The following is a 55,064-nucleotide window of genomic DNA, read 5'->3' as shown; positions in this document are numbered from 1 at the left end:
AACGAATACTTAAGGAAGCCTACAAACTTTCCTGTGTGAAAAACACTTATAGCATGGATGGTAAACTTTTTGCTGTACTCACCAATGGAAAAAAGAGGAAACTTTTATTGGACACGCCACTTACAGAGGATTACCTTATGAAAGACTCCAACTTTTAGGGGGATACCAATCATATATGTGTTGTGAACTTTCGGTAACGTGACTAGGCACGGCGGTGCCACCAGGAACTCGTTTTCCTGGCTTATACCGAAATTTAGGACTGTATTGGAATTCTTTTATTTCCTTTGTCTTGTGTGTTAGTGTATCGGATAATAGTGTGTTCAGTATACATGTGTTGTGTTTGTGTGATTTTCTGGGATTTATACATTTTCGTAATACAAGGTAAGAATTTAAGGCTATTATTATTTTTATTATTATTATTATTATTATTTATTTATTTATTTATTTTTTTATTTTTTTTATGTATTTTTTTTTTTTTTTTCAGTCATTTCAGATAATTAAAAAGTGTACGGTATTATAAGTGTTTTAACTTAGAATTATTTTGTGCAGTTATTCTTGCTTGTTTGCCACGTTTTATTTAGTTTTCCTTTATTCTTTATATTTCCATAGATCTCAGTCCGAGGTATACGTAAAAGTCAGTTTCCGTCTCGGACCCGTTTTTCTATTCCAAGTTTAGTGTACCCCTACTTCAGGTACAGTGTACTTTACTACTAGCAGCTGGCTTTGCGTTTGCTGTCGATATGTTGGTGATAACTATCGGCACATTTCTCTTGTATTATATATATATACTCTAGGATAACATGTGTCGAATACACGGGCTTAGATATACATATCTAAGTCCGTGTTTTACGTATACGTAGAAGTCACTGTCCCCGAATTCCGGATCTCCGACCCGGCTTTCTAGTCGATGTGTAGTATACTACTTCCGGTATAATATGTTGCAGCTGGCTCATGTGTATACTGTAGGTATGTTTGAGTTAGTGTATCGGTTAACAGTGTTCTTTAGCATTTTGACCTTATTTATGTCGTTTAACGTTATTTTCTTCTTTTTATCTATCTATTCTCTTTGCCTTTTCTTTATCTCCTTGGGATGGTACCTGTATGTTTACATTTGGATCAGTTATGCTAAGGTTCTGACATAGATAACGGCATCTCAGTTATATCGGCAAACTGTCGTGGTTTAGGGGATATATCTAAACGTAGAGACCTTTTTTCATATTTCAGGGAATTGAAAACTAATATTATATGTTTACAAGATACACATTTTACTGAAGAAAATGAGAATGTTATCAGAAATGAGTGGGGCTTTCAATGTTATTTCAATTCATTCAGATCCAATTCCAGGGGTGTAGCAATTCTATTTAGGAACAATTTTGAATTTAAGGTACTTAGAGAGAGGAAGGATGGAAAGCCCGGCGGTAATTTTTTAGCCATTGAAATTCAAATAGATACTCATAAAATCACTCTCATTAACTTGTATGGTCCTAATGAAGACAATCCAGAATTTTACAATACTGTTTCTGAAATTGTCGAGGATTTTGGTAATAAGTTTGTAATTATTTGTGGCGACTTTAATTTAGTTATTGACCCTGAAATAGATTATGACAATAGCTATAGGCATGTTAATAATCCTAAGGCCAGAGTGAAAGTGTTAGAAATTATGGAAAACTTTACACTTATTGATATTTTTAGGGAACATCATGAAAATTTAAAAAGATACACTTGGAGAAAAAGTAATCCGCTAAAACAGGCACGTCTTGATTTCTTTCTCATTTCTGAAAGTTTTCTTTCTAGTATTGCAAAATCAAACATTGAACCTGGTTATAGGTCAGACCATTCATTTCCTTCAATAACTATAAAACTTACAGAATTTAAAGCAGGGAGAGGTTTTTGGAAATTTAATAATAGTCTCTTACAGGATGTCAATTATCATAACTTAGTCAAAGAATGTGTAATAGAATATAAGAAAATTTTCTGTCTTCCAGTATATAACGTTGATGATATATCTAACATATCTGATAAGGAGCTCCAATTTTCCTGTAGTGACCCTTCTTTTCTTGAAACCTTGCTTGCACATATAAGGGGTAAAACAATCTCATACTCTTCCTATTTAAAAAAACAGAAAAACTTAAAAGAAGATAACCTTAAAAAAGATATACAGACACTTGAGAAGCAAGATGATGTAAATATAGTTCAGCTAGAATCCAAAAAGAAAGATTTAGAAAAGATTAGACACCAGAAAATTAAAGGGAGCTTAATAAGATCTAGAGCTAAATGGATTGAGGAAGGTGAAAAGCCAACAAACTATTTCTTTAATTTAGAAAACAGAAACTTCACGTCTAAGATAATACCAAAACTACAATTAGATGATGGTAGGTTTATTTGTAAGCAAGAGGAAATTTTACATGAGGTTTACAACTTTTATGCAAATCTTTACAGTTCTGATAGGGATATAGATGATGTTGATTTATTTGAAATATTTAATGATTTTGATGTACACAAACTTGATAGACAAGAATCAGAAAAATTAGATGGTTTGATAACTTTAGAGGAAGCAGGGATTACACTAAAGAATATGAAAAATAACAAAAGTCCTGGTATAGATGGGTTCACAGTTGAATTCTTTAAATGCTTTTGGAAATATCTAGGTAATTTTATTGTCAGATCTATAAACGCTGGTTTCAAAGACGGTGAACTTTCTATTTCTCAAAGACGTGGGATCATCACTTGCATACCTAAGGGTGATAAATCAAGACATTTCATAAAAAATTGGAGACCAATTACTTTGCTAACTGTAATATATAAAATAGCTTCTGGTACTATAACACGTAGAATTAAAACTGTATTAGACAAAATTATAGATAACGATCAAACAGGGTTTTTAGCGGGACGTTTTATTGGAGAAAATACAAGGTTAGTGTATGACTTGATGCAATACTCTGAAGAAAATAATATTTCGGGGATGCTTTTGATGATTGATTTTGAGAAGGCTTTCGACTCAGTTTCTTGGGGTTTTGTTGAGAAGGTTTTTCATTTTTTTGGTTTTGGAGCAGGTATAATAAAATGGATTAAGGTATTTCACACTAATGTCAGTGCAACAATTAATCAAGGGGGGAATTTTTCATCCTTCTTCGAGGTACAAAGAGGCTGCCGACAGGGGGACCCGGTCGCACCGTACATTTTTATCATGTGTGCTGAAATTTTAGCTCTGAAATTAAGAAATAACAAGAACATAAAAGGTATTGAAATAGACAAATGTCCCATCCTACTCTCACAGTATGCCGACGATTCTTCGTTGGCTTTAGACGGCACTGAGAAATCACTTAAAGAATCTATCTCTGTATTAAATTCTTTTGCACGCATGTCTGGCTTGAAAATGAATATTTCTAAAACACAGGTAATTTGGATTGGAAATAAGAAATTTTCTGAGGACACTTATCTCCCAGAGCTAAACTTACAGTGGGGTAGACAGAGATTTACACTTTTAGGTATTGAGTTTCACGTTAATTTGCATGAGATGCCGAAAATGAATTTTGATAAAAAATTGACAAAATTGAAAACTTTATTACAAATTTGGAAAAGGAGATCCATAACACCTATTGGACGAATACATATTATTAAATCACTTCTGATATCACAACTTAACCATCTATTTATCTCTCTACCTAATCCAGATGAATCCTTTCTTATGAAACTCAACACCATTCTATTTGAATTTTTGTGGAATAGCAAAACAGACAAAATCAAAAGAGAAGTAGTTGTTCAAAATTTTTTAAGTGGTGGCCTGAAAATGATTAATTTGAAAGCATATGTAGATTCTTTAAAATTATGTTGGATACGAAGACTTTATCAGACCACAGCCAAATGGCAGGTCATTCTTAAAAGCTTTATAAACATAGATGTGCTAGCCAATTGTGGTGAAGATTATGTACAGATTTGTCAGAAAAAAATGAAAAATAAGTTCTGGATTGATGTTTTTAAAGCTTGGAATAGGCTAATATTTATGAATGAAAAGTATACTTTTAGAGAAGATTCCATTCTGAAATCACCCATTTGGTTTAACAGGAATATAACTATTGGAAGGAAGTCAGTGTTTACTAAATCTCTTTTTGAGAAAAATGTTCTTACAGTTAATGACTTAATAAAAGATCATAGTTTGGGGGATTTCTACACTTTTCATGAGTTTCTTCAGACATACAATATTACCCCAGGTACTACAAATTTTCTTCATTACCATAGTATCTTATCAGCAGTAAAACAATTTTTATCCTCAGTTGAAATTCCTAAATCAAAGCTTCAATATCCTTTGGTACCTTTGAACATAGAAGTATTTTTGAGGAAAAGAAAAGGATCCAGAGATTTCTATAACATTTTAATACAAAATAATATTATACCTACTGGGAAAGTTAAGTGGAATAAAGAGTTTGAACTGAATGATGCAACTTGGGCTCAAATATACAAAACTCCTTTCGTTGTCACTAAAAATACCAAACTACAATGGATCCAGTATAGGATTAACCACCACATTTTAACAACAAACTCTTTCCTTTTCAAGGCGCATCTTGCCATTACTCCTCGCTGTATTTTATGCAACGCAGAAACGGAAACAATAATACATGCTTTGTGGGAATGCCAAGAAGTACAAACCTTACTTGTTGGTTTCACAATCTTACTTGATGCTTTACTCATTCCATTTGCTTTTAATAAACAATCCTTTATTTTTGGATTGTTATCTCCAAACTCTATTTCCTACAAAGCTGACAACGAAATACTTCTTCTTATCAAACAATATATATACAGTATGAGATGCCTCCACAAGTCCCTCAATATCAATAGTCTTATCAGCACTATAAAAGATTACTATAACTTGCAAAAATATATTGCCTACAGTCAGGGTGAAAGGGTACGGGAAAAATTCGAGAAAGAGTGGAAAAAATGGGAAAAAATATCCAATCTCTAGTTTTTCTTGTATCAGTGTTTATTGTAATATTATGAAATGATTGTCACAGTTTCTGCCGATATAATATTTTTCATATACATTAACTTAGAAGTTTTATCCTGTATCATCCCAACAATCTCTCTCTCTCTCTCTCTCTCTCTCTCTCTCTCTTTGATAGGATGTGTAATGATTATATGTGTAATTTGTTTTGTTCATGTGTTTGTCCTTGTGTGTGAGGATATGTTTTTGTATCTGTGTGTGTGTTTGTTGTGAAGTGAGTCTGCTATATGTGTGCAAGAATGGGTGTGAATGTGTAGTAGAAGACGCATGTTCATGAGAAGGATGATGATGATGCATATGATGATAATGATGCATGATGATAATATATGATGCATGATGATAATATATACTGATAAGGATGATGTGATGATGATGATGCATGACATTGCATGATGATGATTAAGATTATGATGACAGTGTGTGTTTGACTATAATGATGATATATGATGATTATGATGCATGAAGATGATGATAGTGATGCATGATGATGTTGATATATAATGATAATGATGCGCGATGATGATGATAAATGATGATGATGATATATACATGCAATGATAATGATGATGCATGATAATGATTAAGATTATGATGACATGTGTGTTCGACTATAATGATGATGATGCTTGATGATGATGATAATGATAATATATGATGATAATGATAATATATGATGATAATGATGCATGATGATGATAGTGATGCATGATGATGATAGTGATGCATGAGGATGATATATGATGTATGATGATGATAATGTATGATGCATGATGATGATATATATTGCAAATGATGATGCATGATGATGATGATGATATATGTTGTATGGTGTAGATGATGATGATGATATATGTTGCATGGTGATGATGAGGATGATGATGATATATGGTGATGCATGATGATGATATATGATGATGATATATGGTGATGCGTTATAATGATGATGCGTGATGATGATGATGATGATGATGATGTGTACGATGATGCGTGATGCATGACGATGTATATAATGCATGATGATGTGTGATGATGACATATGCTGATGATGATGTATATGATGCATGATGATGAAATATGATGCATGATGATGATATGATGATCATCATCATCATCACAACATGTATGTGTAAGAGTGTGTGTATGTGTTGTTGTTTTTTTTTGTTTTTTTTTCTTCTTTGTCTTGTTTTTATTTCTGTCATCCATGTCTATTGTTTTAATATGTGAAAATGTTCTAAAAATAAAAGAATTATAAAAAAAAGAACTTTATGTGTAGGATAGTAGGGATTGTTGTAGGATAAGTAAATATTGTAGGGTAATAAGTATTTGACTAGATCATTGTTTATTGTGATTCTTGTTTGATATATAGAGAATACATGGTCAGTGTCTTAAAATATAAGCTGTATTTTGGCGAGGGTAAAGAAAGACAAAAGTGGCGAGCCAAAAATACAGCTTATATTTTAAGACACTGACCATGTATTCTATTTATCCTGCAACAGTCATAAGATAATCATCAAAAATAATCATTTTGAAGTGAAAGGGTGTCAAAAATGACAGAAATATGTTCGCCTTTTAAACGTAGTTTCACTTTGAAGTAGGTCAGTCGAACTGACGCACGTGCTAAGATTCCAAAATACAGCTGTTTTCCGTCACTGCCGTATACAGCAAATATATATACGGTGGTTGTATTCCGACAATGCGATGGCAGTTGCAGGATAAACAGTTATATAGGTGTAATTCATCTGAGATCATCGTGTGTGTGTGTGTGTGGTTGTGTGTGTGTGAATGTGTGTATCATGTTGTATATTTTAATAGTTATTATTGTATATTGTAATCAATGTAAATAATGTATTATGGTGTGGATCTCATTTGCTAAATATGTGGCAATCTATCTCGGTTAGCTTACACTGATTTACAGCAGCTTCCGCCGAGTATGTGAGAGTATTGCATTGTATTGCGACTCCGAACTGTCAGCATTGTATAACGACTCATTACGCAATATTGTTTTGATTAGAAATTGGGCGTGCCTTAACCGCGATGGGCGGAACTTATCAGGATTGATAAATGTTCTATCACAGATTAGAACATAGTCCCGATGATCCCCCAATCAAAACACGCATTGCAAACAAATATTGTTAGAATTATCTGCAACCTTATCTCGTTGTTCAATAACAATGAAATATATTTGCCATTGTATGGCACTGCCACTATATAACCCTACCAATTCAGTTGCGAGTTCACCAGCTTATGAACTGCCAACTGAAATTTGAATTTGAAAATTTCAAAAAAAAAAATCGCACGACAAATAAAAAATCGCAGATGGTAAATATAAGCATAGCGCGCTTCATTGAATTTGCCTCTGTCCAGTTGGCATTCACATTGACTATGAATGCCAACTGAAAGCCGTTCAATGCTTAAATGCATTCCCCTTTTTTGGTGTGTTTTTTAGCGTTATTTCCATTCTTCTCATTGCTACTTTGAAATTAATTAAACTTTATTATAATTGTATCAATAATTGATTGATCAGATAGTCGTTGTTATGATATAATTTGTCAGGTAGTAATAACGACAGTACAGACAAGTAAACTGTCGAATTTTCGAGGTAATCTTCCCCTTTATCAAGACACAAATAAATTACAAACGATCACATATAGACATAGAGCATGGAACAGTAACACAAATTCAGTAGATAAACAGCGAAAAATATCGTTATGTTTGTGAAAACGATCCCCTCGGTCAATAATAAATTCGCCGATATAACATATATTTGTCACAGTAAAACTACGACAGGAAATTCAAATTTCTACCTTCGGGTCACCAACACATAGTGCATGCGATACATTGTGCTAATCATTTGATTTATAGCATATTGATACAAATGACGAAGAAGACAACTTTTGAATTCGAAGCCTGACCAGACCTCGAACCCATGATCTACGGCACCAACTAGACGATTGGGTGCCGTCGATCGTGAGTTCTAGGCCCGGTCAGGGCACGAGATACAAATTTGCCTTCCTTCGTCATTTATATCTATGTATATATATTATGAACTGAAATTTAAACAGAAATATATTGTTTCGTTTACTTTAATGGATATTAGCTAATTTATAAGCATCTGAAATTCTTTTCGCCCATGTTATAAATAAAATCTTACTGGTTTACTTATCTCTTTTATAATGTTTAAACACAATTTAACAAATGGATATTACAAGGAAGTACTCGTACATTTTACTCTTCATTGTTGACAAAAGGAGCACTTAGTTAAGGTTCATTTACGACATAAGTAAACATAGGTTGTACTATTGTTATTTGAATCAGCTATAAATATCATGTACATTTCATAGAACATCATATAGGAAACAAAACACCACCAAAGGCAGTCGAAGGTCGTAAGATAGGGGTAAATTACTTAATGTAATAGTTAATACCACAAAATATGGCGGTATTTCTGTTGTTGTATATCAGGTCATTCCTGGCCGTTAGGTCTGTGGCTTTTAAGCCGACCATCGGTCAAGGAGATGACCCCTCTATGTATACTCATGAGAGTATTACTTTGGAGGGAGTCGACAGGGCGGCCGCCAAGTTCTTAACATCACGTGGCATATTTAACACTTCAACGACGAACCCTAAAGACATCGTTAGGGAATATTTCGGATCAGGTTAGTACTTTTTGTTTAGTGTGCGTTATTGCATTTTATTCTAATGTCGTTACGGGGGTATCATTGTAGACTGATCTATATTTTATTTTAATGAATTTATCCACTTTGTTTATAAAGCGATACCTCAGAGAAGCACTAAAAGAATGCCAGATATCTTGTGAAATAAGTGGTAAATAGCTTATTTAACAAAACATATCAAAAATAAAAATCCTTCACTTTTGAACTTGTTTGAACTTTCTGTCACAAAAATCGTCTGCATACCGTCTCTATGTTACACAAAGTAGTAGTCAGGGGCGTAGCTAGGCCAACAAAAATGTGTAAGCCCAGGCGAGGGGTCTGGGGGGGGGGGGGGGGGGGGGGGATGAATTCAAAAATGTTATGAGGGTTTGAAATCGATTTCCGAGATAATAATTTCAAAATTTATAATACAATAATATAATATGATATGATAGCTATTCCAGAATGCACTAGACATGTATTTTATTATATATAGCACACAGTGGTATATTTTCTGGAATTATCAACAATTCTCGGAGGCTACTTGAAATGTTGGACCATAACATAAAGGCAGGACTTCTTAAGTGTAAGCCCGGGCTTTTTTTTCTAATGGATGCTACGCCCCTGGTAGTCCAATGTTTACAAATATGCGTTTGAGTATCGCCGTCATGACGTCAGTGAGCTCAATACAAGAACAGCTGAACTTTCCACAAGAAATAATATCATTGTCATCTAAAACGATACACTCATAAAATGGTTAAATTTAACAAACAAACAAAATTATTATTTATATTTTATTATATATATTTCACATATGTGTGTAGATTATCCCAAATTAGTTAACGATTGCACATTATCTTATAGTTTGAAAATAAAGGCTTTTTGATTATTGGTACACTGTTAACATTTAGATATGTGGCGTTAAACGATAATTGTTCCGGATATACCAGATTGATTAAGAATATCAACACTAAAATTCTAAATTGATGGCGACCTTACAGTAGGTGACAACGATTCCAAAGATTTTTCTTTTGAAGCTGATTCCATGTCTAATCAGACCATTGTTGCTAGTAGACGACGTTTACAGGGTTGCGGGGTTTGGGGTATGGGAGGCCTTTGACATCAATGATCCCTAGACACAACACTAAAAACCCTGTACGTATACACACTTAAAACCATATCAATACCTAGGATTTACATTTTTTTTCCTTTTTTTCTTTGTAATTTTTAATAATGCTGGTCTTTTAGTGTTGTCATTAGTTGCATTCTCAAAATTCGAAACTGAACCCCTGTTACGACGTTGAATTTGGTGATTTCGTATCCAGAATACTTTTGTTTCAACTACATTTCTTATATAAGGCATTGGTAGCGTCACAGCTTGTGAAATTAGTTAATTTTTGTAGTAGATTATATTATTAAATGCTCACAAGTTTAGAAAGTTATTTAGGCCTGTTGATACCGGAAGTAACTGACAGCAATGTACTAATCACTCTGTCTGTATGGCCACCAATTTAAGTCCTGACTATAACTTTGGTATTTGTTGATCGAATTACATGAAACTTTGTCAAGATGTTCAGTTCACAATAAGACACACTCAGGTAAAAAATAATTCAATTAAAGAGGGCAAGGTCAAATTTCCCCACTCTTCACTCATGGACATTATTTTTATAACGTGATGAAGCAAACATGTTCAGAATTAAATGAAGAGTCTACTCAAAAAGTCTGGATCATTTGGTCGGAAGTCCCGGTCAAAGAGGCGAAAGTCAAGGTAATATTTTGGAACTTTTCATTAATGAACATTTTGTCGTGACACCAAGCAGCATTATTGCATGGATCTTTACAAGGTTACCAGACCAAAGGTTAAGGTCACTTGGTTATAGGTCAAGGTCAAGTTTTTTAGCTTCCACTAACGAACATTTTCTGTATAGCTCTGTGAAGCATTACTGGTTAAAACTAAATAAGAAATCAAATGATCAACGGTTTATGCATTGGGTCAAAGTTCAAGGTCAAACTTGCGTCTTTTCACTTATTCACATTTTGTCAAGAAACCTTGAAGCACTGTAAGTCAAATTAATCAAAGAATCAAGGTGTCTTTTCCCCTTACATTTTTTAATGAAACTCTGAAGGAATGGTTGTCTCGAAATAAACAATAGATCAACTGATATAATGTCAAGGTCGCTGAGACAATGTCATATTTTGAATCTATTAAGTGATGAAGAAATTTATGTTAGTATGAAGCAAGGTTGGAGAAAAATAAACAAGGAGTCAACTGACTTTAGATCAAGGTCACATGTACAATCGTTCTCCTTGTATTATCTATTGATTGAACAACATTAAGGAGTCGCATGCCATCAATAGCAATTAGGGTAGTGTCATTTCTAAAGTGATCTACCTTAGGTTTTCGAAAACAACTAACTGCCACCAGTAGGTGGTGTCTTACCATTCACCACAGATCATCACCTGATAGCATATGGCCAAGCATAATGAGCTCCCACAGCCCCTAACTAGATCAAAGGTCAAGGCCATTTAGGTCCAAATGTGGATCTCTACTATAACCATCGCCCCTAACTGAGATGGTTTCGAAATAAAACATATCAAAACTAAAAACTGAAGATTGCACCTGGTACAGTATTTACATTTCTGTTAGCCAAGCAAACATGGAGATGGACGGAAACAAGAGTCACATCATAGTAATGTAAAATACATATTTTGCTCCTTGCAAATGTTGTTTAGGTCCAAATGTCAACCTAAGCTATGTTGACAGGTGTCTTCTTGACAATAAAAGGGATATCTTGCCATAAGAAGGGGTCTTTGCTGACTTGTCGGTGTTTTGATTTGTTTTACCCAGAACATCCTGACCTGTATTCTTAAAGTGTGAATTGTAGTAAACTGTATCATACACAACAATTTGATTTGATTTACTAACGACAAATATGCAAATACATTACACAATGTAAATATAAATTCATGAATAAGCAAATGTTGCAGATGCTAAAGGCTATAAGGACTACCAGGAGAGAGGTCGGGAGTTCGCGAAAGCCGTAATGAGTGTCTATAGATCATACCGTATGATCCCTGATTATACTGTCAACTCTGAGAGAATACGTGAAGGTTTGTAAACATGTTTTTTTGAAATAGTGTGAGTATTTAAGTTAATTGCGTTTGAGAAATCTTAGTACTTACCTCCGAAAACATTAAACATTTTTATAAACTGAAAATAAAATGATGTCATTTCATCTTCATTTCTTTATACAATGGAACTTCGTTAACTCGAAGTCGACGAGACCACGAAAAAACTTCGAGTTATCCGAGTGTTCGAATTAAGCGAGTTATCATTTTTGGTGAAAAGTTCGGTCAATATTTGTCAACATTATATGAATGTATATCAAGCAAGGAATATTTGCGCATCACTTACCATAGGTTGTAGTTTTAAATAAAACACACACACACAAATTGTGTTTTTATTTGTTTTCTGCTTTGTAATTGTAATAATGCAGTTTTTGTTTTTGAATTTTGTGTTTTGCTGCTTCTTTTGTTTTTTGCTTTTAGATTTGTTTTTTTTAAACATAAAATGAGGTTTTTCTGTGTACAGCGGATAGTCTTGTCCAGACGACACGATTAGAGATAGCAGCCATATTGAGCTCTGAAAAATTAAACAATGCATCAATTGAACTTTTGGTGGATAAAGTGGGGAAGTGTCTGATGATCATCCAGTCCTTCTACAGTAACACAAACTGGATAGAGATAAATGGTGGAGAGATATCGTTAAATTTCGGTGAGTTTATTTTCAGTAAATCGTGAAAGTTAACTGTGCCAAACATGCTCAATGGTGACATGACGCCCTTAATTATTGTTATTATCATTTTTACCGTTAATATCTGTATTTTATTTTGTTCCAGGAAAGTAACTTATTTTTCTGGAGTGCATTGGTGTGCAATCCTCTTACATATTATACCCTGACATACGTTATTATTAACGTTTACGCTCCATTGGAATGACATTCAGCGTGAATTGATTAATTATTCAGTTATTAATCAGCATGTTTTATATGGATCTCCCTCCTTTTCCTATGTAGGAACCCTCGTCCCGTTCGACATGGATGTTGTATCGCCAGAAACTGTGACCTGTCGCAACTGCGACGACAATGTCGTTAAGTAAGTTGGTTCTTTTGATCAAACTCATACGCAATTCCTTTTTTCTAGAATGAATGTAAATCAGTGCATATTCATGGATTGGCTGGAGTAGTTGAACAGTCCTTGCGACTTTCATGTTCATGTGAAGACATATACCCGATACTTTTAGCGTAAAACATTCTGAATACGTGAAGGTGTAAATCAACCCGACAGCTGTCAATCTCACCTATATGCTTTCCATTCACCTCAAATTAATCTAAATGAACGGATGCAGTCAACGTTTTTGTGTACTCTTTATGGTCAGCTTCATCTAATTCAACCAGTGACTTTATCAAAATGGTAAAGGCGCGTTCGGTTAAAATCCCAACCCTTACGTCGTGTGGAAAATGATAAAGAGTTCAGTTTGTTTTAGCTCATATGGGTGTTTTAGTCATCAGGGGTGTTTTAGTTCCCATACTAACACAAAGGACTAAAGCACAGTATATAAAAATGATTTCGAGGGATGTAATCGATTTTACCAGTTGCTTTTATAGAGTAGATGTATATAAACACAAATAAAGCAAACAAACAAACAAAACATTTGAATGGCATATCCATCAAGTTTGATTAAATATTTGAACTCTCCGCAGGCTTACTATGGCGAGGTATTTATTTGTGGTAATGCTGTACCATAGCCATGAGATGATCTTTGTTTTCAGGAGTAAGAATTTAATGAATATCTCAACACCATATATAGTAAAATAGTAAGGTCGACAGCACGTCTTTAGCGCTTTCGTCGCATCTCGGCGATTCATTTGTCTAAATATGCAACGAAAGCGCAAACAACTTTAAAAAAAAAAATCAAAGTTATTATGGTATAACAAGAGATCTTGGCGCCCACCATTGATTGATCTTTATATGTTCCATGTCAGATTAATCTTGTATCTATTTTCTCCTTCCTCTTACTAATCTATGTAAATTGAGATACATCCCTCCAGTACTTTTCAAACAACGGAAACATATATATGAAATATAAGATTTAGCGATATTGACTGTCAGTCGGCCATGTTGTTTTCAGATTGGTCCCAAAATGCAATAGGAGGGACCAAGGGGAATCTACATATGACATTAAAGAGAGATCCCTTCAGTACCTTCTGTATAATAGCGATAACAAACTTCAATTGTCAAAATCCAAGATGGCTGCCTGTCGGCCATGCTGTTTTCTGATTAATCCCAAAATGCAATATGCACAACTTAGGATGAAGGGAAACCTACGTATACAATTTGAGAAAGATCCCTTCAGTACTTTATGAGAAATAGCGATACCAATCTTCAATTGTCAAAATCCTAGATGGCTGCCTGTCGGCCATGTTGATTTTTGACTGGTCCGAAAAGTGAAATGTGCATAACTAGAGACCAACGGCAACCTGTATGTGAAATTTCAGAAACATCCCTTCAGGATTTTCTGAGATATAGCGATAACAAATTCCAATGGTCAAAATCAAAGATGGCTGCTTGTTGGCCAAAATGAGCTCAAAAATTCGCACAACTTGAGATCAAGGGCAACACACATATGAAATTTTAGAAAGATTCCTAAAGTACTTTCTGAGAAAAAACAAAAACTGTCTATGGAGGGACGGACGAAGGGATTGACGGACGGACAGACGGAGGGACGGACGGACCACAAACCACGGACGCAGGGCGATTTGAATAGGCCACCACCTGATGATGGTTGGCTAAACAGAGACATTAAATACCATACCTGAATACCCAAGTGTATCGACACATAATTTAAGATCCTAAACCTAATCTATTTCTGTTTTAACCATGTATCTTTCTTTTCGTAGTTCGTGTAGCGATAACTTATTAGTTCACGACAGTTTGACTAGTGGATATCTGTATGGCCAGCTGTATTATTCAAAACCGCCAGGTGAGATTGATGATTTTGAGTCTTATTCATTTTTATTGATCTTAAGTTATTGAAACTGAAATCTATCCATAACATATATTTGTACGTCGCAACTATTCGCAAACGGAATAAAACAAATTTTAAACATTAAATACCACGAATGCCTTTTGATTTTACAATATCGTATTTTGATATCATGCAATTGAACTTTGCTTTAATTTGTATAAACGGCATTTAGCCGACACGCACGCTACTGAGGGTAAATGCAGTCATGGCGGGGTGAAAGACTTAGGGAAGAACACAGCAGCAACTGGTGGGATAAACAAGGAGACTCCGGATTGGTCCTGGTCTCCGCATGCGCATTTACACAACATCTCCGGACTGACGGCGGTCAGAGCGACGGAAGCGTTCTTCATGGACGCAAGTATGGCTTTTTTACCATCATTGTTTGCAAATAGATATGTCGTTTCTGCAAATGTGTCGAACATGAATATCAACAGGTAAAGCAAACTTTAATTTTAGCTGAAAGGGAGGGTAAGGATCTTCTCCTTTCCCTCTTGACAATTTTCCATGGACATGTAAAACATCGGTCGAGTTATGGCAATTGTTTTCTGAATATGAATTCGTTCAGCAGTTGTCCAATGACAGACTGAAATGTGTATGGAAACTTAGAGTTTGCAAAAAAAGTTGCTATGGTAGGAAAATCAAAAATGTGCTTGGTAAAATCAATTATCTGAATTATTTCCTCAGAAAATGTGACGTTTGAATGAAGGTAAGAGATATTTCGCTGGTTTCAACAAATTGTATATATCTGGTGTAGCATACCCCTATCCTACATGCACACATATGATGTGACCCCCGAGTGGAATATCCCGATCCTATATACACATATCAATCCGAGAAGGCCTGTCAGTTGATCAGAAGCACATGAAGCACACCGGGCGCACACTATTGCGTGCTTAACGTATTTTTTTAGGAAGATCCTAACAACTTTCTTCACAGATTTGTCATTATGGATGAAACATGTGTCCATCATTTTTTACCCAGAGGCCAAACAACAATCGAAACAATGGAAGCACCATGGCTCTCCCCGCTTAAAAGGCAACGACTGTTCCATCAGCTTGGAAGGCTATGGCCTCGGTTTTCTTGGATACAGATTGTATTCTGCTGAATCAATGGCATATATTATGCTTCACCTCTGAGGCAGTTACGGAAAAACGGGGAAAGCTCAATAAAGATGTGTTATTCCATCTCTGTCATTGTCATGGCTGCCATTCACGATTGTGGCTTTAAATTGATTGAGCACCCGCCTTATTCAACTGATCTCGCTCCACCAGACATTCATCTTTTTCCGAAACTGAAAACAGCTATTTCATGCACCCACTTTCTGTCCGATGACGACGTCATACATGCAGTGAATGACTTTCTGAACAGCCAAGAAAAGGAGTTTTACAAAAGTGTATAGATACTGAAGGGGATTATGTTGAAAAATAATAAAATATGTCCTGCAAAATTCAAATCTTTCAATATGAGGCTCACGACATATCAGTCCGTCCTCGTATCATTTTACCGTGAGAGCATTGATGCTGACTGGTGAAAGTCGGGTCACGATTTGATCCCCTACAATATTGCTTCCTAGGGGGCAAGAGGGCGGCCTGTGTTGCTTAGAATTTAAAACAACAAAGGTCTAAATAACATCTTCCTGAATATCCCCGAGACAGCTTCCTGTGTGACTTTCATACAGATTCGTCTTAAAAATGATCAACACAATTTTAGGATGTGCTTTCTCTATTTCAGCTGCGCCGGTTGAAAGTAGTTGATCAACGGACAAAGCCGCCGTTAAGGCAATCGTTTAGTTAATCGTAATATCGGATAAAACGAAATGGAGAGATTCAGACAGACGACCACAGGGGCCGAAAAAATATACACAAATAAAAACTAACACTCAAATGTGCTATTCAACAATCCATGCGATAAATATATTTTATAGTAAACTACTGCCCCCTATTAAACCGAAAAACGGTAAGTTTACTCATAAGTTCAACCCAAACTCCTAAATAAGACTTCCTGACAATAATAACAATCGAACCAAGATGCAATCGGATGTCTGTTGTAGTGTATAAGTTCCAGTTGTGTCGACAGAAAATTTCTTTGTCATTATTATTAATCCTTTTTTTCAATACGTAGCATGCGTAAAAGGGTATGTTAATATAAAGCTTATGCATTGTAAATACTGTTAATGTAAAGCCTGGATATCTGTTTAAAGTATTATAACGTGAAAAAAATGTTGCTAGTGTATGCTTAAACATTTTGTATTGGTCTTTAGCTTTTTACTCAAACTATGCCTTGTTTTGATGTGACTATATAAAACATAGCGCAACTGGACTGGGTCGATCATTGGTGACCAAGTAGTTCAGTTAGTAGAATGTCCGTCTAGAGTTCGGAGGGCCGTGTTCGAACCACGATCTGGCCTCTACATTTTATCGTTCTCCTGCTTCAAAATTGGCTAGCTTGCCAACTCTTGTTTAAAGCATTTGGAGTACGCTTAGCAAGGGGATATCTGAACTTGTGCTTTTCGGGGGTGATCACGTGACAAAAATGGAGAGAGAAATGTAATGGAAATGGTCTGGATTGATCTTTGGCGACCAAGTAGCCTAGTTGGTAGAGTGTCCGTCTAGAGTTCGGAGGGCCGTGTTCGAACCCCGATCTGGCCTCTACATTTTATCGTTCTCCTGCTTCAAAATTGGCGAGCTTGCCAACTCTTGTTTAAAGCATTTGGAGTACGCTTAGCAAGGGGATACCTGAACTTGTGCTTTTCGGGGGTGATGACGTGACAAAAATGGAGAGAGAAATGTAATGGAACTGGTCTGGGTTGATCTTTGGCAACCAGGTAGCCTAGTTGGTAGAGTGTCCGTCTAGAGTTCAAAGGGTCCCGTGTTCGAATCCCAGTTTGGCCGCTACATTTTCTCTTTCATCTGTTATAGGATGCTCTTCAAACGGCAGTGATTTTGTCATTTTTATCTTTCAAGCATCGGGATTATTGAGGGGTTTGGACGAAACAACAATCAAATCGATATTAAGACTGACGAAAGCGAAACAGGAAATATCAATGGGATTGGTCATCGACGTTACTGGATCAATGGCTGGCGATATCAATTCCGTTAAGGAAATGCTAATCGGCAAGTTGTCAGGAAAGATTGGAACTGTTAATGAACCAAATAAATATGTCCTGTCCACATTCAGTGACCCTGGTATGTTTTTCGACTTATTATTTTTGCGTACAATTGTAGTTTTGGTTTTATTTCCATTTCTTAATTTATTCAGGACGTGCAGACATCGCTATTCTTGTAGATTTTTTATATATCTATTAACACTGTAAAAAAGAAAACTTTTGGAACTAGGAAGCCGATCGCCATGATTCTGAAATGATTTTTAAAAACTTTTAAATTTATCTAAATGGAAGTAGTAGGTAAAATATATTCTAAATCTAAATTAGAAGTAAGAAGAAATCATTTCGTTATTCTTTCATAATTTTGTAATTTTTTTTTATCTGATAAAATACAGAAATTCATGCCTAATCGTGATATTAATCACGACCACATATTAGGCAGATCACATACTAACTTTAAAATTTATGATAATCCTCATATTTCTAATGTGTCGTTAATCCTATAAAAAAGCGTAATACCTACAAATAAAAAGTTTGCGGCAAGTTTAAGTCAAAACTTTTAACGCGAATAAATTATGCTATACTGTTGAAAAAAACATGCAAATCCGTCATATATTTCAGAAAGCCTTACCAGAGTTAGAAATACGACCGACGGATTCGAGATGATACGATGGATAGATGCATTGACTGCGTCAGGAGGAGGGGATTGCCCAGAATATGCATTGTCAGGACTACTAGCTGGTATGTTTATATTCATGTGTTCAGTTGGTGACAAAATAAGATGAACACAAACTGTTATGATGGAGTATGGAATTGTGTATGCATTGTTGCTGCGTTATAGCTAAGACATTTTATAGATATGTGTAAATGTATATGTTTCAGCCATCAAAGAGTCTGGTGAATATTCCCCGATCTACCTTGCCACGGATGCAGATGCAAAAGACGATAATATGACTGACATTTTAGTTCACGAGGCGAAAGCAAAACATATTAGACTGGTGTTCATTCTTACAGGAACGTGCCGATTTCGCAGAAGTAAGAACAACATAAAAACTGGTATTAATTACACATCAGATATATGTTATCTCAATTATAACATATATCCCATTCAGCAAATGCCTTAATATATGACTGCATTTAGGTCTTCATATGAAAACTTAAAAAAATAATGATTTGTTAAAAAAAGTATTATCTTGGCTTTTAAATATAGCGCTTTCATACACCACTATAAGAATCAAAATTATTCTAATGCCATTTTCTCAGAAGAGCAAGAGCCGATTGTTGAATAACATTTTCTAGGATGTATGGTTTCTTGTTATTGTGTCCGTATAGCGAACCGTGAAGAAAGTCTAACCATTGTTATATACTTTGAAATTAAATGACAAAGTTTATTTTCATTTATTCTTCAGGCGTAAAACTGCGATATAAAAGAAGTCTCTCGTCCTTTCAAACACTTGCTGACAGTACTGGGGGATCTGTTCACCGTGTTAGCCATAGTGAGGTTACTACAGTGCTCGATCGTATCTTCGAGGTAGGTATATATATTAACGGTCAGTGGGTAATTGGTTGTATCAATTCTATTCATCTCAGCCAAATGCTATCCGGTCTTCTTGCTTAGATAGAATCCGTAAGTAATGCACAGTTTTGAGCCGCGCAGGTGAATACGATGCTTCAATAGATATAATATTGAAAACAAGGGTTGATGTTGTAATCCATTCATTTACGCAATTGATCAATGGATAAATATCTACATTGTGTAAAGTATTGCTGCAAATTGCACATGACGATGACCTATAATTGTTACGCGTCTCCCGTTTTGTAATGCACTGTTTGACACGAAGGATGGATGCATTATTGATCATTCAAATAAGCAAGGAAAATAACGAAAGTGATTTCACTCTCCCCTTGGGGAAAACCCAAACATAAGAGTTCATTTAATGGAACTATTTTTGTTATATTTTTAAGTTGGCGGAAATTCCCAACATCAAGTAGGGCTTTTTAAAGTTTACTAAGTTTTAATTAAACGTTGAAGAGTAAAATTATGATTAAGTATAATTAAATAGTATGCAAATCAAATTATTAGGACTTGAGTACCGTTTTGGATTTTTTTTCGACGTGGTTTATTCTAAATATCGATACAATATTGAACTGTATCTTTTGGTAAAACCACCAGAAAGAGACTTGAATACACTCTTAAACGAGTGTATATCCAGGCGGTTACATAAAATGTAGACACGTATATAACACTGATTTTGAGAACTAGTAGTATTGTTCTAGTTTTATGCGAAAGAACATCTTTAGAGTGGAAATAACTCTGACGCTTAATATCAAAATTGGTCGTTCATATTGTAGTTTTCTAGATACCTTTCAGCTTTGACAAGTTACTCCCTTTTAAAACATTTCACGTCTTGCTTGTTATTTCATCCATACCTTGTTATTCTTTATTATTTTATCAACCTGTTATGCAAATATTGATATATCTGTTAATAGTGGAAAACTTTCAGCGATATGGCTTTTAAATGTATTGATGTCATAACTAAAATATAATTAATTGTATAATAAAGCATAAGGGAGTATTTGTGGATATGTATCTGCATGACATTCAAACAATTATTCCTGTGGAAAAAACTTTTTCAACAGACTTAAGCATTAATATTTAAAAAAAAAAACGACATAATTTAAATATTTCAGAATGACTTTCCATCCTCTGAAGCCATTATCGACTACTTTGTCCTGACTATCTCAGACAATGACACTATGGATATAATTGTGGACAGTGACACAGCCGTCCTCGTTATTACCATCAGTGGACCTAGTCATGAATCACATGCATCGTTATCACTTCCAAATGGTAAGCGTTTTGTCTTGTTGTACAATTGTAGTTTATTTATTTGTATATAGTATTGGTGCAGATTATATGCAAATTATTCCATTTCGAAAACAATTGCAACGATTTGAAGGTCGGTACCTGTATTCATGAAAACATTATCAGGGTCCAATACTTTTAGGAATAAATCTGATATCTTGATTAACATGTTTCAGTGATTTAAAGGAATTTCAGGCAGCGTTCAAATGTCTAACTATTCTAAACATTCCTTTTTAATTTCTATGATTTTTATTTAAGTTAGTTTAAAAAAAGATTGCATGTTTGAATACGAGAATGGTTTCCGGAATGCGGGCCCGTTTATATTCTAATAATATATTACCATAACAGAAACACATACTTTTTTCTACTCTCAGCTTCATATCAAGCATAAAATCACATAATTTCATCAATTTCAAATGGGGGAAAAAGAAAACTTTATTTGCCGGAATTAAGGCATTAACAACTAGGGAAATAGACATGTGATTTTACTTTCTTTGGCTAATATCGTGAGAATTTCCTGGTTTGTTTTGTCATTCTAAGACTTGTCGTTTTGTAGTTTGTCCTAGGAACCATCCAGACATTCCCAACGGATCATGCTAAGCGATATCTCTCCAGCAATAGAATGACTATGTCAATTCAGGTATGCATGTATGTGATGACTGTAGAAATACCTGATACATAGCTTTAATGTTTCCATAAGAAGATAGCTATAAAAAACACTGTTAATTTACAAATGGGAATGCAGATATATCAAAACAACTAAATGGAGAATCGAGTAAAGTAAGACATACATAATTGTTAAAATACTAATGCAAACAAAGAATATCAATAATGATCATTAAGAAGTAATTCGAATATCATGAAAAGAGTCTGCATCAAAAATGATTTTGTATGCTCGGAAAAAAATTGAAATATTTTAGGCAATACAATATTTTTCTATAGAGAATATATAATAGTTTGATTTATAATAGTTCATAACTGTGTCCTTTCGGCAAAAAGCAGATTGATAATTAAATAAAATACACACAAAAAATAACAACTACTATTTCGATATGTTTTAAAGAAACCGTCAACTGGTATTTGGAAATTGACCCGCTATCAGAGTTCCTCATGGAAAGTTAACGTCACAGCCTCCACTAATATTGACATCGACACTCAACTTAAAGAAACAGACGAATTCGGAATATCGTATATATTGGACCGAAACCCTATTGTAGGTAGGTCTTTTTTTCTGGTGAAGTTCTTTGTTTCGTATTGATTAGTGTTTCAATATTTAATATAAAAAAGGAAAACATATTGAGTGTATATCGTTCACCCATCACTTGAATACAAAAGTAAGAGAATTCATTCTTGTTTACTAATCTATGCTTCTAACTCCAAGTCGATAAAATGGTTAGATATTATTGCAATCTAGATCTACAAGACCTGTGTCAACCAATATACGTATAGACAAAATTCAGGTAATATCCCTCTTCAAAGTCAATTAACTTTTACTTATTTTGCAAAATTGACCACAGGTAAAAACTACACCCTGGAAGTCCTCGCCTACAATTTGAACTCGTCGTTCTCATCGTTTAGACTACATCTACTAGACGACCATGGAACGGTCATGTACAATCATCCTGTGCATATCGCGTTTGAGGTTTCGAAAATAAGTGGATATGTACGAATCAGTATCCCATCAAAGGTAAAGGATATGCTCTTTTAAAATCTAAATTTGAAATGTTCTCTCTATACATTGTCGACACATGAATGTGTTAATTCCCTTTCTAATTCAACAAATAATTGTCTGTCTTTGAATATTGATTATTAATTAATTATTACCACTTTCTGTATCACATGTAGTCTACGAAGATCAAACATGCCTTGATCTCTATACAAAATCTTATTGGGAAACATAAATCAGAAATCTACACTTTTAAAAGAAAAAAAAAACAAAAAAAAAAAAAAAAAAAACAGTACGGTTTAAGACTTAAGCACCAATTTAGTGAAACAATGTAATAGTTTTCATATTTGTTTCAGAGCTTCTATGTACAGCTTAGCGGTATTGATCAAAACGGTTTCAAATTTAAACGAACGTCAAGTAAATTGACTACTCCCGTTGGTGTGGACTTATTTGTAGAGCCTATTGTCGGTGAGAATGTTTGACATTTCCTTACTTTTAAAATGACACTGAACGATTTATATTAGAATATTTCCGATATGTTTTGTTTGTACAATAAGCAAACGTCACGTACACGATTGCTAATTGATACTTGTCATCTCTATACAATCATATACATGTATGATAACTCCGTCAACTTAAGTGAGATGCAACTCGTTTGGGTTATAAGGTGAAAGAGTACATATAAAATGGATCAAACGAATAAAAATTCCATTATATTTAATACATTTTAATAACCTATAAATACTGTCGAAGAAAGTAATTGTACAAAACTATTCTTAAAAGATTAAGCTACTCTCTGATTTTTATTTTTCCACATGTGTTATACCAATAGCAATGCATATGCTGTTTTTTTCTGTTTAGTACGCCTTTCTCCGAACCAACGGGTATTTCTTCTATAAACTACGTACATATTTTCCATAATGTCTGTATATTGACATGTATCGAATAGATTGATATCAACATAATAAGAATATACTTGTGATTTACAGGGAACCTTGATGTCGGGATGGCACACAATATAACTTATAAACTAAGTAATCTGGGCATGACCTCTCAGTCTTACACAGTCAGCATTGTCGACGACAAAGCAAGAGTTCAAAATTCAACATCACAACAGCATATATTGCCTGGCGGGAATTCAACAAGTGGACGTTTCAAGATATCGAGTCCCACAGAATTGGAATTAATGTACATATCATTTGCAGTAAAAACTCACTGTTCAAAGATAGATCCTTCCATTAAGTAAACACGTTTTGAAACTATTCAATGCTGAGTTTAAAAAATACCTTTATAACTTTCAAAAGATGATGCATTAGATATTTACTTTGCATAATAGATAATAGTCCATATAGTAATCATTTGCTACATATTTTGTAGAACATACACGGTGAGCGTGAAACGGTCAGGATCGACCTCTGTCCTTCAGTCGAGCAGATCTACAGCTATGGTAAGTTTTACAAGTTAATTATACTCACAACGACACTTTCATAAGAAGAACAGGCTTGATACGATTTCTTACTTATAAAGAAATAAATTAATAAAGTATATTTTCGCTAAACGCTAAATTCATTTAAAATAAGCTTGACTGAATTCCATTCAAATGTAGGACGAATAATTAAAAAAATGGATGAATCAAACATTTATCTATAACAGATCGATGTGTAAGCTAATCAATAACCAGCATATATACGTGTATAAGTCTATTACAAACATACATTACAAGTCATAACAACAATACGATACACATAAAATGATTATCTTCGGATCACGTGATACAATTTGAAATGTGAAACATTTTATACTAGTAAGAGAAACCCAATTGAAAACCATGAATACTAGACGTTAACATGCAATACGTTCAGTTGTGTTATGGAATATTCGTGAATATTTTTTCATGTCATTACATAGTTTACTGGCCCTATATGTTCTTCCTTCGTATCCCGGAAGTGCAGAATGGCTAATACCGGAAGAAACTGTACTTTATTCACATGGTCGGCCACAGCTGTCTTTTCATTTGATATATCAACTTACATGAGCGTTAAAAACGTTTCATTGACCATTGACTCTACCGATAGCCAGCGTTTACATATCAGGTAATACCCCCTTTTGAGATTATATTTGTCATAAATTCATGCACATAAGGTGGCTGAAACAACACCCTACAGACACTATTTTAATAATATTTTAGCATTAACATTTTAATTATAAGAAGCCAAGCAACGTAACATTATGGTGTTCTTTAGGGGGACATGTTGTCAAGACAACTTCACAGTGAATGCTAGTTCGTTAGCTGGACTTAGGTGCGAGACGTCACAAGGCGTTGTAGCAGCAAACCACGAAGTTGTAGATGAAGTGGTTAATGAAGAAGTCATAGAGGACGGTTCTAACGATGCACATCGCAATGTAGGTGCAATTCTATTCTATACATTCATCACAAATTAAATATATGATTCCACAGAAGAATAAAAGGTGGGTCTTTCAGAAAATGTTTTATCCCATAGGAGTCGGACGAAAGAGTTTTTTTTCACATTTAATGAATACAGATACAGGCTTTGTGCTATTCAAGTTCCCTTGGCCATAAATGTAACCAAATTAATAGATTATGCACTTGCCTGCTTAACTAATTTCGTAACTAAGTTACTTATCTAAGAACGCAGATTGTCACAATTCAAATAAAAATAATCATGTACATGTATAATAAACAAACTGCATATGCCACGATGAAACGGGAAAATATTTGTTTTGTTAAATAAAGAACATTAGATACTGTTTAACTCGAAAAACACTATTAAAATGTAGTTTTAATGCTATTAGATACCATAGTAGCGAAAGCGATCCCACAATTTGACGCCATCTGCAATACTGTGGTGTAATTTAGGCCTAAAAATAATGTTTTCGAAGTGACAAGGCTCCTTTGTAATTTTTGGTAGTGACAAAATGTCTCAATTAATATAGGTATGCGACTTATCCATTTATGTCATTTAGTATCCGAGGGGAAGTCACTTCATTCCGGATATAAAGTTGTTGGCTCTATTAGTATTGTACATAAGTTCCGCAGAAGTTGACCATCAACTGTTTTATAATTGAAGATGACAGTAAGAAAAAATATAAATATAATAAAAATGTTAATAATATCAAAATTATCGTTCATGAATAAATTGTTCATATGTTCATTTTTCTTATTTCATTACAGACATTCACAGCATAATGTATATATATGATTATCATTAAGTAGCGATATGTATTATATTTTCTTTAAATACGTAATCGTTATGAATAATCAATATGTCTTGACAGGAGAGTGAGTCAAATGAAGAGCCTATCACCAACACTAGTTCAAACATTGGACTTGTAGTTGGTATCGCGGTCGGATCTGCAGCTGTCATCGTCGCCGTTGCAGTTGGAGCAATGATATTTAAAGCATGTAACGGGAAAAACAATAAACTGTCACAGAAAGATACATTCCAAAATGTGGACATGTCAACGCCAGCATACAACTCAGCCAAGATGCATTACAATTACAGATATTGAAAATCAGTGGCCCTCTGAGATATTTTGGAATATTTAACCTGACTATTCTTAAAAAATTGAATGAATCGTATAAACCGTAAATGTCATGGATTGATAACTTGGTCAACTTGGAGTAAGTTTGATTTCGTTGAAGCAATATGTATAATCGATTCTATTAGCTTGTCAAACAAAACCAAACAAACAAATTAAAGCATTTCATTAACACCACCCATCCCAAAAACAACAAACAAGCAAAAAACGAAGATTGCGAATTGCTTAATGGCTTTCATTTAGAAAATTGTATTTCTACCTCAATAGGTTGGTCTTATTCAACTCACAATGCATGAAATAATCATTACAACTGTTGAAAAACATTCAGTTAAACCACACGTGGAATAAATTCTAAATGCGTTTTGATTGGTTGACACGGTGACCGTTGACCGGAATTATTTTTTAATCAATTGGCTCAATGCAATTCGATTGGATAACACTTGAAGGTTTCTTCACGATATCCTCGAAATGATAACGCATAGGAAGTAGTTCGCAGTTGTTTTGTTATATTCTTGAATATATATATATATATATATATTATATATGATTGCTTTGAAAGAATAAACCTACTTATTTCTGTTATTAATTGTAATAAATTTTTATATTTCCAGTTTTGCATATTAATTAGCGGCACATCAAATTAGGCCATATCCTTACACCACACCTGATAATGTGAAAGGCACACACGTTGACACAAAACAGTTCACGTGGAAATAGGTCATACAACACTTAGTTATTGTACATGTTATTTCTTTCACTCTCGTTAGTTATTTGTTTTTGTAATGTTTGAAAAATAACTAACATGAGTGAAACACTATACAATACCCACTCGTTGTGTAACCTCTTTGTATTAACCACTTTAACTAGTACATTTATTTTTGTATAACCAGAACATTGTTTAATACCAATCCATGATCAATCTGTTTAATGGGAATACATTAATGTTGTAGATAAATATACTGAATATTTCAAGCTAAGCTGAAATCAGAGCCGTATCATATAATATTTAGTATGCTTAGTTCACACCAACGGCGAATGCAGCGCTTTAAATTAGCGAGCAAAGCGCCGTCATTTTTGTTTACTTTTCAAACAATATCACGATCTCTTACGCTCTGATAAGCTCTGATACGCTCCGATACGAATTGGTTGCCGCTTTGGGGACGAATTATTTCCCGACTTGTAACGGTTCCTCACGCTTTGGTCACGCTTTGGTCACGCTTTGATCAGGCTTTGTTACGCTTGAAATCACGCTTTGATAAGCTTTGTTACGCTTTATTACGCTTTTATGCGATTATGACGCTTTAAATCAGGCTCTGATACGGTTTTCAAGCTCTGTTATGCATTGTTACGCAAAAGCCTATATAAAGATGCTGCAGATCCACAAAATCATTGCATCTTTGAAGAACACGATGGCGGAACAACAAGATACAGAGGTTCCAGATGTACCAGAGCATGATATATCTGAAGAAGACATGATGTTTGTCTCCCTATTGTTTAACTACATCCTAGCCCTTGAGGAAGGAGAACTTCTCCCACACCCAGTTGTCCGTGGCAGACAGGTCCTCGACTGTCTCAGCACCCTCACCCGACTTCCCGAGAGTCCTCTTTAGGCGGCTCATCTGGGTACGGTTGGACTTGTAAAAAGTTTTGAGGGCTGCCACCTCAACACCCATGTCAGCAGCTTTGTCCTCCCCTAGCTTCTCTTTGTTCTGCGGGTCTTTATAATCTGTCATTCTCTTTGAGTAGATGGAGGGATTGTCTTTAAGCCAGTCAATGACCTCTTCTTTTTGCGCCTCTGTTAGTGTTGCATAGTAGTAGGGTTTGTTCGTACGTTTTTTGCGGGCTGCTGCTGCTGCTGCTATTTATAGGGATGGAAACAGAACGGGGGTATCGTAGGAGAGCGTGAAAGAGCGTGAGGAAGCTTACCAAGCGTAACAAAGCCTAACACAACGTGTCAATTCTTGGTCAAAGCGTCTCAATTCGTGGGAAAGCGTGAGAGTCCTTCATGAAAACGTAACAAAGCGTAACAAAGCGTGTCTGATCTTCATGCCAGATCGTAGCAAATCTTGAGAAATCTCAACGAAGCGTGTCAAGTGGTGACAGACCGTGAAGAATGGGGTCCCCGCTTTGAACCAAGCTCTGTTAAGCTTTCCTACGCTTTGAGTCAAGCTTTGTTGAGCTCTTTATGCTTTGTTAAGCTTTGATACGCTCTCGGCGCTTTAATCAATTCGTGACAGAGCGCGCAAAATTTTTAAACAGTTTAAAATTTTTTGGCGCTCTAGCCGAATGTTCAACTTTACTCCAAGCTTTCCCACGATCTATTACGACCCTGACGCTTTAATCAAGCTTTGTTACGCTTTGGTGCCGCTTTACACGCCGCTTTAAAGCGCCATCAAAACGCCGTTGGTGTGAACTATGTATAAGAAACAAATAATATGTTGTGTTGTAATTTTATTATGAGATACATTTATGTATTTGTTTTTAGTTCTCTTTTAGTTTTATATATGCTACGCTTTTCGTAAACGAGCATCCATATTGCATCCATGTACAATAAGTGTAAAAAAAGGTATACTCAATATCAGGCGGTGTATACGACAGAAAGGTCTGAATATATTTTTGAGTCTGACACAAATCGCAATAGTAATTTGGGATAAAAAAGATGAAACAGATACGCTGTATAATGAATAAAGAAATTTATAAATAAATAAATATTACAACATACATTATATATATTTGTGTTTTTTTCCCCCTAAAATCTTTACCGAGACACTAATAAATGCAGCACGATGACTCCTGTGGCATTTTGACCAATCACTGATATAAGGAAGTAGATTTGTAGGCTTTACGGCCTGGTATCGTCTATGTATATATTCGAATTCACAAGCGCAAAGCAATAACATTTCAATTAATTCTGTCTAAAGCACCTGTAATTGATCAATTTACATGTCGATAAACGCGATAACTTTGTCTATGTCAGAGTAATGTATTGCCTAGCTTAACGTAGAAATCGATCGGTCTCACGGTCAAAAGAGTAAGATGTCATTTAAGTAAGTCTAGAGCAATTGTTCGCAACGGTTTCTATGTTAAAGCAGTAGTAAATGTACATATACAACATTCATGTCACCGTTTCTATGTTTAAACCGTAATTTATCTAGGACTTATTCTATTGTACCTATGCTAAATTATATGACCCTATTTCAGAGTTAAAGCTGCTGTGTATTTGTCAGTAATGTTTTGGTAGTAACTAGGCGGTCGTGTATTAGTTATTGGCAGTTAAGTCATTCCTCTATAACATACGTTATCCTTCCCTAGTGTAGGGTAGCCTGTGGAGCATAATTACAAAGCATGGCGGTCATGTTCTTGATGTTGATTTGGTCAGTTTTAACTGCTGAATCTGGCGCGTTTAAGCCGACCATTGGTCAAGGAGATGACCCCTCTATGTACACTCACGAGAGTATTACACTGGAGGGAGTGGAGAGGGCGGCCGCCAAGTTTCTGACTTCAAGTGGAATATATAACACTTCAACGACAGATCCTCAAATCCTTGTCAAGGAATATTTTGGATCAGGTAACTAATGTACTTCTGGTTGATTTCAAACGTCTTTCAATTGAGCTGTTTTCAGTATTTATCATAATGTATCACGAAAAATGACGGTTAATTTAACTTATTTTTTGAATAAATAAATAATTCAATTCTACATGTAATTCGTTAATTAGTCGCTTTGTTAGTTTTAATTTGAATATATGCATAGAAGGTTATTACCTTGCCCGTGACGTACCGAGATGTTATTGCGATAATGGCAGTCTATTTTAAATTTGTCTTTATGGTTACCCGTTTTTTACCTCTAATAAGTAAGGAACTGACCATTATGGTTTTTTCTTAGTCTAACAAATCCCACGCATTTCGTTGTTCTCCAAAACGTGGGGACACACAGCCGTGGTTATGTACAATATATTGGACCTACCGACGTTGAAGAAGACTGATTACATACAATTAAAGTACATGGCCACTGTGCGTAGACATTATTTTGTTTCATGAGAAAACGAATTTAGATAACATAATTTTAATTTTGATTGTATTATATACACACGACCTTGATAGACACGTTCTGTATATTTGTTATTTCGCAATGTTGATCGACCGATCGTACCGAACTACAGAGTCATGCCATGTAATGACATGGGTTTGCGAAAAAAATGTTTGTGCTGTGTACGGATGAGGTATGTGCGTTGTGTCGTGCGATCTAACAACTATCTATAAAGTGTTGGCTATGGATGTGATCAGACAAATATGTAATAGGATGTAATTCTCGATTGAAGAAATGTGTAATTAATAAAATTAAACTTTGTTTCCTGATAACCCAATATCACAGATACGGCCGGTTACCAAGCCTACCAGCTAAGAGCTCGGGAGTTTGCAGAAGCCGTAATGAAGGTCTACAAGACACATCTTACCAACCCTGACTACACTGTCAACTCTGAGAGGATAGTGGAAGGTTTGTCCCTTCTTTCTGAAGCGCACATATTGATGAAAAGAATAAGATCAAAGAAATAAATAACAACACGTTAATTTAACAAAAAAAAACAAAAAAAAAACAAAAACAAAAAAACAAAAAAAACTAAATTTAACAATGACAGCAAAAGAAATTATTTCTAAAGGTATGAGAAGTCCTTCCTCAGGACTTCATTATCAATTGTGTTTGCAATTTCAAAAGGATGCTTCTCTTTTCATCTAATTGATTGTTTATTTCGGTAATGGAATTGGTTAAGTCTGTTTTGAAAAGTACGGATTAATAATAAGTTTGAAAATTTGCCTTCTACTTTTTATACAGCTGATAGACTTGTAAAGTCAACTAGACAAGAGATAGCGTCAATCTTATCAACAGCATCGTTAAATAATTCATCGATGAATCTCGTGGTGGATAAAGTGGGGAAATGTTTAATGATCATCCAGTCCTTCTACAGTAACACGAACTGGATAGAGATGATGGTGAATGGTAGACAGTCGTATCTAAATTTCGGTGAGTGTACATACATACAGTGGTTGCTGTCATTGTCCTTTTAACTCTAAATAATAAGGGTTTTCGATAGTTTTTGGAAAATAAATTTCGATATTACTGCGTTATGTAATTATATCGCTGATTTTTCATAACGACAAACAGCATTGGAAAAAAAATTGATCTGTGTTTTGATAATCGATAAATTTGTTTGTGTTGTACAAAATGACTTTTGTTGATGTCATATATTCTATAGGGATTTTTTGGGGAAAAAAGAAAAAAACAAATTAACTATAAAATTGTTTTTCTCATCACAGGAACCCTCGCCCCCTTTAGCATGAATGTTGCCAAGTCCGGAACAGTGACATGCCGTAACTGTGACGACAGTGTCGCTAAGTAACGACATTTTCCCCTGTATTGTGTTTATTTTATCAGTGTATAATTCAATAAAAAACGTTAACAGCCTAGAGCTATAATGTCTATTCCCTTTATTTATAATATCCTTAGAGTACGGATTTATATTATACAATATAAATGTCAGATAAGACATTCCATGTATTATCTTTGTAGCTCCTGTACTAAAAACTTGTTGGTGCACGACCGTTTGACCAGTGGCTATCTATATGGCCAACTGTATTATCCGAAACCGACAGGTGAGTATGGATATTGTACACAGGTGATATAGAGGTCAGTGATATTATCGTTGTTGGATATTCATATAAAGCTACTTCAATACACGTTTTACAGAGGTGTTATATTTCAAACTTAAATCATTTGAAGAACTTACAATGTATATCTTTAGAAATGATATTCACTATCTGTTCTTCACTTCTCCTTCGGCTTGATAACGTGGATAGGTAGATTTGCCTTTGATGGTAATTGTTCCATTTATTCGTTATGCAATGATTACGTAATTAACGTATCTTTAAAGGAGTCTTTCTTGATATGAAAGATAGAATTGAACAGAGGTATCACAAAATCACACGAATGACACATATCACATAACTATATTAATCGGTGCCAATTAAATCTGTCACAGGTGTGTAACTGGGAAATAGCTATTTTGTTATTCACTGTTGTACAGGGACTTTTAACAAAGACAAGGGAAATTGTAAATCTGGTGCCTGAAGTAGATATTCTCTTTTTACGGCGTGTTGTTCGACGGTAACAGGAACCATAGGTCTCATAAACAATATCCTATCAGTTTCTAACACTGACTTTGACTGCAATCGCAGTATATTTATAACAGCTATTACATTGCATTATTTTATATATTGTTTATGTATAGATGTATATGTCTTAACATTTGAGCCGATCCTCTCGCTACTGAGGGTAAATGCAGTCACGGTGGACAGGGTGACCTTGGAAAGAACACAGCAGCAACTGGTGGAATAAACAAGGAAACTCCGGACTGGACCTTGTCTCCGCATGCGCATCTTCATAATATTTCAGGACTGACGGCTGTCAAAGCGACGGAATCTTTCTTCATGGATCCAGGTAGGATCTTACTATCTGTTCTCGACAGATGGTTTTCATATTCACTCTTTCATTATGCGATATCATTTGTTGATATATATACATATCAAGCCAATCGGGAGCCTGAAGTTGGTTCCGAGATCCGAGTTCCATTGATGTGAAACGGAACTCGGAACTGGTTCCTACTTCCGTGTATCTTAAACGGAACTCGGAACTTGATTTCCGTTTTACTTAAACGGAACTCGGATCTCGGAACCAACGTCAGGCTCCCTAGACAATTACACTTGTATTGAAATCATTTACATTTAACTTACAGTGAAGATATTCTTGTTATTATCGTTCTTTCAATATTTTCAATACATGTTATTGGGTCATTGAAACGGTAATTGTTCTTGCTCATCAGCATAATTCCGAGTCTCTCATAACCACAAATGTGACTTTACTCCATATTAAGGATATGCATATATAAATATTAGAATAGCAGAACAGAACCAATGACAATATTGGTTTCAGGTAGGAGGGTTTGTACGGATAATTTTATACCATATTGCACCAGTGGTACATCATCTGACAATGATTTACAGCTTTAACAAAGACAGATAGTCCTATAACGGTGTCACATATATACATGGGTAGTGGTCTGCAGTCACAGCATAATTCGAACTCAATGTCAAAATCTATTGAGGAATATAAACAACTAATATAGAGACCTTGGAATTCGTACAAGGATAATACGATCAGCTGCTTCGAAGAGTAGGCATACTCTGCTTCATCGTCGTCTAAGTCTTCTTGACAACCAAACAAAATATCAACGCAGTTTTTATCAATTGTCTTTTTTCTCCCCTTCTATCTGTGTATATATCTTTTTCTATCCATCATCATGTGAGTTGCTTTTAAGGATGTGTTAAACAAACAATCAAACACACGGAACACAATTTCTAATGTTAGGAAGTGAAGCTTGAACGGTCTTTGGCTGTGGATGTTTTGTGTGCTAGTTATGTGATTGGTTTGTTAGATCGAAAATGAATAGAGTGTGTTGTTGCTACCTTAATATATGCAATATATATAAAACATTTTCGAATGATTCATCGTGCTCTAATTACAGCATCAGGGTTTCTGAAAGATGTTGCTCAGACAACCGTTATGGACATTCTTAAACTGAATAACATAAGACACAGACACTCCATGGGATTTGTGGTGGACGTCTCAGAATCTATGGCTGACGATATAAGGGCTTTGAAGGAAACGCTTATCAGTAAATTATCTTCAGTGATTGGAACAGACAATGAGCCAGACCATTATGTTTTGTCGACTTTTAGCGACCCTGGTAGGTTTCAATTCTACATCGAATTGAAATTTAACCGAATCAAATTAACTTATAAGCAAATTTTAGTAAATTTATATTTAATTACAAACGTAAAAATTAAATTAAAGAGAAAATGCAAATATACCCTTGTTACTTTTTATATTCCATTTTTTCAAGAGTTGAACAATGATTTGGAGTATAATTACCATAACTATACTTTAAATATCAAGTGTGTACATTAAAAAATTATATACCTTAGTCTGTATGTCTTTCCACACTACCACAAATAATAACAATGAAAATTTAGTGTGATGTATTCTGTCCTTCTACTGTACCTGCATCTTAAAGCAAACAGAACCAAAGTTGCCACAACGGCTGATGGAAATGAATTGATACGGTGGCTGGACAATATAACTTTGGTACCAGAGACTGACTGCCCGGATTATGTCATGTCCGGAATTCTAGCTGGTATGTAAACATATATTTATGTTATATGTCAGGTTAAAATGTATGCAGGTGTGAAAAGAAATCAATCTTCTACTTACAGTAAAAACAACCCATTGGCAGAACTAAACACGAGATAATGAATGCGTAAAAGTTGAAACACGGATAACAAAGAAGAGAAAATATTTAATAAATAATGAATTACAAAGACAATATAACATAGAAATTAATGTTTTATCAGTATCGATAACTATCTAAAGGAATCATTCAGAATTTTTTCAACTGCGATTTACCGTGGTTCGATAAAATCAGATTAATGTTACAATAGTTGTACTGTGCCAAGAAGGTACACGGTATACTACCAGGTGGATTTATTACAGTAATTGATTGCACTTTTATTTACAGTAATCCTGCACGGTATCAGTAACACATAAACAACATGTATTTTTATATATATTGTGAAATGATCTTACTAACAATGATAAATAAAAGGACAGTTCCATTCACTCCTGACGTGTATGTCTACTTCATGACAATTAATCATCCACTGAATAACAGAAGTCTTCCGGGTGTGTTTAAAGATAAGCAGGGCGATCTTTAGAAATTGGAGTGGTTACACGTCTTGATTTGATCGACACAAGCAGATGTTAGAACTGAAAACATGTATATATGTTATGGGCAATGGTGCATTATTTTTTTCTTTCTATAAATGGACCACTGCCAAAGTGGAGACCCTTGATTATATATCATCAAACTATGTCCTCAATGGATATTTGATAAGGATATAGAATACGTGTTTGTGTCCAAATATAATTATGATAGGATTAAGATCTAAGGGTCTTAATTAAAAGCGTCTAATGGATAAGACAGAATAATGACGAGGTAAATGTCAGCACAACTCGCATGGTAGTTTGAGCGTAAAGCTGATATTGTTTCAACGTTTTTATTTCACTTAATCACTTTAATTTTAATCAAATGAAAACATCGCATTCGTTCCAGAATTGATTAGATCAATGTGACAACGTCAATGTGAGCGTCACGTGTATGGTAGCCCAAAACATAAACCTGTTATTATTTGTTTTGCTAATTATTATTTAATTGGCGTTCTGGGAATTTCATCCATCACCATAAAAGATGATACAGAATGTTAAATGATGATATGGTATCTGCTCTGATTGTTTAAATTTATTGTTTATATTTACAGCTATCAGAGCCTGTTATCCGTATTCCACTATCTATATTGCCGCGGACGGCGATGCCAAGGACGAAAACATGACTAGCATTGCTATACAGGAAGCAAACGCGAAGCATATCAATCTTAAATTTGTACTGACCGGAAGTTGTCTCCTTAGAGAACGGTATCGCAGAGGTAATACGACGCGGTCATAATTACAAATCCTAACAAACACACAATTAATTAATTATTCATTGATTTATCTATCTGAGTTGATAGGCGGTTTATAGAGAAAACAAATATGTAGCTTTCTACTGGATTTAACATTATTGCCATTTTTATTACGCGGCCTGACCATTCGTCTTTCTTTCCCATTCGGTGGTGTCTGTATGGATAAGAATGAATTCTTAGATTATGTTTTCTTCGGGTAGGTCGTCAGAACCTATCTAGTGTCGTCCAGGTCTTCACACTAAAGTGTCTGTCATCTGCCCAATCAGTCGTTGATAATGACATCGAGTGCCTTTATCGCGTAAATAGGTAGTGAAGCTATATCAAAGCAAGTCAATACAGCCAGGGTAGAATGATATGGATGGAATAGATGATATGGGATCTTGTTTTGTTGGCGGGACAGAAAAAGGTGTGTAATGTTCAAATGAGATGGAGACGGTTATCCAAGGGTACTCTGGGAAAGAATCAAGACGAAAAGATTGAGTTGAGAGGAAAGAGTGGAGAGAGGTTATGATAAAGACACAAAAAGTTGTAAACTAGACAATATGTCAATGGCTTATATACAGACGGAATAATGTTTGCGCTCCGTGATGAACATGACATGCGATAGACTGTACTTCCTTGGTTCACCAAATTACCCTGGACAGCGTGAATCACTATTGAAACATAATGGGGAGTGGGTGCGACAATCCTAACAACTGGATGAAAACCACAATATATATTTTTTTGTTGTTGTTGCTTTTTTCAGATGTCCATATGCACCATAACAGAGGTCCATCAATCTTTTACGACCTTGCAACAAAAACAGAAAGGAATTCCAATCACTTAGACTTTAGAATGGTAGGTTATTTGCCTTTACATATTGTTTAGCCAACTTTAGATATCTTAGGACGGAAGAGTACGATTCTGGCGTTGAGAATAGTGTAGTAAGAAAGGTTAATAGCGTAGAGTTCAAAATTCTCTATGCAATGTAACATGAAATATAGCAATGCCAAATTAAGTAACTTTACCAAAAGAAGAAAAAGATTGAAAATGGTGTTTAATAACACCTGCCTTAAATACTCATAATTTTATTTTCATTGACAAAGACAATGTTTTATTGTTACAGAGGAACAGATTATACGCAGATTCAATTCCTAACACGGGTTCTCACACCGGAATTACTGTTGGTATTGTGATTGGTACTGTGGCTGTAGTCGCCGCTGTTATCGCTGAGGCAAACTAGAGGGCAAAAGCCTCAAGATTCCATGGAGAATATCTACTGACCTGAATGTCATCATAGTGCCGATAATCGGCAATTCTAAAAAAATTCCATCTGAACGGTCAATGCACTCACAAATTATGCCGCTTTTGATAAATTTGAGGAAATATTTGAAATATTTTCAGCGATGTCTGTATTATTTAAAAATGTTTTTACATTATACGTATATGGTTCTACCATTATATTGCGCATGGTAGAGTACTTTCTACTGTTTTGAGAACACTAAGATGGCTTTTTCTGTCGTACCAGTTTGATGTAAGGTAGGATAACAAAGTTTACCAAATAAAGTATACCAATTTACTTTCGTTTTCGTTATGATTGTATGGCTGATAGTTTGATATGGTTTAATTCCAGGCTATTGTCGCTTGTAGAGAAAAGGACAGCAGGTGTTAGTTGTGAAAGCTGGCATGATATAACCATTTGATAACAATTTTAATAGACAATATATCGAGTTGACTATAAGATTAGTATCCATTCATTCATTTATTATGTAATTCGAGAATGTGACTGACCACGGATTCGCCCTAGATTTTTATATTGGGTGTCGTCCATGAAGCAGAGGCGGTTCCCCCTCTGGAACAGCTGGTCTTTATATACATGTACCTTTTCAGAAGTCTGCATGCAAATATGTGTTTATTTTTATATTTTATTTTTATCTTTTGTCGATTTTTCGCATGTTAAACAATATAAAAGACGTATATGACAAAAACATACACACACATACTCTCGCACTTACATGCTGTTATCATCATCATCATCATCATCATCATCATCATCATCAATCTGTGTTCTTATAACAATCTATATAACTATAATATATAATATTTTATTTAAATATAATTATTTTTACTGGAAAGTTATAATGTATGACGTCCCGAAGGTGGTAAGACAATATGTGAAAACATAAAAGGTGAACGTATATCTTATCAAAAGGCTTCTTACGTAACAACAGTAGGGAGACGCTTAACGGCAGATACCCGTATATTATTGTCCTCCTGGTCAGATGACACGTACATATTGTATAAAAATGATGTGTAGGGTCTCCACGGATACGGCACGCTGTCGATATGAGTCCTGGATAGATGATGAATACGGCGGGATTAAATCAAACAAAAACTTAAATAAATCCTACTTCGAATCAAACACTTAACACTCAATGTAGTGTTCCACATAAATAACACTATGTACGGACAATCAACATATCCTACGTTTGGGAAAACACACCAGTTGAAATCTCCTTTAAAAAATCTATCAAGATACATGAGGTAAATGTCAAACTTTCCTGTGTGTTCTCTCTTCTTATAGCTTTACTGCCTAACACACAGACACTGCTCTTTCACTGGCCAACATCCGCTTTCTCTTGTGCTCATCACTCGCACTGATTGGTCAATGCAGGCTCCTCCGTCTCCTCTGGCCCACTGACCTTCATAAAGTGGTTCTTTTCTTTCTTACATTGGCTACATTGTAAGTGCCAGTTATTTTAGTATCGTGTTACGAAACAACATTATAACATACAAATCTACACGTAACCCTATGTCAATAAACACTGGCTTGTAACGACCTACTCAGTCTTTCAATTACATATATAAACTGTAATTTGATTTAACAAATAAAACGAAGCATGACGAGTATTTTCGCGCTAAAGATATTTGTTAAGAATTTTTGCAAATTTTTAATTTTCTCTGAAGTAAAATAAGTACTTAGCGACTTCATATCGAGAATGTTACATTGTCATGGGCCCAAAAACAAAAACAAAAACAAAAACAAACAAACAAACAAAGTAAAAACAAAAAGAAAAAACAAACCAAAACTCGCAAAAGGGAGTTATCCATATTTTAGAAACACTTTTTTGCACTTTGTGTTGTATTATGGTAACATTACAAGGAAGAAACCTACGTGGGGCAGTTGCCAGATGCTGACCGAAGACCGGTGGTTCCGGGTACTGCGGCTCCCCTCTACCTCACAAACTTCGTCCTTAAATGACCCTGGCTATTGATTAAAAACAAACAAACAAACAAACAGACAATGAACAGATAATCGAGCCTCTGACACCTACGTAAAAGGCAAGTGTGTAGCCACCCGACCGGGCCGACAAGTGATTAAGTTAATAAACAAATTTCTGTGAGGAAAATAAAGTCTGGTATGATACAATGGCCAAACAGAGGAGTTAATATGAGCTTTAGGCTTGATTTCCGATCCCAAATTATAAGAGATATATGCAAACTTGAATGAATATTAAAAAATATTGTTAAATTACATGTCAATAGATCACATCTGAAGAAAGTCCATATAGTATTGATATTGCAACATGTTGATAATTTCGTCGATGCTATGTCGAGCTTGGTTTATGTTATTTGGGTTAATTCCAACATGTTTAACACTTGTTTACCCGGGTGGCTTTATTGACAACTAAATAACACGTGCTGTAACACCGTTACCGGGTATCATCTAATTTATCACTCACAAATTTCGATTTGAATAACACCTGATTAAGTGGCACTCGGTTGATGTCAATGTCGTTTAGAAAACAAGTGAGGATAAGGATTTGTTTGTTTGAGTTAAACGGTCCATAGAAAGCCTATGGTCATGGTGATTCATTTACTACCTTAGCATGTAAAAACACGTGGGTGGCAAAAACAAAATCAGATAAAAAATATGCATGTAAAGAAGGAATGGAATTCTGAAACTTGGCGGGATTACCGATTACACAAACATAAATTGATATAGATAAAGGGGGATTTTCCGGGGCTAAATTATTTTATCGGTTTAGTCAAAGATCCTTATTGGACAGAGTCCGGTTTTCAGACATAGATAACTATGATAGATAGAACAGAAATTTTCCGGGGCTAAATCATTCGACAGGTTTAGACTTATATCCGTATTTGACAGAGTCCGGTTTAGACAGAGCCCACTGAATATCTATTTATTTGGTTAGGGAATATAATATTACTATATTGACAGCGAAATATGTCATTTATCAGATTATTAATTTCAACAGAATACAAACAAGTGGAGATAATCTTGCCCTGACGCGTTCACTATCTTACCCTGAATGTATAGGGCACTTATGATGCCTATGTATAAAGACAAAGTTCTTACAAAAAAAACCCAAACATGCAATTGGATCAACGTCAAGATACACAAAATCAAACCCAATAGAAGTCTGCAATGCAGCAGACATAGGTTTAGCTACGTTCACATGACTTATTGCAGGGAGTCATAAGACCACATAGTCTTATTATCCTTGTATGTTTCAAATGGTAACATGTTTCTATACAAATCTATATGGGGCAAAGAAGTAATTTAGTATTTGTTATTACAAATCTATATATATATATATATACATATGCATTTTTTTATCTTATTTTCAATTACCTACTTTTTTTATTAGAATAACTTTTTTTAACAACACTACTTACTTTTTTGATTTTATTGTTAACATTACAAATATTAAACATCCCGTTTCATCTGTCAAGACATCGTCAGAGAGGTGTAGCCAGAGAACGCCGACATATCAGAATTGTCAGATACGCTGGCCTACGTCGAATGAGTTATAGGTATGTTTTGTTAAGGTTAAAAGAGCGTCGAAGCTGGGATAGTCTGGAAACATTTGAGAGAAAAAAAATCGTAATTTGTAGGTAGGTTACGTGATCGTTCAAACACGATGTTTGTCAGATATAATCTACGTTGAGGTGTACCTTACGCACCCATAATTTATCACAATTGGTAGCACATACATACTGGCCTAAAATATTAAGTTTTCGAGAGGGGGTAAAAATATAATTAACATGAAATTATAAACTGTCCCCAAATGTCATAATCGAAACATATGCATTATGACGCCATTTTCAAACAATGAACTACAAGTAAACTGGTCTTTAATGCCAACAGATAAACCTCAAGCAGAAAAAGGTAAGCACGGATTTATATATTGGGACTGGCTTAGTCAGGAAGCAGAACCATAATCTTTGATAAAATGGACGAACGTTTAATCAATGATTGGTCGGGATAGGCTGTCAAATGGGACATAATGACATTACAAAGAACCTTTTTATGAATCATACATATGAAAAATAGACTGAAGATACAAGTACTCGTATGACGCCCTACCTACCAGGAAATGGTCATCGGGTATAGATTAATTGATATAAATCTCGGCTTGCTACTTACCTACTCTTCCTGTTGGCGATCTGTTGACTGCTGTCAATTTGTCCTTGGAAACATGTCCTAATATGCTCCTGATTATTGCGGGACTCAAAATCTCAACAATATATATAGTCTTGCAGAAAGCATGCCTAAAATTGTATCTTCAACTAGTATTTTGACCAATTAATACGTGTGCTATCCTTGTCAATCTAACATAATTAATTTAATATACATAGTGGTTACTTCTCTGACATTTTTTTCGTCTCCTATGATATTACCAGGATGTATTTTAATCGTTTTGTTATTCAAATTGGAATAATTTGCTTTGCTTTAATATAATACAAAAAAATGATTTAAATGATATTTAATGTAGGTAATTCGTTAAAGTTAGATGAAAGTAAGCTAGACATCAAAGAAAAAGAGAAAATTTCAATTTAGATCAATGCGAAATAAGTTTAATTTTATATTCTAAAGGCAAAACCTGGAAACGTCCTTCCAATCAATACATTATCTTTACTACTTTTCTGTGAAGTTCTTGTCTAGTTGTCCTATGCCACTGAGAGGGAAATCGATAAGGGTTTTAACCAATCGTTGTGACAGGGAAGTTCATAAGTTAAAACCCAGGTTCGTTATCTCCTTAGTTATTGACATAGGAATTCACCTGTCAAAAGGACAAAACAATTTGAAGTTTGATTTAATTGAGCACGGGCACCTGTAAATATTTCTACTTTTTATCTATGAGAGACATACCCGTTTTTCTCTATATAACCCATAGGGGACTTTCTATAGAAAGAATGTCTGTTTGAATCACCGCAGTGGACACCATATACCTCACGTATCATTGGATTAAATATTGACCCAAGTAGGAATATCATGAGCATTGCGTAAGCACTGTATTCTCTGCAAAATCAAGTCCGGGATACTTAGGCTTATTGGAGCACGCATTACGAATGAGCTAAGAGAATTTCTCCCTAGCAGAGTCGGTATTAGGTAGCAAGGGACATTCAACCTTGTAGAGTCTGTAGGAAACAGCCGTACCGGTACTACACCAGCACATTTAGAGTCGGAATATGTGAAAATCAACAAGGCGTTATAATACATGATGTCATTGTTCCTGCTGTGTCTCTGTTCATTTCTTGCTGTTGGAACTTTGGCGTTTAAGCCGACCATTGGTCAAGGAGATGACCCCTCTATGTACACTCACGAGAGTATTACTCTGGAGGGAGTGGAGAGGGCGGCCGCCAAGTTTCTGACATCTAGCGGTCAATTAAACACAGCAAAGACTGATCCTAAAGACATTTTCAAAGAATATTTCGGATCAGGTATGTATTGTACAACTGTCTGGTTTTTAGTCATTACGTCATTAATTAAAATACATATTCGACATTATAACTTATTTTTATAAAGTCATTCAGGGCATAGAGGAAGTAATATGTTCATTGTAATCAGACTTACCATCCAATAATGTCTAACTACAACGAACCGCAATTCATCATGGCACACATACAAAACATATATATATATATATTTACCAATCATTACATGCTAGTAATCTGGGTTTCTCTAACACTTTTCCCCAATAACCGATTTGTATTTTTTTAGGACAAGAACAAAGGGTTTACTTTACCTTAACTTAACCGATGACACCATTAAGGTATGGGTTTCCTAATATAGCTCAATTTAATGACACATATTCCGGCCTAGATTACGATTAAGTATATAAGTGCTGTTAACCAGGAGTAATTCCTTCTTGAGATGTGTGATCGACAGTTCTATGTATCTTATCTTTGAGATAATATATCTGGAACAAATCTGACACGGATAATGAAGTGATATTATAGCAAAGTATAGTACATATTTGCATGAAGTGTCATGATCGAGATACGATGTACCCTTGATCACAGCTAATACAACAATGAATATGAAAACAAACGAAATATTATGACACATTTAGATAAAACCATACCTATTTACTGAATGCAGGGAAAGACGGTTACTAAAATTCGGATATTGTATATAATTTCTGAAACGACAGATCATGATTCTTTAGTTGTAATACCGCCAAGGATTATAATGTTTGCTAATTGCAAGATTATGTACAGTTGTAAACGGAATCTTTATAAAAGGGAATTCCGAAGATTCTATAAACCATGGTACATTTATACAGAAGATACCTTCACACAGAAATCATTGAAAAGGTGAAAAAAGTACCACTTATTTCGGAATAGTCTTTTTCTTCTTCTTTTAATTTTTGTTTATATGTTCCTATTTTATTTTATTTCCACAGCAAAACAGTCTAGGTCACATTATAACACGACCTAAGAGGCCAACGTTTTTTACCACTCTAATTTAAGCGAAGTTGAATACGATCTGATATGTCAACCTAGTAACATTGCTTAGTTGGACATATCAAAATAAGTTACCTTTTGATAGCGCGATTCTGACATATTATTACACAGAAAAAGCACTGTTATTCTGCTGCTAAAACAGATATGTGTTACCACCTTAAAATCGAAATTGATAAAATATCAATTATCATTGTCGATATGTTTTACGATTTCTTTCGTGTTGTTTTAAGATTTGCACACTTTTATATAGTTTTAATCTGATGTAATAAGTCGAATTGATCTGCAATTTTTGTTACACATAATATTATAATAATATAATATTACAGATACAAACAGTTACAAAGAATACCAAAAAAGAGGTAAGGAGTTCGCGGCAGCCGTAATGAAGGTCTACAGAACATACCATACCAACCCGGAATACACCGTCAACTCTGAGAGGATAGCGGAAGGTTTGTGGATATGTTGTGTTTTCTATTTAGATGTCTTTCTGATTGGTACACACAATTGCGTGGTACGCAAATTTGTTTACATGTACCATGTTTTTGTAGTTAAATAATTAGTTTATATTGTGAACATTTGTTTGGTTAAGGACTCAAATGGTCTCTCTTTAATTGCAGTTACACAATGAATTTTATTATGAATCACTGGCAATAAAATATTCGAATGGTCTCCCTTAAATTACACATGTGGAATCAGATGATATTATGAGTCACAGTCGATAAAGTACATAACTTTAACGGTCTCTCTAAAGTGATATTGATACATTAAGTTGATTTTATGAAATACTGTTGATAAAGAGTTCCATTTCCCCCTAAAATTACAGTTATACAATAAGTTGATATAATGAGTCACAGTCGATAAAGTACATGCTTTTAATGGTCTTTCTAAAATCATATTTATACAATCAGTTGATATTATGAACCACTATTGAGTATTTGAATGGTATTCCGTTTATTCTCTATAGTTCTGGTATCGAGGTATTAATTGAAGTAATAAACGTGTTTCATTATAACGCAGTAAATGAATTAATCCTCAGTTAACTTTGTGTTAAAATAATCAAAACTTTTCTTGCTCTTCAATCAATGCATACATTAAAAGCAGCAAACCACCATTGACGAAACCTTAACGTTAGGATATCCCGTATATTAAATAAAAACTAAAATTAACAAATGGCATAACCTTCCTTATAAACGCTAATTATTTTATCGTACAACGCTTGTATGAAACGGGTTATAAAGCAATATATATAAGACTGGCAAAAGCTTGGCCAACGTTTGGAGTGGATTCGATTAAAATTGAGATCATGTTTATTGTATACAAGTATTTTTATGTAAATCGACTTTTTTCTCATTGCACAGCTGACAGTCTTGTCCAGGCAACGCGATTAGAGATAGCGTCCATCCTATCATCAGGACCGTTAAATGATGCGAAGATGAACATTATGGTGGATAAAGTGGGGAAGTGTTTAATGATCATCCAGTCCTTCTACAGTAACACGAACTGGATAGAGATGATGGTGAATGGTGGAGAGACCTACCTAAATTTCGGTGAGTGTACATGCAATGATATATAGAGATCAGAGGGGTATTTTTAGATGGTGTTTCATCGGACATCAATTCTTATTTTCTCCAAAATTGTGTCTCTTTGTTATATTATAAACAGCATATCGTATTGTTATCATACTTGTAATAAGTTTAAATTGTGTCTCTTTGTTATACTATAAACAGCATATTCTATTATTATACAGTGCTGGTAACAAGTTGAAATTGTTCCTCTATGTTATTATTAACGTCATTTGGATCCACTTGTTCAAACCTGATTATGTGTATCAGCAGGTAGGAAGAGACTAATTAGTGGTATGGTTTTTTAAAAAAATGTGGAAATGGTTTTACCCGACAGGATTTTTTGCAGAATCTTAAAATTGTTGTTAAGCTGTTAATTTTTACCAATGTTCGAAAAGCTTGGCTCTAATCTTGTTCTCTGTGTTATGTTTAAGTTTTCTGCAAAAATTTGCAATTATTTATAATAGTAATACTTACATTATTAGTTATTTAGTAGACCATTACACGCTAGGATATCGTATAACCTGTAGCATTGTATGTTTTTGTTTTTCATACTGTAAGTCTGACATATCAACTTATATTAATCACGCGTGTTGGCCCGCATGGAGAAAAACCACGTGGTTGGTCAGTGATCGTTAACATTTTCAACTTCGATCGAGGAATCGAACCCCGACCGTCCGAGAAATAAGATAATATACTGCATAATACTTTGAATCAAGCACCTGTGCTAGAGTTCATTATATATGTTATCTTATATCGTAATTTGATATAGTTTTTACATGTAGTAATACATTTGTGTCATCATTAGATTAATATGTACTCGAAAAAGAAGGTATAACAACACCTACGAAACGCGTCCAGCAGTAATGTTAAAATATCAAGCGATTTAAGGGCAACTATCCGTCGTCATAAATGTCAGCCGTGTTTGGATGCTTGTTGATTGTCCAGTGATTACATTGTCACTACACTAGTTCTCAATTTAAGAATTTGACTTTATCTGGATTTGACCTAGATTTGTATGGTGGATGTCATCGATGAAGCAGAGACGCTCACTCTTTAATATTTACATTTACACTGCAGCCCCACTATATAACTTTATCAAGCTCACTTGGAAGTTATGAGTCCATAACTTCCAAGTCTTTATTATGACGTCATTAATATAGTGACGTCATAATTGTCACGTCGGCGATAACGAAAGATGGCTGTTGAAAAGGCTGTTCCGTCTTTGACGATAATAATTTGTTCATTCATTGTCGGAGCAAACTTCCTGGATATAGTCTTTAAAAAAACGTTGTCAAATGTAAATATAAGCATTGAACTGCTTTCAGTTGGAAGTTATGGGCTGATGAATGCCAACTGGACAAAGGCAAATTCAACATGAAGCGCTAGCTAGCGCTTCATGAAATTTGCCTTTGTCCAGTTGGCATTCATCAGCCCATAACTTCCAACAGAAAGCAGTTCAATGCTTAAGAAACACCTGGTTTGATAATGCTATACTGGAATTTGAAACGCATGTTATCTTATATCTTATTGGTATTTGTTTCATAGACTTAGGTATTTTGTTATTTTAAAAATGCCATGTTTATGGAGCAAGATGAATAGAAAGTAAGATTAAATCGAGTCTTGATGTAAAAAAAAAATCAAGAGATACTTTTACATAATTCATGATTTGTGCAATATCCGTAGACATTGTTTCTTCACTCTTTTTACAAAGGAACTCTCTCCGCCTTTAATTTGAAAGTTACCAAGTAGACAATTAAAACGCCAGGATATCGTATAACTTGTAGCATCTTTTCGTTGTTCAACCTGTGAGTAAATGATGCTGCATAACATATTTGTGTTGAAATGTAAAATATCCATAAACAGTGTTTCTGTACTTTTTTCCAAAGGAACTCTTGACGCCTTTAATGTGAAAGTTGCCGCACCAGGTACTGTGACCTGCCGTAACTGTGACGATACCGTGGCTAGGTAAGTCGTTTGGTTGATATTTACGTCTTAAATTCTCAATCTTCCTTTGTCCCTATTGAGAGCAGGACGGCATTGAAAGGCGTGTTGTCCGTCTCTAGGTCCATCATTACGTTTAGTTACTGTTCTCAACTTCTAATATGAAATAACAACCTTTTCATTATTAAGTATGATAAGAACGGACCAATTATCAGACAATAACAGACACTTGTTTATACTGCTCATTGATTAAATGTAGATTGCTAGGTGATGTAAAAGCTAAATGAATTAATAACAGCTAAGATAAGCTATCAGTTCTATTTCAAAATCTGTCGTTTGAATAGTATTGACACTCAGATATAATTACATGTGTCAGTATTGACCAGAAAATTCTTCTGTATTAATATGATTACTGTATAGTTGGCTGTTTTTGGTTGAGATTTGGTTTCGCTAACTTTGGGGCCAATTGATTATAGCCCGTTAATGAATACCCTTCGTAATATTAACATACACAAAGCAATTCATACAAACGTTACTGCAGAATATTTACAAATCGGTGTTGTGCGAAACTTAATACATACGAATAAGTTCCGACTTGGACAACTTCGAAATATTTTCGCCTGGAAGTTTATAACTATACAGTAATATATATGCCTTTCCTTAGTCTTTATCGCGTGATAGACAATCTAGATTTCCAACCTTTGAATTCTGGCACTTATCAAACAAGCAAAAATAACTCTATGACGTAGTTTGGTATAACCTACACTAAACTATGTTGTTTAATTTTAACATTGAACATATTTGCAATCGGTGTATTTGTGCTGGATTCATTATGTGTTTTTAGATAATTTATTATGAATTTGTGCTCTGTTTATAATGCACTTGTGCATGGTCCATTCATTATGTATTTGTGTTCGGAACATAACGTATTTGTGCTGGGTTGATTTTGTATTTATGCACGGTTCATTTTGTATTTGTCTTGAGTTCATTGTCGATTTGTATTCGGTTCATTATGACTATTTGCTAGGTTCATAATTGCATTGTGTGCTAATATATGCAAGAGACGACACAGTCAATGTAAATTTGTTTACATTACACCTTCCATGTATTATTTTTGTAGTTCCTGTAACAACAACTTGCTGGTCCACGACCGTTTGACCAGTGGCTATCTGTATGGTCAACTGCACTATCCGAAACCAACAGGTGAGTCTGTTTGGTGTCAAAATATATATCATTATAATAAATGGCATCGATATATCAATTTCCTTTCATGTGAGATTGCAAAATAGTTTCTGTAACACTTTTAGCGGTTGCGGAATAATTGCTAATATTTTTGATTCTCACGATACGTGGTCATCATTACACGGACGCCATCACATCATCATTTAATGTCACTTAGTGTTGCCTTAGCAACCACAAAAACCTCCCTGTGTAACCAATACCTGTACGGCCGTAGGTTAACTTTACATCTTACCAGTATTTAAAGTAAGGATATCCTTTAATAATTATATAATAGATTAAACCGGCAATATTTAAAAAATCAAAACGTGACCCTCGATTTATATCCTTAGAACTCTAGACCTATCATATTCATTAAGGGGCATCTAAACAGCAAATCCAGCCAAAACTGTTGCTATTTTACAAGGCTATACATCCCTACTGGGGTGCAATTTAATAGAAGTAACTTGATAAAACTTTGATATGCATCATGTCAAACTGTGGGCCTTGCTGTTGACATTTAATTTGTTCAGTAGTTCGTACATTTCAAGAAAACATGAGAAAAATGCATGTTTCAGGGGGACATGATTCACACATTTGTATCGCATTTATTGTGCAAAACAGTCATGGCGTTTTGTTAACAAGGGTCTAAAGCACAAAATAGGAGCATTGGTTTGACTAGGTTGGAATTTATGATATGTATTAACACTGATTTTATTTAGACCTTGAAATGCAAACGGCGGTTATGAGTAATATCACACAATCATGGCATATAAAAAGGTATTTCAAACGTCAAAAATGCTCATATTAGATACTATAGAGAAACTCTAGACATGGTAGGAAGACTGTTTTTAGGACCGTTCATCCGTTGAGTTTGGGGTAAAAGATATATATTTCTGAAAAAGGCCCAAAACTCATCAGTTTGACAATTTGTCTTAAATAGTCCATTCTTACTATAATCAGATGTTTTTAAAAGTATGATATAGGAGCATTTTCAATGGCTGAAATGCCTCCCTTTATGCCATATTTGTGTAATATCGTCCACAGCCGCCATTTGCATTTCAAGGTCAAAACAAAATATGTGTTTATACGTACATAAAGTCAAATCCGGTCAAACAAATGCTCCTACCCTGTGCTATGGACACTTGTGAGCATGACAGCTGGGCTATTTTTCAGGTTTGGTTATTTTTGTGACTTAGAATTATTCCATGCTACAACTTACCACAAAGTAACTCTATAGAAGAAATTGTTAGCATCTACATCAAATTATTTGTGATTTTAAGACACTACATGTCCACAAAAACATTTTGGTATATAACATGACTATTTTTGTGCAAATTTTAAGATATTTATTCGTGTTTGAAATTCAACATTATTCTGCTATATAGATGATCCTTAACTGATCCTTCTCGACCAAGATTTTATTTTTACTGTAAAAATCGACTGAACATATTTTACGTCAGCAAGAACATAAGAACAAACTTTAAAGTTGTCCATTCCGTTTTTTCAAATTCTCAAAATCATTGATCATGAAAATTAACATATTGGTGTTTTTTTGTTAATATTTTTAGTGTCCTTGTGTAAATAAAGATATTTAGGAATAAAAGTGTCATAATCGGATGGTTTAGGAGTATCTGATTACATTGTTACCTTAATTTTATCGGTACATATCAATTCATTTTGATTTCCTCGACTTCCGTTCAGGATGGCCACACATACATCTATACTGTCACGTACCCGTTAGGGAATAATCACAGAATATAGTAGTGGCATTCAGCTACAAAATTATTTATTTATAAATACAATCTGAAAAAAAGTCTAGTCCAGAAATAATTCAAATCGTATTAAAACATTTATAAGATTACGTTAATTTCATAAAGCCTTCACAAAGTTTGGCGAGCTCTAAAGCTTGGCATTCTTTGCCTTTCTAAATATTATAAGGCTGAGAGATTGCTTAAAAGCAGGGGAGTCTTTTTGGTATCAAAGATAAACACTAGACTGCTTTGATAATTTAATATGAGCAAAAACTCACGTTTCGATGACGAATTTTACATTTCGCCCTACTTTGCAAAGGATTCACAGTTGCTTCTGAACTAGAAAAACATCACATATATATATATATTGTCATATAAATTCTAACTATTTCTGAATTTGATATAGTACTTGTCTCAGTCAGATTATTCTAACAAGTACGTGATTTTGCAGCTTAAAATGCAATAAACTTCCGTGATCATGGTGCCCCAACAAGTCTTGAAAAGACCATTTTCTAACTGGTACACGACATTTATCTAACCATCAAGACACCCGAATGTATGTATTGACATTGTAGATTCTTAAAGTATAATGCATACACATTGAATATGAAGGAACGCGTATATGGATGTTTGCAAGAAATAGCATTGCTGTGAGAAACATCAGCAAAATAAAAACAAGGTTATATTCGTTGTTTTGTTTTTACAACATCATTTTAAATTTGGTAACTTACTTGTAATTCCCATTCTGGCGATAACAAATATATGATGAATTATCTTTTAACATAATTATCAGCCGATCCTCTCGCTACTGAGGGTAAATGTAGTCACGGTGGAGTGAATGACTTCGGGAAGAACACAGCAGCAACTGGAGGGATAAACAAGGAGACTCCGGATTGGACCTGGTCTCCGCACGCGCATCTACACAACATTTCCGGACTGACGGCGGTCAGAGCGACGGAAGCGTTCTTCATTGACGCCAGTATGCTTTACTTATATACCTGTGTTATTTGATTTATATTATTTAGACTTTTTTCCAAAAGTTATTTTCAAATGTATACACTACTTCACATGAGTTATATTTTAAAACAAAAAAAAACAAAAAGCAAAAAACAAAAAAAAAACAAACAAAAAAGCATAGAAAAAAAGCAGCATTTCAAAAATTATTTTTATCTATTTCATATAATTCAAACTCATGAATTAAGTCAGGAATCAATCCTGGAAACCTTTCTAAGACAATTAAGGATACACTACTAATGATTCATAGTGATTATCATTCTATATGATACTTAATTATACATGATAGCTATTTGTAATTATTGTTTTTATAGAACTGGATATCATCGTTACGAATAATATATGCCAGGATAAGAATAGCCTTTATTTTCATCCCACATATTACCAATGATACTTGCTAAGTATATGATTACTTTTCAAAAAGATGTAAAATGTATTAATTTGTATTTTTTGTGCTGTTTAAAGCGACAGGTTTTCTTAGAGGGGTTAACACGGCGATCATGAAGAACATATTCAAATTAAAAAGAGTGACTCATGAACTGACAATGGGTTTTGTTATTGACGTCACTGGATCGATGGCCAACGATATCAGGTCTGTCAAAGAAACTTTAATCGGCAAGTTGTCAGCAGCTATTGGAACACAGAACGAGCCGACCAAGTATGTCCTGTCGACCTTCAGTGATCCAGGTAGGTAATACATACAATGTACATATGTTATCATATTCGGTAGCCGTGACCGGTAATGCGTTGACGGTATACTGAGGTCGTGATCAGTGCAGCCAACTGGGAGCTTCAGATCATTTTCTCCAGAACATGGGTTCGAAATACACTTGCAGAAAGGGGTGGATTTCTGTCGGGTAGTGGTTTACACTACCAATATAAATACGTTTATCATGGACCGTATTAAAAACAAATGGAAAACAGAAAAAAAGCAAAAATAAAAATAGGCATCAGCAAGTTTTCATATGTGTGTAATATTAGAGCTTATAGTATCTATAACGTCAGATAAGTCGGACATTGTTTGTGATTTTATCAAACAGTTACTGTGTGCGTCAACGCAAACGTAACTACATGTACAATCAATTAACTAGGGCACGTTGTGAATGAGATATAGGGGAGCAATATGGCACACCAATTAACCAGATGTTCAGGAAGGTTAAGCGTCTTCTGCCTTTACCAACCTTGTAAATGTAGATCGTAGTTTTTTTTTTCTTTTTTTATTTAGAATATGGTTATGTTTTAATTGTGTTATTCCCTGTTGTTTTAAGAACTTATTGTATATTGTAGCAAACCTGACCACGGTCAACGCAACAGCCGACGGTAACGAGATGATACGGTGGATAGAAAGGCTGACAGTAGATGGGGGAGGTGACTGTCCCGAATTTGCCCTGTCTGGAGTACGAGCTGGTAAGTCTTACAACATAGTATATTACCACTGACCTATCAATGGAAATAGCAAACTTATAATTACTTAATTAGAGAAAACGCAAAATGAAACATTAATGTTAGAAAAAGATCTATTGGAAAGTAATGAAAGAATGGAATAGAATTTTGTATCTATATTTCAAAGATACCTGATAATAATATCAATTAAAATTCCAATATAAACATGAGACTATTATATGTAGTGATATTTATATAGTAATATTATATACTTCATAGCTATTAATGCATCCGATCCATATTCTAAAATCTACATCGCTACGGATGCTGACGCCAAGGATGAGAATATGACGGACTTGGCTATAAAAGAAGCTACTGCGAAACATATCACACTGGAGTTCATACTTACAGGCAATTGTTCTGGATCTAGTCGACGTCGTAGAGGTATGCCGTCTTTTTGTGTGTCGAACAACTTTGACTTTTGTTTTTTGTGAAAATGTATACAATTTCTTATCCAAGAGAGTTTAATCTCTGTGTAAGGGGCCGCGGTGGCCGAGTGGTTAAGGTGTCCCGACACTTTAACACTAGCCCTCCACCTCTGGGTTGCGAGTTCGAAGCCTATGTGGGGCAGTTGCCAGGTGCTGACCGAAGGCCGGTGGTTTTTCTCCAGGTACTCCGGCTTTCCTCCACCTCGAAAACCTGGCACGTCCTTAAATGACCCTGGCTGTTAATAGGACGTTTAACAAAATCAAACATCTAATTTCTGTGTTAAATCTCATCATATCGCAAGCGAAAACAAATGTACTTCCTCCATAATCTAGGTTTTCTCCTGTGTTTTAATATTTGCTATATCGAAGATATATTTATATATTTTACACATCGACACATTTATTTATCAAATGTAACAGGACGGGATTCTTATTATCGTAAGGCAAAAGATATATAAATAAATATGTCAATTTATGAAATATATCAATACATCAAGATAGCATGCGCGTGTGTCTCATGAATATTGATATATTTCATACATTGACATATTTATTTATATATCCTTTGCCCTTACGATTATAATAATAATCCCGTCTAGTTACATTTACAACTGTTAATTTTCAATCGTTATTTATCTTTTTATTATTATATCATATTTTTGCCAATATTTCATTTAGTTGACAATCTACTTAGAGCTTTTCTTGAATTTTAGATCGGTAAAAATTTTGCTTAAATTCTGTAATACTTACCTATGGAAGAGTTCAATATAAGGTAAGGATCGTGATGAAACTGAGGTCGGTTCGAACTTTATATATTGATGGTAAGTTGACTTTTATAATGTTATATAACAGAATATACCAAAATGGTAACATTTTTCATTTGACTTCATCCTATTAATCAATTAATTAACAGTATAATTTTATGTTAAACTCAGACGTACTGCAGCCACAAACAAGAGGTTCAGCCTTCGAGACCCTTGCTCTTAGTACTAATGGTAGTGTTCACCTTATAGACCACACTGACGTCACCGCTGTCCTAGATACTATACTTGAGGTAGGTATACACATACATATATGCATACAGACAGTGACATATTGATAGTATAACTTATGTCGATTTTAACCGGAGGCTACCGATCTTTCTTTCTCGACAGAATAGGTGGGTGGAATATGATGACCTAACATTCAACGTCAGTAGATAATATAGAAAGGATGGACGATTTTCAATAAATAAATGTCATGTTTCGGTTTAGTCGGTTTGTGTATTCATTTAGAAAGCAAAAATCAGAACTCTCGGTATTTTTGTCTATTTTTATTTTTAAATCAGGCGAATTTAATTTAAAAAGTGATCAATTAATTCAGTTAATAATATAATATTTGTTTAAAGAAACACTTTTGTAACAAGCTATTTAAAAAGTTACATTTGCCTAATGCTGAGGGTACTTTTGTGTTTGCCATTGGTATCTATAAATGAAGAGTTGTTCCCCTTTAATTTAAATCATAAAATAACATTAGTTTGTGCATGTGATCATTATCCCAACCAAATAAAGTGTTTCATACAATTGTACCTATATACCAATATCTCTTGTTTCCATCGGGTATACATTATGCTATTTAAGAATTAAGTATTATACATCTAACGCAAGAGTTACGCGAAAATAAAAACGCAACTATTGAAAGGTCACAATCTACTGCCACCTATACCTTGTGTAAGTTGTCATTAGGGAACCATCGTTATACAGGTATACCATGCTCCTTTTAACGTAACGATCACATTAGTAACATTTATACATTAACAGAAAGATTTCCCGTCCTCCGAAGCCATTATTGACTACTTTGTCCGGACAACCTCAGACAACGACACCATGGATATAATTGTGGACAGTGACGCAGCCGTCCTCGTTATCACCATCAAAGGACCGTACGTTTTGTCTCAGGCGTTACTGGCTCTACCTAATGGTAAACTCTCTATTTGTCCTACATCTATATAATTACAAAATGAATGCTACCAAATGGTAAACTCTCTATTTTTCCTATATATTTATACCATTACTACTACCTAATGGTAAACTCTCTATTTGTCCTACATCTATATAATTACAAAATGAATGCTACCAAATGGTAAACTCTCTATTTTTCCTATATATTTATACCATTACTACTACCTAATGGTAAACTCTCTATTTGTCCTACATCTATATAATTACAAAATGAATGCTACCAAATAGTAAACTCTCTATTTTTCCTATATATTTATACCATTACTACTACCTAATGGTAAACTCTCTATTTGTCCTACATCTATATAATTATAAAATGAATGCTACCAAATGGTAAACTCTCTATTTTTCCTATATATTTATACCATTACTACTACCTAATGGTA

The 55,064-nt window shown here is 34.6% G+C and overlaps 6 protein-coding genes and 1 long non-coding RNA gene across 7 annotated transcripts; all 7 read left to right on the top strand.

The window, feature by feature from the left end:
* The first annotated feature begins 8,432 nt into the window (after nt 1-8,432).
* LOC117315309 lies at nt 8,433-16,483 on the top strand. Its single transcript, XM_033869456.1, has 5 exons — nt 8,433-8,655; nt 11,641-11,763; nt 12,245-12,427; nt 12,728-12,806; nt 16,471-16,483. The coding sequence occupies exons 1-5, from the start codon at nt 8,433-8,435 to the stop codon at nt 16,481-16,483; spliced, it is 621 nt and encodes a 206-aa protein (XP_033725347.1).
* Nucleotides 16,484-21,280: 4,797 nt separating this feature from the next.
* LOC117315555 lies at nt 21,281-22,384 on the top strand. The gene is made up of 3 exons (XR_004529716.1): nt 21,281-21,348; nt 21,772-21,925; nt 22,226-22,384. It is a non-coding gene; the product is annotated as an uncharacterized LOC117315555 (long non-coding RNA).
* Nucleotides 22,385-24,367: 1,983 nt separating this feature from the next.
* Nucleotides 24,368-26,419, top strand: LOC117315553. The gene is made up of 3 exons (XM_033869795.1): nt 24,368-24,467; nt 24,618-24,777; nt 25,672-26,419. Exons 1-3 carry the CDS (start codon nt 24,406-24,408, stop codon nt 25,903-25,905), a joined length of 456 nt encoding a protein of 151 aa, XP_033725686.1. The 5' UTR covers nt 24,368-24,405; the 3' UTR covers nt 25,906-26,419.
* A 2,861-nt stretch (nt 26,420-29,280) lies between these two features.
* Nucleotides 29,281-31,332, top strand: LOC117315308 (von Willebrand factor A domain-containing protein 7-like). Its single transcript, XM_033869455.1, has 4 exons — nt 29,281-29,503; nt 30,309-30,431; nt 30,768-30,956; nt 31,250-31,332. The coding sequence occupies exons 1-4, from the start codon at nt 29,281-29,283 to the stop codon at nt 31,330-31,332; spliced, it is 618 nt and encodes a 205-aa protein (XP_033725346.1).
* Nucleotides 31,333-31,535: 203 nt separating this feature from the next.
* On the top strand, nt 31,536-34,190 carry LOC117315307. The gene is made up of 3 exons (XM_033869454.1): nt 31,536-32,429; nt 33,514-33,735; nt 34,063-34,190. The coding sequence occupies exons 1-3, from the start codon at nt 32,420-32,422 to the stop codon at nt 34,188-34,190; spliced, it is 360 nt and encodes a 119-aa protein (XP_033725345.1). The 5' UTR covers nt 31,536-32,419.
* Nucleotides 34,191-35,361: 1,171 nt separating this feature from the next.
* LOC117315554 lies at nt 35,362-37,121 on the top strand. The gene is made up of 3 exons (XM_033869796.1): nt 35,362-35,527; nt 36,309-36,400; nt 36,669-37,121. Exons 1-3 carry the CDS (start codon nt 35,431-35,433, stop codon nt 36,783-36,785), a joined length of 306 nt encoding a protein of 101 aa, XP_033725687.1. The 5' UTR covers nt 35,362-35,430; the 3' UTR covers nt 36,786-37,121.
* A 4,614-nt stretch (nt 37,122-41,735) lies between these two features.
* Nucleotides 41,736-54,669, top strand: LOC117315305 (von Willebrand factor A domain-containing protein 7-like). Its single transcript, XM_033869453.1, has 11 exons — nt 41,736-42,289; nt 43,642-43,764; nt 44,674-44,862; nt 46,767-46,845; nt 47,942-48,024; nt 50,587-50,772; nt 51,273-51,494; nt 52,095-52,214; nt 52,470-52,634; nt 53,614-53,732; nt 54,478-54,669. The coding sequence occupies exons 1-11, from the start codon at nt 42,067-42,069 to the stop codon at nt 54,667-54,669; spliced, it is 1,701 nt and encodes a 566-aa protein (XP_033725344.1). The 5' UTR covers nt 41,736-42,066.
* Nucleotides 54,670-55,064: the final 395 nt, after the last annotated feature.

Source organism: Pecten maximus, chromosome 17 (genome assembly GCF_902652985.1).
Source record: "Pecten maximus chromosome 17, xPecMax1.1, whole genome shotgun sequence".
Taxonomy (NCBI): Eukaryota; Metazoa; Mollusca; class Bivalvia; order Pectinida; family Pectinidae; genus Pecten; species Pecten maximus.
Note: the sequence above shows the minus strand (reverse complement) of the source record. Positions and strands in the feature narration are given on the sequence as shown.

Bases quoted from the DNA above. Each gene is read 5' to 3' on its own strand.
- LOC117315309 (XM_033869456.1), top strand. From the start codon at position 8,433: ATGGCGGTATTTCTGTTGTTGTATATCAGGTCATTCCTGGCCGTTAGG. The intron at 8,656-11,640 runs GTTAGTACTTTT...CAAATGTTGCAG, and splicing joins TAGGGAATATTTCGGATCAG to ATGCTAAAGGCTATAAGGAC. The intron at 11,764-12,244 runs GTTTGTAAACAT...TTCTGTGTACAG, and splicing joins CTCTGAGAGAATACGTGAAG to CGGATAGTCTTGTCCAGACG.
- LOC117315553 (XM_033869795.1), top strand. From the start codon at position 24,406: ATGAGCGTTAAAAACGTTTCATTGACCATTGACTCTACCGATAGCCAG. The intron at 24,468-24,617 runs GTAATACCCCCT...GGTGTTCTTTAG, and splicing joins AGCCAGCGTTTACATATCAG to GGGGACATGTTGTCAAGACA. The intron at 24,778-25,671 runs GTAGGTGCAATT...ATGTCTTGACAG, and splicing joins CTAACGATGCACATCGCAAT to GAGAGTGAGTCAAATGAAGA.
- LOC117315308 (XM_033869455.1), top strand. From the start codon at position 29,281: ATGGCGGTCATGTTCTTGATGTTGATTTGGTCAGTTTTAACTGCTGAA. The intron at 29,504-30,308 runs GTAACTAATGTA...CCAATATCACAG, and splicing joins CAAGGAATATTTTGGATCAG to ATACGGCCGGTTACCAAGCC. The intron at 30,957-31,249 runs GTGAGTGTACAT...TTCTCATCACAG, and splicing joins ACAGTCGTATCTAAATTTCG to GAACCCTCGCCCCCTTTAGC.
- LOC117315307 (XM_033869454.1), top strand. The intron at 33,736-34,062 runs GTAGGTTTCAAT...TGCATCTTAAAG, and splicing joins GTCGACTTTTAGCGACCCTG to CAAACAGAACCAAAGTTGCC.
- LOC117315554 (XM_033869796.1), top strand. From the start codon at position 35,431: ATGACTAGCATTGCTATACAGGAAGCAAACGCGAAGCATATCAATCTT. The intron at 35,528-36,308 runs GTAATACGACGC...TGCTTTTTTCAG, and splicing joins TAGAGAACGGTATCGCAGAG to ATGTCCATATGCACCATAAC. The intron at 36,401-36,668 runs GTAGGTTATTTG...TTATTGTTACAG, and splicing joins ATCACTTAGACTTTAGAATG to AGGAACAGATTATACGCAGA.
- LOC117315305 (XM_033869453.1), top strand. From the start codon at position 42,067: ATGATGTCATTGTTCCTGCTGTGTCTCTGTTCATTTCTTGCTGTTGGA. The intron at 44,863-46,766 runs GTGAGTGTACAT...TTTTTTCCAAAG, and splicing joins AGAGACCTACCTAAATTTCG to GAACTCTTGACGCCTTTAAT. The intron at 48,025-50,586 runs GTGAGTCTGTTT...CATAATTATCAG, and splicing joins GCACTATCCGAAACCAACAG to CCGATCCTCTCGCTACTGAG.